General features: G+C 39.4%; 8 protein-coding genes across 8 annotated transcripts in view; 2 read left to right on the top strand and 6 right to left on the bottom strand.

The window, feature by feature from the left end:
- Positions 1-1,246, bottom strand: part of LOC309327539 (olfactory receptor 13H1-like) — a gene marked incomplete at its 3' end in the record, with an annotated part of 1,638 nt that extends 392 nt beyond the window's left edge. The window contains exons 1-2 of the mRNA XM_081836837.1: positions 1,221-1,246; positions 1-544 (exon numbers count right to left, since the gene is read on the bottom strand). The exon at positions 1-544 is cut by the window's left edge and continues 392 nt beyond it. Of these exons, the coding sequence (XP_081692963.1) occupies positions 1-532 (532 nt within the window). The 5' untranslated portion in view covers positions 533-544; positions 1,221-1,246. The remainder of the gene's footprint in view (positions 545-1,220) is intronic.
- Positions 1,247-4,341: 3,095 nt separating this feature from the next.
- LOC309327012 (olfactory receptor 13H1-like) lies at positions 4,342-5,259 on the bottom strand (the record flags this gene model as incomplete). Its single annotated transcript, XM_081836044.1, has 1 exon — positions 4,342-5,259. One exon carries the CDS (start codon positions 5,257-5,259, stop codon positions 4,342-4,344), a length of 918 nt encoding a protein of 305 aa, XP_081692170.1.
- A 23,551-nt stretch (positions 5,260-28,810) lies between these two features.
- On the top strand, positions 28,811-29,758 carry LOC309327011 (olfactory receptor 13H1-like; the record flags this gene model as incomplete). Its single annotated transcript, XM_081836043.1, has 1 exon — positions 28,811-29,758. The coding sequence occupies one exon, from the start codon at positions 28,811-28,813 to the stop codon at positions 29,756-29,758; it is 948 nt and encodes a 315-aa protein (XP_081692169.1).
- A 7,470-nt stretch (positions 29,759-37,228) lies between these two features.
- LOC309327010 (olfactory receptor 13H1-like) lies at positions 37,229-38,161 on the bottom strand (the record flags this gene model as incomplete). Its single annotated transcript, XM_081836042.1, has 1 exon — positions 37,229-38,161. One exon carries the CDS (start codon positions 38,159-38,161, stop codon positions 37,229-37,231), a length of 933 nt encoding a protein of 310 aa, XP_081692168.1.
- Positions 38,162-43,132: 4,971 nt separating this feature from the next.
- On the bottom strand, positions 43,133-43,993 carry LOC309327552 (olfactory receptor 13H1-like; the record flags this gene model as incomplete). The annotated part of the gene is made up of 1 exon (XM_081836853.1): positions 43,133-43,993. The coding sequence occupies one exon, from the start codon at positions 43,991-43,993 to the stop codon at positions 43,133-43,135; it is 861 nt and encodes a 286-aa protein (XP_081692979.1).
- A 4,783-nt stretch (positions 43,994-48,776) lies between these two features.
- LOC309327515 (olfactory receptor 13H1-like) lies at positions 48,777-49,721 on the bottom strand (the record flags this gene model as incomplete). The annotated part of the gene is made up of 1 exon (XM_081836816.1): positions 48,777-49,721. The coding sequence occupies exon 1, from the start codon at positions 49,713-49,715 to the stop codon at positions 48,777-48,779; it is 939 nt and encodes a 312-aa protein (XP_081692942.1). The 5' UTR covers positions 49,716-49,721.
- A 6,389-nt stretch (positions 49,722-56,110) lies between these two features.
- LOC309328459 (vomeronasal type-2 receptor 26-like) lies at positions 56,111-62,405 on the top strand (the record flags this gene model as incomplete). The annotated part of the gene is made up of 4 exons (XM_081838458.1): positions 56,111-56,365; positions 58,922-59,134; positions 59,633-59,759; positions 61,293-62,405. 4 exons carry the CDS (start codon positions 56,111-56,113, stop codon positions 62,195-62,197), a joined length of 1,500 nt encoding a protein of 499 aa, XP_081694584.1. The 3' UTR covers positions 62,198-62,405.
- A 2,909-nt stretch (positions 62,406-65,314) lies between these two features.
- LOC309327565 (uncharacterized protein) lies at positions 65,315-66,740 on the bottom strand. The gene is made up of 2 exons (XM_081836866.1): positions 65,937-66,740; positions 65,315-65,743 (listed from the first exon to the last, which is right to left on the bottom strand). Exons 1-2 carry the CDS (start codon positions 66,408-66,410, stop codon positions 65,426-65,428), a joined length of 792 nt encoding a protein of 263 aa, XP_081692992.1. The 5' UTR covers positions 66,411-66,740; the 3' UTR covers positions 65,315-65,425.
- Between the last annotated feature and the right edge of the window lie 5,349 nt (positions 66,741-72,089).

Genomic DNA, 72,089 nt, shown 5'->3' with positions numbered 1-72,089 from the left:
TGAGCTCACATGCAAAATGATCTACCTCATTATGTCCACAGAAGTGGGCAGGGTTTGCAAGACAGGGAACAATAGCAAGTAAGAAGGCCATTGTCCACGATACAATAGCCAAAACAATGCAAACTTTCCAGTTCATGATAAGCATATAACGGAGTGGATTGGAAATGGCAACATACCGGTCATAAGCCATGACTGCCAACAAGAAACATTCTGTTGATCCAAGGTATATACCAGTGTACATCTGAATATAACATTTAGCAAAAGACATGACGGGTCTGTCCACCAAACAGTTGGCAATAGATTGTGGAACTGAAGATGTACAAAGACAGATATCAATGATGGACAGATTACAAAGGAAGAAGTACATTGGATTGTGGAGCCGAGGATCAGCTATGACTACAAACAGAATGAGTCCATTTCCGATTATGTTTCCCAAGTAGATGATGGTCATTAAAGCCGCCAATCCTATCTTTGTTTTGGGATGTCCAGAAAATCCAATGAGGACAAATTCAGTTATTTCAGACTCATTCATATCTTCTAAGTCCTGTATAAAGATTTGTTTTTGGTGATCAGGGGAGAAATAAAAGTTGCTTAATATTTGAGAAAGTAAAAGAATTGACTATATATAAACTAGACATTTACAGTATTGAAACTACAGTATCAACATTGAAATTGATAATGCTATGATTAGATAAAAATGTGTAGGATCAAAATTATAGAAACTCCCTGGATAGACAGATCAACTAATATTTATATGCATCACAGGTAATTTATTGAGAAAGCCTGAAATCTTATTAGATGTTTCCCTTTTTTTCTTTCCTACATTCCTGTGTTCTCACACCACATCTGGGGAAACATCACAAACACATTTTAAAAAGATTTCTAAGTGAATTCACTAAAAAATTGTTTAACATAAAAATAACAAGTCAATAGAATGCAAAATAATTTTGCCTATTTCTTGTGCTATATTAGAGTGAGATTTCAGACATTTGAATATATGACTCCCATATAATATAATTTTATTTCTAGATTAGGACACTGGGTAAGACTTTGAAAAATATAAGTACTTTTTCATTCTTGTCAGTGGTAGATATGTAAGTATGCATGTAACTCTTCTAATGAAGCTATATAGAACAGAGGCATAGTATTAAAAGTACAAGCTAGCATATCCAAGAATAACTAAGTGGAATACATAAGGTTAATTAAAAATGATAGCTTACCTTTTAAATACAATCTTCAAATCTATGCAGTTTTGACAATAGGCTTTCTCCAAAAACATTCAGTGTATTCTGATTATTTCCAAATATTTTCCCCATAGTTCTGGTAGGATAACACAGCAACAATTTCAAGAGACTTTGGGAAAGAAAGTGGGGCTTTTTGCAGCTATGATGGAGTTCCTTGCAAATTAAAAAGTAATATTTTTAATTATCCCTTAAATTCAAAACTGTTCTGTATCTAGCACATTAATATCAATAAGTTTGCAGAATCCTTTTTTCTGATTCCTTTTGGCTTACTAGCTTTATCAACTTAAAAATGAACTAATACAATTAAAATCTCAAAGCTGGCTATATGCATTTACTTTCTGAGTTCTTTTTCATATGCTCTCTGGTCCTTCAATAGCTATCTGTGTATAGATAACACAGATTTGGTTCTTAATCAGGTGTATTTATGTTTCAATGAAAAAATATACCGAAGCATTGTAACATCTGGATAAAGATACATAACATTATATTACTTCTTGATTTCAGCTATATCCTTCTGCATTCCCATATGAAATAATCCCTATTGACTAATTTACTTGCAAGCATTCAAGGAACTCTTATAACTAGTCATATAAATATATAGTTATTATCACAAAACTATTTACATTGGTACCTTGGTTGTTGAACTTGATCCATTCTGGGAGTATGTTTGACTCCTGGAACTGTTCGAAAACCAAGGCATGCCTTCTGATTGGCTGCAGGAGCTTCCTGCACTCAATTGGAAACTGCTGAAGCTGTGTCACACGTTCAGCTTCCGAAAAACATTTGCAAACCAGAACACTCACTTCAGGGTTTGAAGTGTTCGGGAGCTGATTTGTTTGGGAGCCAAGCCCCTTCGACAACCAAGGTACCACTGTATGTTCAGCAAAGAGTGTTTAGGCCTCAACCATTTAATGAAAAGGAATCACACCAAGTTTACTAGAAAACAGTAGAGTCTTCTAAAGTGCTGGTGGCACTTTGCAACTTCCTGCCCAGAAATATTAGGCCAGTACTATCATCCTGGAGGAACTTTAGCCAAACCAATACATAAGCTTTGAAAGCTTTTGGGAGACTGACATGATGATGGGGAGCCAATATGCAGGAGGGCTAGAGTTAGGCTAAAGAAATGCAAAAGACTCTGCCTGGGACTATAACCTGGCAAGTGAAGTTCAGGTGACTGAGACGGGGTTGCATCTGCCTTGAAGTGGCCTTCTTTTGCTGTAGCAACTGAGCAATCAGACCTTACAGACTAACTTTTCAGTCTGGGTCACTGAATCTTATTATATCCCTCATAGTGGCTGGACCGCCGGTCTTATCTGCGGCCAGTGGAATGCACAGTTCCCCTGTCAAAGTGGTGAACTCCATGAGTTGCCAACAAGCCTGCAATGAAGCTGGCCCCATTAATACATAATCATCTAGATAGTGTCCACTTCCCTGAAGGCCAGACCTGTAACCCTAACCAGTAGAAATCATCCGCATGTCTAGGCAGCAGGATTCAGTATTACATTTTGCCATTAATGTGTCCATGCTGCATTTTCTAACTAGCCTTACAGCATGTAGTGAAGGCTAACAGGGAAGTGCCAGGCCCCCGCAGGTCAATAAGAAAGAGGCCAGAGACTTGGAATGCACTTGACTTTTTATTCACAGAAAGTAACATAGTGAGTTCTCCCGGGCTTAACTCCTTCAGCTTGAGACGTTAAAGGAAACTTGAGCTCTGGCCCTGCCATTCCCCTCTAGCCTCTCACTCTGGAGCCGTCCCCAACAGACAAGAGACTGTGACGTGGGGATGAGCTCCTACTCTGGGTCTTTCTGGCTCATTGCTAGGCAACATGTAGTACTCTACTAAAGGGGTGTGTGAGAGGAGGAGAGCCAGCAGGACTGAGACTATCCTGCTATGGTATGGCAGGTGTACTGTCTGATTCCTCCCTGTTTGTGTCTGCATTCACACCAAGACGCTCAACCTCCAGCCCTGTCCTGGAAAGGCCTTCTAACCCCCCTTGATCACTCCACCCTCATGCTTCCACCACCACCCAGCTCAACCCTCCCCATTGTCCCACCACCAGGACCAGGGGTCAAAGTCTTCATCTTCCCTGGGGAGCTCCTGGATGGAAGGATCCTCACACTCCTCATCCAGACAGTACCTGACAGAGCCTGATTAAAGGATGCATACTAACTGAAGAGAACTCATGTTATATGGAGTAGTTAACCAACTCACCTCTTGGATTTATTTATTTATTTATAATAATGTTTATTATTTTATTATCTGACTAGGTTCACACTCCTGTCTCAGTGACATCTATGCTGGCTTGCCCATGTCCACAGTATGGAATATGTCAGGGTCTCCAAGGATGTGCTCTATGTGGAGATGGCTTCTGGCACCAGGCCTGTTGGCAGACTAACTCTGTGTTACAAAGGCAGGGAACATCAACCCTTGTATACAACCGCAGTGCCTAGAGACAGACAGGCAAGTTGTGTATCCATAGCAGTGACCAAAAGAGGAATGCCTACAGGGAGGAGCACAATGAGAAGAAGAGCTATGGTGCATCCTTTGCAGCACAACTGGATGCCTTCATCTGCCACAGCTAAGGTACTTATATACAGCAGATACATTATGTGAAGAAAAACTGCACACTTCCTTTATTTCCATTTTTGGTTCCTTTCAGAAAAAAATAGACATCTCCATATTCTTAATTAACAAAACTAACAACCTATTAAAAGGGTTACATTAAAAGAGAGCACTGTATAAATATATATGTGGCCCCTTCACATCTCTTTGGCCTAAGGAAAATGCAAAGATTAAAGCATCATTTCAGTTTAACATACAGTGGTACCTTGGGTTACATATGCTTCGGGTTACATATTCTTCAGGTTACAGACTCCGCTAACCCAGAAATAGTACCTCGGGTTAAGAACTTTGCTTCAGGATGAGAACAGAAATCGCGTGGCAGCAGCAGGAGGCCCCATTAGCTAAAGTGGTGCTTCAGGTTAAGTACAGTTTCAGATTAAGAACGGACCTCCAGAACGAATTAAGTATGTAAACAGAGGTACCACTGTACTCTCAAGTATTAAGAGAAACCCTAAGGTTCAGTCAACAATATGATTACAGTTTCTTCCGTATCAGTCTTTTAAGTGCCCCCAGCACACCTTGGTTTCTCAATGTATAGATTAAAGGGTTTAACATGGGTATTATTGCTGCATTGAAGACAAAAATAAATTTATCACTATCCTGATTGTCCTTAGATTGAGGCTTGATGTATTGGACTATAGCATTTCCAAAGAAAACCACCACCACAGCCAGGTGAGATCCACAAGTAGAGAAAGCTTTCTTTCTGCCACCAGATGAATCTATTCTCAAAATGGTCACAATTATACGTACATAGGAAAAAAGGATCAAGCAGAAGGGGAAAAGTACTGTGAAGGTGCTGGTAAAGTACATGATCAGTTGGCTCACTGCCATGTCTGAACACATCAACTTCATGAGGGCTGTGAGCTCACAGGCAAAATGATCCACCTCATTGTGTCCACAGAAGTGGGCTGGTTTTGCAAGACAGGGTACTATAGCTAGCAAAAAGGCCATTGTCCATGATGCAATAGCCAAAACAACGCAAACTCTCCAGTTCATGATAATCATATAATGCAGTGGACTGGAGATGGCAACATACCGGTCATAAGCCATGACTGCTAACAGGAAACATTCCGTTCCTCCTAAGTATATGCCAGCATACATTTGAATGTAACATGAAGCAAAAGGCATGACAGGTCTGTCCACCAAACAGTTGGCAATAGATTGTGGAACTGAAAAAGTACAAAGACCAATATCAATGATGGACAGATTGCAAAGAAAAAAATACATTGGATTGTGAAGCCGAGGATCAGCTGTGACCACGAAGACAATGAGTCCATTTCCAACAACATTTCCTAAGTAGATGATGCTCATTAAAGCCGCTAATCCTGTTCTTATTTTGGGATGTCCGGAAAATCCAATGAGGACAAATTCAGTGATGTCAGTCTCATTCATGTCTTCTAGATTCTGCATAAGGAATTTGCTTTTGGTGATCAAGGGAAGAAACAGAAAATGCACAAAATTTGAGAAAGTATTGGCTACATATAATACAGGCATTTATAAAAAGGTGATATTGAAATTGATAATTTTATAACTAGATTAAAATGTTTGTAATCTGAATCATAGACACACACAAACAGGTTATATTGGTCAAATTAAATCAATTTTTAGTAAAAGGCGAAAGATTTATACGATCTGAAGAGAAACCAGATGAACCAAGAAATAGAATGGAAAATAAAACAAATGAGGCAAAAAACTTTTGAATCAGCAGATAAATGTGGGAAATTGCTGTCATGGCAATTGAAAAAGAGGCAAAAGTTGAATACTGTGACGTCCCTTGAAGTAGAGGGGAAATTTGTAAACAAACCAAATGAAATCAGTAATTGTTTCCAAAGTTTCTTCAAGAAATTATACGCACAAGGGCCGAAAGATGAACAAGAGATAGAAGAATTTATTAAAAAATATGGACTATCAAAGATCTCGAAAAAAAAATAAAAGGACTTTAAATGAAAAAATTACGAATCAGGAAATTGAGGGTGCCATCCAGAATATGCAATTGGGAAAATCACCAGGGCCAGATGGACTGACGGCGAGATACTACAAAGCAATGAAGGAATGGTTAATACAACCATTGAAAGAAGTGTGTAATCAAATCTTGGAGGGGAAAAAGGCTCCCGAATCGTGGAAAGAAGCATTCATCTCACTTATACCGAAGACAGAAACTGAGAAACATCAAGTTAAGAACTACCGCCCTATATCACTCTTAAATGTGGATTATAAAATTTTTGCAGACATTTTAGCAAAAAGATTTAAAAAAGTGTTGGTAGAGGAGATTCAGAAAGACCAAACAGGCTTTCTCCCAGGGAGACATATGTCAGAGAATGTAAGGAATATTATAGACATTTTGGAACTATTGGAGACTGATTTAAATAGAAAAGCAGTATTGATTTTTGTGGACGCGGAGAAAGCCTTTGACAATATTTCTTGGAGTTTTATGAGGAAGAATCTCCATGGGATGGGGGTAGGTCAAAGCTTTGAAAACGGTATAGGTGCAATATATTCAGAGCAAAAAGCTAAATTAATTGTGAATGGTGTAGTTATGGATGAAATCCCAATAGAAAAAGGGACACGACAGGGTTGCCCAATATCCCCTCTATTATTTATATCGGTCCTGGAGGTGTTGTTGAATATGATTAGAAGGGATCAGCTGGTTGAAGGAATACACCTCGGAGCTAAACAATATAAGTTAAGAGCATTTGCAGACGACCTAGTTCTGACATTACAACAGCCAGAAGTCAGTACAAAAAGAGTTTTAGAATTAATTGAAATATTTGGTCAAGTGGCTGGTTTTAAACTAAATAAGCAAAAGACAAAGGTACTGGAAAAAAACCTAACGATGGGGGAAAAAGATAGCTTTCAAAGGGAAACTGGTTTGGAGATAACAAAAAAGGTGAAATATCTGGGGGTGAATTTAACATCCAAAAATATGAACCTGTTTAAAGACAATTATGAGAAATGTTGGTTAGAAGTGAAGAAAGATCTTGATACATGGTCTAGATTGAGATTATCCTTGTTAGGCCGAATTGCTGTTATTAAGATGAATGTATTGCCGAGATTGTTGTTTTTGTTCCAGACATTGCAAATTATAGATAAGATGGATTGTTTCAAGAAGTGGCAGAAAGATATATCTAAATTTGTCTGGCAGGGCAAAAAACCCAGAATAAAATTTAAGATTTTAACTGATGCAAAAGAAAGGGGGGGTTTTGCGCTGCCGGACTTAAGACTTTATTATGAAGCAGCAGCTTTTTGCTGGTTGAAGCAATGGCTACTTCTTGAAGACACAGATATTTTAGACTTGGAAGGGTATGATAACAATTTTGGCTGGCATGCATATCTATGGTATGACAAGGCAAAGATATACAAAGGTTTTAAAAATCATATTGTCAGGAAAGCATTATATAATGTTTGGAATCGATATAAGGATTTGCTGGAAAATAAAACACCCAGATGGTTGTCACCAATGGAAGCTAGAGCGGTAAAAAAACTTAACATGGACTCTAATTGGCCAAAATATAGTGAAATTATAGAATATGATGGCGAAAAAGTTAAATTACAGAGCTTTGAGAAATTAAAATCCAAAGTTCGAGACTGGTTACATTACTATCAGATAAATGAAACTTTTAAGCAGGACAAGAAACTAGGATTTCAGAAAGAGAGGTCAAAATTGGAAACAGAACTGTTAGAGACCAATACTAAGAATTTGTCTAAAATGTATAACTTGTTGCTGAAATGGAATACACAGGATGAAACAGTTAAATCAGCAATGATTAAATGGGCACAAGACTTAGGTCATGATATTATGTTTGCTGACTGGGAACAGTTATGGACCACAGGACTTAAATTTACGGCATGTAGTGCCTTGAAAGAAAACATAATGAAAATGATCTATAGATGGTACATGACTCCAGTCAAGCTTGCAAAGATATATCATTTGCCCAGTAACAAATGCTGGAAATGTAATGAATGTGAAGGAACTTTTTATCATCTTTGGTGGACCTGCCCAAGGGTTAAAGCCTACTGGGAAATGATCTATAATGAAATTAAGAAAGTCCTTAAGTGGACATTTGTAAAAAAACCGGAGGCTTTTCTCTTGGGCATGGTCGGCCAATTGGTACCAAAAAAAGATAAGATCTTTTTTATGTATGCAACTACAGCAGCAAGAATACTCCTAGCAAAGTATTGGAAGATGCAAGAACTACCTACTCTGGAAGAATGGCAGACGAAGGTGACTGAATTTATGGGACTGGCAGAGATGACCGGCAGAATCCGTGATCAGAGGAAGGAGACGGTGGAAGAGGACTGGAAAAAATTTAAATCATATCTTAAGAACTGTTGCAAAATTTCGGACTGATAAAATGTCAAGGGTTAAGAAATAGAGAATTATAGTTGGAAATATTTAAGTTAGGAAAATCATGAAGGAAATCAAACTTTGAAAAGGAATGAAGGATTGCTAAAAATTTTGGACACAGGGGTGCAGTGAAGGGGAGGCATGGGGAAGTCATGTATTGTTTGTTTGTTTGTTTAATTTTGTGTTTTTTGTTTTATGAAAATTAATAAAAATTATTTCAAAAAAAAATAAAAATCAATTTTTAGTTTTACAGCCAATGATCGTAAAGAATAAAAGGAAAACAAGTGGGGAAAATATGTACATTATTCAATGAGAAATAGGTCAAGAGTTATTTCTATGCATTGCATATATTACAGGCAAAAAGCCTATATTTTAATTTTTTTTTATTTTAAAAAGAAGTGTTATACAAAATTCAACAAAATACAGTATTATCAAACAGGATTTGGCAACAATAAACATAGTCCATATACAATTATAGATCACTGTCAAATGAAATCAGAAATAAAATAAAACCAAATAAAATAAACCACGGGTATCTGAATATGTGGAACATAGTAACTGGAACTATTTATAGGACAGACATAATGGTTAAACCAGAGAGGGTTGCAAAACATGGATGCTATTATACCAGAGAAAAGTAATTAAAGTTTTCAAATACTCTGAGTCGCAACCATAATCATTCACAGGCCAAGGGAGTTTCTCAGCCATGTTCTTCCTTGCTTACAAATGAAATAAAGTCAGACCAAACAGGTATGGAATCATCCTTTCTTTCTTTGGCCCCTAAGGACTCTAAGCTCATTAATTAGTGCCCCCCCAGGGCAATAACCCACATGTAATTTATGGTCAGTTTTGCTTTTATTTTTTTTTCAACTTTCTAAAAGAGACTCATATTTGGGGAAAGATCTCAAACTTAAAAATAAATAAATAAATGGCAGTGTGTCGATTAAGTTGTTTAACATACAAATCACTGGTCAGTAAAATGCAATTTTGAGGCCTATCTTGTGTGATATTAGACTGGGTTTTTAGATATTTGAATGTGCAAGTTTCATAGAGATGCAAACTACAACTAAGTGGGGTTCAAGTGGGAGAGAGCTTCCCACCTGCCATGTGCTGAAAAGTGTTGCAGAATGGCCACAATATTACCTGTTAAGGGGAAAGAGCAGTATGTGTATTTCATAACCAAGTGACCCAGAGCACCAGCTGAGCATTTATTGCAAGCTTTGACATCACAAGCTGCATGATACATTCTATTGTTTCCAAGTCACCCTGCTGGCTTAGGCAAGGCTGGAAAAAGGGAACATAGGAAATCCATGAAACAACCAGCAAACCATGGAACAAACACCAATGCAATGCAAATTTACCAGATCATGATAATCAAATTACGTAGGTGCTGGAGATTTATTTTACTTAAAGCCCATTTTAAATTTGTTACATTTTCACGTTTCTAAGACATCTTTAACAGTAGATGAGCAATATTTTGTTTTGAATTGACTTGTATTCTATTTTAGTATCCCTATTTATTGTTTTGTTGATTATTATCCTTTTCAGGTGCAGGTTGTTGATTCCTTATCCTCTTCTGCAAAATTACAAGCTAAACAACACTGCAGATTGCACAAGCACACATATACAGAAAAATGACACAATGTTATGTTATTTCAAAATCATTTCACTGGGTAAGACTTTGTGTAAGTTAAAAACTTAAAGGGTCCAATAGATTTCAGCAAGAGAGATGTAAGAAGGCATATTATTATTATTATTATTATTATTACTATTAACTTACCTTCATCCAAGATTAATGAGAACTGCAACATAAAAACACAAAATGTATAAAATAAATATGAAAAATAATAACAATCAAACACTTCTAATGAAGTTTTATTGAACTGAGGTTCAGTGCCTAATGTAAAATGCTGCACCCAGTTATAAGTAAGTGGAATACAAGTAATAAGCTCAATTAAAAGAGAAAGTTACCTTAAAAAAACCTCTTCCAAATATTGAGAATAATCTACTCAGTTGTGACAGTATGCTTAAAAAAAATCGGTGCAATGTGGTAGTTCCCCTTTTTTCAGAGTTACAGCAGGATGATGCAAAAATAATTTCAAGAGACTTGGGAAAGGTGAGAGAAAGAGCTTTTGAAGCTAAATTGGAGTTCTTTACAGATTAAAAAGAAATATTTTAAATTCTTCCTTAAGGTTATTCCAAATCTAGTGCACTCACATCAATACATTTTAAGAATCCATTTTATTGATCCTTTTTGATCCACTATTAGCGAATTAAAAAGAAAGTTATACATTGAAGGTATCAAACTAGCTACAACATATTTACTTTACAAGTTCTTTTTCTTATGTTATCTGGGCATCCAATAACCATAGCTATGTAGGAAACATATCTTCCATTCTTGAACAGCTGGATCTATCTATATGTGAGTGAAAATGCATCTTGAAGCATTGTTACTTTCAGGTAAACAGGAATAACCTTATATTAGTTCTTGATTTCTGCTTTAACCTTCTGCATTCCCACATGACCTAATCTATACTGATTAATTCGCTTGAGAGCAATCAAGAACCACCAATAACTATTCAACATATAAATGAAGTAATGATCACAAGACCATCTACGTTTCAAACAGAGAGAATAGCCCTCACCCATTTCATCAAAAGGAATTCCACTGAGTTCACTAGAAAGCAATAAGATTTGCTTTGATTTCACCTCATGAATCCAGTTAGATAAAGTATAGGTGGCAGCATCTACACTTATTTTTAGTATGGAAATGCTTTTGTTCCAAAAAGCCTATGCAGCCCTGTGATTTTAGTAGGTGTAAGAGTTTTAAAAATTCTTCTTTTATTTGAAATTATATTTTGTTTAACAGAACCCGTTTTTCAATATTTGGCTTTTCATTGGCATTTTATAACCAATTTTTAAAGAGTTTCTTGAAAACTACTTTTTCTTTTCCCTAGTAAAGGTTTTACAAATGTTTGTCAAATAAATAAATAAATAAACAAACAAATAAATAAATGCAAATCAATGTGATCTATTTAAATTTCCAAACATTCACTTTGCACTCAACTTGCTTTTTTGCTTTTTTTAAGGCTCCATTTGCATGCCCAGCCGCAGTCCCCCATCCCAGCACGCCTAACAGCTGAGTGGTAAATGAATGGACACAACTGTCTTGGATTTAAACAGCCACAACTTTTTGGATTTCAGATGTAGGAAGCTTTGGCATAGGCCAGGGTTCCATAAACTTTTTCAGGAGTCCCTCTGACCTTGTGGGTTACTGGATCCACCCTCTCCTGAAAGGACCCCCTGCCACCACTCACACCGCCACCACCTTGTCTTTGGCAGTGTCGTCGTCCTCTGCCTTGGCCAGGGGTCCGTGGGGCGCGGAGCCCAGGCCACTGGCCTGGTGGTGGAGGCAGCCTCCCTGCCACTGTTGCTTCCTTCCTCTTGGCTCTTGGCCATACACGGCCGCCTTAGCTGGAAGGGGCATTGTCCAGAGGCACCCGCAGCTTCGGATTGGCTGCAGGAACTTCCTGCAGCCAATCCGAAGCCGTGCCAGCGTAGTGGAAGTCTGACCCCACACGGTGAGGCCCCTGTGTCATGCAGGTTTAGTGTGGGGACTGACCGCATGGGCAGCAGGGTCCACAGGGTCTGAGGGCCAGATTTACGATCTCAGTGGGCTGCATCCAGCCTCCGGGCCTTAGTTTGCTGACCCCTGGCATAGGCATTGGGTGTGTATCCCTCTCAGCCCCCCCTTCTGGGGCAACTGAGGCATGACAGAGTCTATTCAGGGGTGAATTCATCACAAAACACAGGTTTTACCCAATGCTCATTCCCCAAGGGGGAGAAATGGACACCATCAGGATGAAACAATTTGGGCATATTGGGCTTAGTGTCTGGGTATTGAATTATGCGACACTGAAGATGCTGCATTACTTGTCGCAAGGCCCTATTGATTTTTACAAGGGCATAGTTTAGGTGGCTGATCTCATTGTGCCACGCCACTGACAATGTGGGAGGAGCTATGACTAAAAGATGCAGACTGCAGTTGTTCTAGGTCAGCGATTGCTGTCAAAATCAAGTCCGTACTTTTTCAAATGACAATGTTGTTCTCACCCAGTTGGAGGATCGGGGCATCAGGTGGGCCGTGACTGGCGATGGCTATCTGGAGTGTAGGCATAAACACATTCCAGTGCAATTTGAGAGAGAGTGAGAGCGAGCACAAAGGCTTCAGAGAGTCACTCAGGGTCCAAGTTAATGCTTTTGTGTGTGCAAGTGTGAGTCAGTAACTGTATATTACAGTTATGGACTGCTTCATTATCTCTAACCATTGGTTAAGACACATTTTATTTTAATCAATTACTAGTTCTTAGATTGCTGTCCCCCAACCCAAAGTGTAAATATGACTGTGATAAACTCATTTCAACATAGTTACTTTTGATAACTTATAATTTTATTATTGGTTCATTACATACACAGATATATACATGTTCCTGGAAAGTATGCAAAAAATAATAATTGGGAGAGTGCTAATGCTCCTTACAGTTTGTTTGTTTGTTTCTTCCTTACATTTTGGTGTATCAAGACAGAGAAAAATTATATTTCTATCGGCTTATTCTAGCTTGAAACCTTTGGGGAAGATAGCCTAAGACCAATATACATATAGTAAAACACTTACAGTAGATATATACAGAAAATCATGTTTAAATGAGTTTTCCTAATTTTACACTAGTGATGCTGATGATGCTGATATATTTTGGGGAAAATAATAATGATGCTGATATATTTTGGGGAAAATTTTGAGGACAAAATTATCATGTGAAATAGGGCCAATGCAGATAGAAGAAGAGTGAATTTGTACATGTCTACCTCATTATCATATAAAGTGAAGGCAAGTTGAGGCTGTTTAAAACCTATTGAATGGAAGTATGGAACTCAGCCTTCTCATCTCACACATCTCACACACACTAACTCCCCATAATTCATCCTATTCTTCCACCAGTAAATTGCTGATGTACTGGAAGGGAGATGTGTATGAAGCAACAGAATTGGGTAAGGAAGGTTCAGCTCTATAAAACCAAGCACAACTCTTGACATAAAAGAAACTTCAACCCCCCCCACACCTTGTTTGGTAATAAGACAGACACATGAACCATAAATATGGCCAACCCCTTCTGGTCTATATTGGCCCTAAGGAAATACAAAAGACAGGCATTTTAAGGACCTTTAGGCTGAAATCCCAAATAGTCTTTCTAAAGCGGAAACCACATTGGACACAATATATACATACAGTGCTTTTTTCTGGGTGGATGCGGGGATATGCATATCCCTAAACATTTTGTGAATCTAGGTTTGGCCTCACTCATATTTCAATATGAGTAGGAAAATGAGAGTACCCCCCCTTTTTTAATAATTCATATATATATAAATACAGATTCAATGCTGAGATTTCTGTTTCTTCCCAGTCAGCCTTTTAAATGCACCTTTCACTTCTTGGTTTCGCAGTGTGTAGATTAGCGGGTTTAACAGAGGAACAACTGTTCCATAAATCACAGTTATAACTTTGTCTTTTTCTTCCATCACCTTAGACTGAGGTTTCAGATAGGTGAATATGCATGTTCCATAGTAGATGCACACCACAGTCAAGTGGGAACCACAGGTGGAGAAAGCTTTCCACCTCCCACCTGACGAATGAATCCTTAGGATGGCCACAATAATACGTAAATAGGAAAAGAGGATGAAAGAGAAGGGGAAGAGGAGAGTGAAGCTGCTTGTAAAATACATAACAAGCTGGCCCACAGTGTTATCTGAGCAAATTAATTTCATGAGGGCTGTGAGCTCACATGTTATCTGATCCACTTCATTGTGTCCACAAAAACGTGCTGGGTTAGCAAGACAAGGAACTATAGACAACATGAAGGCACCTACCCAGGAGATAGCTGCCAGAGCAATGCAAACTTTCCAATTCATGATGACCATATAACGTAAGGGATTGGAGATAGCAATATATCTGTCATAAGCCATGACAGCAAGCAGGAAGCATTCTGTTGATCCAAGGTATAAGCCAGTGTACATTTGAAGGTAGCACATATTAAAGGACATGACCGGTCTGTCCACCAAGCAGTTGGCAATAGCTTGAGGGACTGAAGTTGTAGTGTAACAGACATCAAGTACGGACAAATTGCAAAGGAAAAAATACATTGGATTATGAAGCCGGGGCTCAGCTACGTATACAAAAATAATGAGTCCATTTCCAATTATTGTCACCAAGTAGGCTAAGATAAGAAAGCTCATTAAACCCATCCTTGTCTTGGGTTTCCCTGAGAATCCAATGAGGACAAATTCAGTTATCTCAGTATTATTCAGTTCTCCTAGTTGTGGCATCAGGATGTTACCTGAAGCAAAAGAAATCAAATGCCATTTGGATTTCTATAGCCATTATAATATCATTAAAACCTGGTCAGGTCTAATATGTTAGTAGTACTTGGGTTACACTGAATTCAGTGTGAAAAATTAGCCATCAGTGCCATGAATTTCAACAAAACCTAAATGTGACTAACTCTATGATTCTATGGTCTTAGGTGTGATTCAGTCTCATTCTACTAACCTAATGCTATCATACTGATATTATAATAGAAAGTGCAGTTCCCTTACACTGAATGTGTAAATTCTTAAACTGAAAATTAGTAGAAATTACAACAAATGTGTAGCTCTAGACCAGTGTTTCCCAATCTTGATTCTCCAGCTGTTTTGGACTACAATTCCCATCATCCCTGGCCACTGGTCTTGCTAGGTAGGGATGATGGGAGTTGTAGTTTAAAAAACAGCTAGAGACCCAATGTTGGGAAACACTGCTCTAGACAACCATGCAGAATGAAACAAATTTTAAATAAATGTTCCCTTAATCCTATTAAAATAATTTCCAAGAGGAAAAGAAAGGTGTCATTCACCAGAAGTACCACATGAAATTTCTAAGACATTTCTACACTACTCATTTTTCTAATATAAAGAGAGTTGAGGTAGCAGGTCACTTCCTTTACAAGCACTGAGTCTACAGAGAAATAGTCATAATGAAATTCATTTGTACAAGGCTGTCTCTACTATGCTTGTAATAGTCAAAGTGTGTAATGTTCAAACATCTTACTACAAAGATGGAACAAAGAAGAATAGGTGGTGTATTCATGTCATGCTTGTGAAAAGCTCATGTAACAGCAGCTTTGACAGTGAGAAGCACTGATTAGAAGCACTGAACTGACAATGCATGACAAAGCATGACAAAACTTATGCTTCTATGAGAAATATGAGACCTCCATTTGGAAGAAATAGTACCTTTACAACTGGACTTTTTATCTGACTGCAATACTATATCAACTTTTCTACAAGTATGCATTGATTTTAATGGGACTTCTGAGTAGAAAAATATAGAATTGCATTCATTTATTTCATTATTATATCTGGATGCTTCCACACAATTATTTAGTGGATTTATTCCCTTCCGCCAACAGATTTCCAAGGTATGTAGAATGAAATGTTTGCAATTGATTGAAAGTATTTCTGGTTGCTGTTTAATTTATTCCCCCTCATTTTGAATTTAGATCATTCAACCTGCTTCCCTGAAATGGTGATCTTAAGAGAAAATGTATAAATGCGTAAGATGTAATTTGGAATACTTCATGGCACAAATATGCTAGTCCATACAAGAATAGTGAGAAACTTATTAAGCCAAGCCCCATGAAGTGACCACAAATATTTCAAAAATTCATAACGAATAACGAATAAACAAAATAGCTTACCATTTATTGTTGGGTTTTTTTACTCACTGAAGATTGGAGGGGGAATTGTGGAAAAAATCCTTCAGAACATTGAGCATTTCTCGCCCACCCCCTGCAAAAAAACCCACGTTAAGGATGCTGTTCCATTTAGCATAAATCTGCAAAATGACCCAAAGGTAATTCAAGAGGATTCAGAAGGCAGAACATAGATAGTAATGTTCTTGTCATGTTAAAAGCTAGTACTTTACATATGTCCCTAAAATTCTGAGCAGTTCTTATCTTAGCTCATCTATCAATAAATTTAAAAGTCCTCTTCAAATAAAGTTCTCACAATGAATGCCTGAGATTAGCTACAGCATTTATGGTTCCTGACTTCCCTTGGTCTGATGTTTCTATAGTTTTATGTGACTCCTTTTATTTATAGAATATAGATTCAGGTTTACATGTGAGTAAATAAATACAAGTAAATCACAGTCATTTCCACAAATAGGTAAAGGTGAAGATGACTTTATTATTTCTGACTTGTATTTCTTCTTTGTGGGTTCCCACATGAACGAATCTCCATTGACTGATTTGTTTTACATTTTAAAAAGAAAACTTTAAGCATTCAACATGTAAATCCCAAGGTTTTGATCACCACCACATGCTAAGTGCCATGAACAAGCTCCTCCAGGGCCTCCTACTGTCACCTCATGGGACCCCACTAGCTCATCTGAGAACTTTGGGTCTTCCCTTGATAGCAGCCATAATTGATCTAGCCTAAATGATGTAGACCTTTGAAGACCATATTCTTACCATGCTCTGATGGTTGGAGCAACTAAGGACAGGAAGTTCGGCACAGAAGTGTCAAGACAATCTTAGGCTTTATAATCTCCGAATGAATAAATATTTATCACTTAGTTTACATGAACTTAGAACTTGGAACTTCAGTTATGGTGCTAACCAATTTAAAAAATCCATTTTTGCTGCCTGATATTCTATTTGATACCCTCAAATTAAAAACAACCATTCAAGGCCTCACTACCTTGAAAGGCTGACTTTTTCACAATTATATAGGGCCTTTGTTGAACTTGGGTTTCAGCAGATGCCTTCAGCATATTTAGAGGCGAAATACATTGAAATAGCTCATATGAAAAGGAAATGCATTTATGGATGTAAGCAGGTTGACGATATAATGCACTGTTAATTGTTTTTATAAATTTATAAATAGTGCTCAGAGATTTTCTATCTCCTATTCTTTATTGATTTTCAGGTCAATCTACCCCCCCCCCCAAGTGATGCGGCAGCTAAAAAAGCCAATGCAATTCTGGGCTGCATCAATAGGAGTATAGCATCTAGATCAAGGGAAGTAATAGTGCCACTGTATTCTGCTCTGGTCAGACCTCACCTGGAGTACTGTGTCCAGTTCTGGTCACCACAGTTCAAGAAGGACACTGACAAACTGGAACGTGTCCAGAGGAGGGCAACCAAAATGGTCAAAGGCCTGGAAACGATGCCTTATGAGGAACAGCTAAGGGAGCTGGGCATGTTTAGCCTGGAGAAGAGGAGGTTAAGGGGTGATATGATAGCCATGTTCAAATATATAAAAGGATGTCACATAGAGGAGGGAGAAAGGTTGTTTTCTGCTGCTCCAGAGAAGCGGACACGGAGCAATGGTTCCAAACTACAAGAAAGAAGATTCCACCTAAACATTAGGAAGAACTTCCTGACAGTAAGAGCTGTTCGACAGTGGAATTTGCTGCCAAGGAGTGTGGTGGAGTCTCCTTCTTTGGAGGTCTTTAAGCAGAGGCTTGACAACCATATGTCAGGAGTGCTCTGATGGTGTTTCCTGCTTGGCAGGGGGTTGGACTCGATGGCCCTTGTGGTCTCTTCCAACTCTATGATTCTATGATTCTATGATTCTATGAGCCATGACTGATGCAAAATCTTTTTGTGACAATTGTAATTCCCCCTCCTTCTCCCTTGAAAATCATATTTCTCCTCCTCTTTTATTTCACTTGGTGGATTCAGGCAAAATGTCTGCTCCCCACCCAAACTGATAGAACCCATCAACTAAAATGAAAGGAAGCCCACTTCCGGGTTGGCGCCTCCGGCAATGGCTGAATTCCTCTGAACGGGAGGAATTTGCCTCGTGGAAATCTGGGTCTGACTGCCACGGCGAAGGCGGAGGCCCACCAAAAATCACAGGCGGGTGAAGCCTGTGAAGTGGGATTCGGCTGGCACCTTTTGCACCTCCCCTACTCGCGGGGAAACCCGGTTTCGGGGATCCGGAGCGACGTGGGGTGAGCGGTGCGGTGTTTTGAATTGACTGCTTCTTCCACGGAGTGAAGCCGCATAGCTGTTGCCGGAGAGCGCTGACTTTTTCCTGTGGACAATTTGATCTTAAAGCAACTACCCATGAGTAGAGTGGAGAATTGGATTTTTAAACGTCTTAATTTGGTGTCGAAACAAGGAGGTCTAAAACAGGAAGTCCACCTTCCCCTTTTGTAAATAGATTGAAGCAATGAGGATGCAAGCTGAAGCCTCGGAAAGCCTATTGTAAAGGACTAAATTTCCATCGGTAAAAATTACTAAACCCCCTTGGTGGCAGGAGAAGAGGGGGGAAAGTTTTGGACTGAGTATACCTGCAGGAGAGAGCGAACAGAGTTAAAATACCACCGCTCCGATCCTGGAAACGGGCTGCCAACAGGACTGACGTGTTCTGGAATGCTTATTGATCGTGATTAGAATGTTCACTGACAGTTAGTTAAATAAGGAATACATTGTTTCCACTGTCACCATCTGCGTTTAAAAAGGAGTAAAAGTAACAGAAAATTGAAACTAACTTTATTGTTTGAATTGAGTTTAAAAGGACTATACAAATAGAAACTGTTTCCCTCTAGAGGAAGCCCTTGAAATTGTTACAAGAGTTGAGCTGGGGGAATCTCCAGCTGCAAGATAAAAAGCTGTGAGATTCTGGGGACCATGAATCGGTTGAGAATGTCAACAGAAGAAGCCTTAGTGGTTTTATTATGTAAGATAAGTGACTCACTGGAACAGCTTCACAAAAAGGTAGATGTGGTAACTACCAAAATCGATAATTTGGGACAAAAAGTGAACACCAGTACAGACACTATTCAGAAGTTGATACAGGAATCTACTTTGACATGGCAAACTGCGGAGAAGGCTAGGGAGAAAGTTACTGCCGTTGAACCTTAAGTAACACAATTGGAGAGAGAAAGAGTCCCAGCCTTACAGATGCAATTTGATGACCATAAGTTGATGCCTGCTATGATTGAATCTAAAGAAAATAAGATTTTGAGGATCAGAGCCCTACCTGAACTTGAGAAGGAAAGTTTGATAGATTTCCCCACACAGAAATTTGATGATTTTTGGGACCGGGACTTGGGTCAAGAAGAGATTAAAACTGTGAGGGCTTTTGGACTTGGAAGAGGAGGGAAAAAAGAGAAGAACAAAATAAGAGACTGTTGGAACTACCAGAAGAACTTAGAAGAACAACAGTTAAGAGTGGAAATTTTGAAAGACGTTCTGAAATACCTTTTGGATTTTAGATTTAACTACGGAGATTTGGTTGCCCTGTCGAGAAGGAATAAAATCATCTTTAGGTGGGAGTTTCCCCGAGATTTACTCTTTAGCTTCAAAGGAAGGAAAATAAAAATAAGATCAGTGGAAGACAAAGTAAAGTTCATGTATAAATATGAAGAAGACTCGCAGAAGGGACTTGGAAAAGAGTTAAGAGCATCAGACAGAAGATCACCAGGTTGATGGACTATATGGAATTGGCGGATATGACTGGCAGAATCCAAGACCAGGGAGAAGAGTCGGTGGAAGAAGATTGGAAAAAGTTTAAAGACCATTTATAAAAATATTGTAAAATTAATGAGTGTTAGAAAAATGTTGGAAAGGAGTTATATGGCTTTAGTAGAGAGGTTATAAGGAATTAAGTACAAATAGATTATTAGAGTATTAAAGGGAAAATAAGGTTAAAATATGTTAAGACAATTATATATTAAAGGGAAAAAAATAAGGTTAGAATATGTTAAGATAAATTACAGGACAGAAAACAGAAGAAGATGGAAATGAATTGCTGAAACAGTTAATTAAAGTGGAATACAAAAAGGGAGGTGTGAGGAGGTCGTTGAAACAAGGGAATGAAAGACAAGATACTGAAATTATTGGATGTGTTTTAAATTGTGTTTGTTTTGTTTTGTTAATTTAATATTATGGTGTTGGTGTTGTGTGGTGTTTTTGTTTTTGTATTGTATTGTATTGTTTTGTTTAACTCTTTCTCTTTCTTTTGTAGTCTTTAAAATGTTAATAAATATTATTTTTAAAAAAATATAAAAAAATGAAAGGAAGCCCGTCTTAGGAGCGAACCAAAAGCAGGTAACAGCCTGTCAGTCTGCTGCTGAGATGCAAACACTATTTTCACCAAAGGTATATTTTTGAGTTTTAGTTCTTGAACTAGCAAGTGTTTATACCATTATATCCAACTTGTGAAGCACCCAAGATGGAATATGTGTTCTTATCGCAGGACCATTAATTGAGATTCCTGGGCAAATTCTATGTACAAGAATGGGCCACCAATATTGTGACTCTGCTGAGCTAGAGATCAAGCTGTTAATAGGTTTATAAGACAGGGAGAATAAAAATAACACCACAGCTAAGTTCACATTTTGTAGGTAATTATATTTTTGGATAAGATATGCCATAACATGAACGTTAACTTTACATTCCTGTTACATTTGTAGTGTATTTCCATTTCATTGCCAAAAACGGTAAAAAGAAGTGACACTATGGGACAATCAAGGAAATGTTGCTTCACATTATGAAGGAACATTGCAACTAAAACAGCTGCATAAACAAGTTTAGTATGTGATGCCTGGCTTTTTGTTACCTAAAAGTCTCTTCAGTGCTCCTAAAACTTCCTGGTTTCTGAGTGTGTAAACTAAAGGGTTAAACACAGGTGTAAGCACTGCACTGAATGCTGCAAGTACTTTTTCCATCTCATGAGTCTTCTCATTCTGAGGGAAAAGGTAGACAAATATGGCTGTGCCATAGTACATAGTCACTACCGCCAGGTGAGACCCACATGTAGAGAAAGCCTTCATTCTGCCTCCTCCTGAGTGCATTCTTACAATGGCTGCTAGAATGCGCATATAGGAGAAAAGAATAAAACTAAGGGGAATAATTAGTGACAAAGTGCTGGTGAAATATACGCTTATTTGGCTCATAGAGGTATCCGTACAAATGAGCTTAAACATAGATTTGAATTCACATCCTATATGGTCCACCTCATTGTTTCCACAAAACCTAGCTGGCTTAGCAAGACAAGGGGCTACTGTTATAAGAAAGGCTGCCACCCATGTAGAAATGGCCAACATGATGCACACTGTCCTGTTAATGATGAGTGTGTAGCGCAGTGGATTGGAGATGGCAATGTATCGGTCATAAGCCATGACAGCCAGGAAGAAACATTCAGTTGTACCAAATAAGAGAATAGAATACATTTGTGTATAGCATGCAGCAAGAGACATTACAGGCCTGTCCACTAAGCAGTTGGCTATAGATTGTGGGAGTGACGTTGTTGTGAGGCAGAGGTCAATAATGGACAAATTGCAGAGGAAAAAATACATGGGGTTGTGGAGCCGTGGGTCACATATCACTACCACAACAATAAGTCCATTCCCAAGAACTGTTATGAAGTAGGAAATTATAAAAACTGTCATTAAAACCATCCTTGACTTGGGTCGACCTGACCAACCAATGAGGATAAATTCAGTCACAGCTGTCTCATTTTCGCCTACTTCCTGCATAAAGGCTGGCCTGGAACATAGCAAAAGAAAAATACAATGTGAATAATTTGAAAATAGCTATACTTAAGCAAATTTAGAATGACAGCGCTCTATGCGCTGTTGTGAGCTGCCCTCCACAACAACAACAACATAGTATGGCAGCCTTTATCTGTAGATAAAGGGTACCATACGTTGTTGTTGTTGTTGTTGTTGTTGTTGTTGTTGTTGTACTTTTGGTCTCCTTTGGTGTCTGGGTTCACATAAATATCTGGTGAGGTTGTAAAATGTTTCCAGGACTATATCACTTCAGAGGACATGGTTGGATATAAAGAAAGCACCTTGCATTTAGAAATTGCGGTGTCAGAGAGGAGAGTTCTACCTGAACCTCAAATTTTAAATACAATAGATTTCAGACAATACTACAGTCATACCTCGGGTTACAGATGCTTCGGGTTGTGTGATTTCGGGTTGCGCACCGCACCGCACCTGGAAGTACCGAAACGGGTTTCGGCGCTTGCACATGCTCAGAAGCACTAAATGGTGCTTTGCGCATGCGCAGAAGCACTGAATCACGACCCGCGCGTGCACAGATGCGGCGCTGCAGGTTGCGGACATGCTTCCCGCATGGATCACATTCGCAACCCGAGCGTCCACTATATTAAGATTGTAATCTCTCATGCCTTTATTAACACACAAACACACCCCAAATATAAATATAGGTGCATTGGGCTTTTCATAGATGATTATAGTAAAGAAGCAGGTAGGATCTAAATATTTTGCTTTCCTTTGGAAGGTATGGAAGTTTGCAAAACATTTGGGTAACAGACTCTTACACAACCAAAATGGAACATATGCTAAACTTTCTAAAATGGCACCAGAGTGCAAATGTGAAATATTTCTTGCATCAAGTAAGCATGAACTGCTCAATATTTACCATGTGTGTAATATAAACATTAGAAGAGCCTGACTGAAGCAGTTCAAAGTTTCTCATCTTTCCCCCCAAGTCAGCTCTAGGAGATCGAAACAAAGGTCCTCACAAAAACTCATCAGCAATTTGGTATGCAATCTCCTATAATACACATTGAATGCACATTTGTCAAATGTGCAAATATGCTATTTCCCCCAATGAGTCCATTTTCATGCATACTTTTCCCCAATATAAGCATTTTTGTAGACAGTTTTTGGTTATACACTGAGTTTTTCATTGCAAAATTCAGATAGGTGAAAATAGAACAATAGAATAACAAGTGATGGGGACAGAAGAAAATGAATCCTCTCTTTATGCTATGCCTCTGCTCCCCACAAACATTATGAGCTAGCACATAGCTACTCAGAAGTAAATCCTATTGTTTTCATTGCAGCTTGCTTACTCACTGGTAAAAATGCATAGGATTTCAGCACTGGAAAACAGTTTCTGCGAGTTCTTCGATTAAATATTTAAGCATTTCAATGAATAGCTTTTGTTGACTCAAACAACATTTAAATGCCCCGCAACTGAATGCATTGCCCCACCCACTCTGGGCAGCTTCTAATAAAATATTAAAAACAAAAAACCCCCAAGAAACACTCAAAACCTCCCAGTACAGGGTAGCCTTAATATGTCTTCTAAAAGTCAAATAGATGTTTATTTCCTTGACATCTGATGGTAGGGCATTCCACAGGGAAGGCATGACTAACAAGAAGGGTGTCAAGAGGAAATCTATATAATATTTATCTTTGTGGACCAAAGTTAGATTGCACTTATTCTAGCATGAGAACAACATCAACCAAGCATTTTCTGCAAAATGCCCATTAAAAACAAATAAACTACCGTCGGATAAATTAAGAAAATTACTTTTGCTAGTGGAACAGGGAAGAAGGCTGGGTTTTGGGGAGCAACTGACACACCCCTAGCAGCCCCCTGCCCCACCTTCTGTTATATCTCAAAGGTTTCTCAACCCTCTGTATCAGATTTTAAAATGAAAACTGGTGTTGTACTGAACAGGCTAACCATATAGGGTTTTTAATGTAGAACTGGGAGGAGGGAAAATAGATGTTTGCATAAATCATACAAGGGGAATTAATGGAAATTTATGAATTCAAACATATCTTCATTAAAAAAAATAAAGATAATCACAATGAGGTCAGTAATGAGTAAGAAAATTCACTACTTGCCTTTTTAAGCCCTTTGCATAGCAGAAATCACCATCCTTTAAGCTGACAATATCCAATTGTCTTTTGAATTCTTATCTTAATTGGTATAACTCTTGTCTCTAAGCTGAATTGTAGCAAGTTGATTTAAAAAAAACATGAAAAATGTCCTCTAAGCCAATATAAATGTGCTTCAAATGTCGGAAGCCTTGTTTTGAAATAGTTTACTACTTAATAAAAATGCACTTTAATCAGATGTTAATTTAAATACAGAATTGTGTACTAATGGCTAAGGATACAATACACACATTTATAAGTAGCAAAAAGTGCAAGTAAGACGCTGCAGTGTAATTCCCTTACTAACATCAATAAAAAATGGTTGGAGAAATAACTATTTCCTCATTAACAAGAGTTTTTATCTGAGAAAACTTTGTCTCGTATGTGATTTTTAAAAAGAAAAAAAGAAAAAACTATTTGCTTTCTTATTCCCTTTAGGCATGCTCCCAAATGTCTCATTACTTCACAAAGTTATTCTTACCAAAAACTTCAAGTCATAGTGAATATCAGTAGTGTGGTTAACTTGAAAGTAAATTGAATTTGAGAAAGTTTTGAAATTCTGTGTGATGGCCTGGGACTCGGGCTCAGACTCGGAACCAGAGGAGTCTCAATCTGCACCGGATCCTTTGCCTCAGGCATCATCTGAACCAAGTCTGGGGCCTGACCCTGAAGAGTTCCAGTCTGCACAGGTTCCCCTGCAACAAACGCCAGCTGGGCTGAAATTTGGGGTGACTTCCTGTTTCCGGCGGTGGAAAATGGCTGATCCCACACAATCGGACCTCAACCGTTCCAATAATTCAGGGCTGATATGGGGGTAATTAGCCCTGGCAGCCTCCCCAGGGCAGGGGAGGACTGTCTCAACGACCTGCGGTATGCCCCAGATTGCCGATGTGGCAGACGGCAGGGGCACTGGGTCACGGAGCTAGGGAAGGCTGACACTCCTGCGACTCCACCCCACAGCCGGACGCATCTGTTTGGGAAAATATAAAGATTTGGAAAACAATCAGACACGCTCTGAATTGAAGAAGCTAGAAAAAACCTGCAGTATGTACGGTCTCTGGTGCAAAAGATCGAACTTCAAAGAGATCCTCATCATGACGTTTGGAATGTGGAGGGGCTTGGTATGTAAAAAAACATTCTTTTATCCTTAATATCAACAATCCGTAATGCATGCCAAGCCTCATTAAGAACTTAAATTGCTCTTCAAAAAGTGAGTTCAGATGGGCTTTCACATATAATTGGGATCTACTCGCAGCCACTTCTCTTCTAAGACCGGAAATGTCTGTTAAAGATGAAAACAAAGGAGGACAAAATGGCTTCTACCCACTACGTCGTTACTGAATATCTGAAATACTTCCCTGATTAAGAGAAACAGGAGCCAACGGATGGTTGGTTATAAAGACTGGAAACAATATTACATATACAACTGTTTGCAAAAATATGTTTTTTTGATTACGAGCGAGAGAGAGGGGGCTAAATGGATGTCTGGCAGCCCCCCTCCAGGGCCCGGAGGGGGGACTGGGAGGATTCCAAAGGCCAATTGCTAACTGTCTGATATATGGCTACACTGCAAACAGTCTGTTTAAGATAAATCAACAAGGAGGTTACAGAAGGAAATTTCTCTTTGTTTCTTTGATAACACCTGGACGGGAAAGTTTAACGATCTGGGAGCTGCCAAAATAACAACTCTCAAAGAGCTGGACAGAACTTTGAAATTGGATGCAATTAAATGAAGTGGTGCGATGAAAAAACAGCTGAAGGAGTACAAATCTGCACTCCATAGAAAAAAAAGTATCTGTTTTCTGACATGAATGAGGATCATAGAACCAGAGTCAAAATGTGGAAGGGAAAAATCGGGCATGGAATTATGAATAACATTGAGGATGATGAGAGGCAGGACTATGATGTTGAATGCGCTTCGAAATTCAGATCGTGGGAAGTCAAAACAAAATTATTACAATTTGGAAGACAATTGGACCTTTTTTATTTTAGTTTTTTATTTTTATTGGATTTGATATGTTAATTGGATGTTTTTATTGGAAAATTAATAAACGCTTTAAAAATATTTTATTTTATTTTTTTAAATGATTATACTTTTCAAGTTTATACATTTCACTAATTTTACAATCATTTTGACATTTCAAAACTTGATTTCCTTCCCCCTCTTTCTTCAGTTCCTTAAATTTATTTTAAATATCTTCTGCATATCCAAATTAATGTGCTCATTTATTCATCTTCTTTAAATATATACTCTTGTGAAACCACAGGTTATTACAATAATCCTGCCAATGTTCTTATCTGTTTACAATTTATCTTTAAATATTCAATAAACCATTTCCATTTTTTAATAAAAAGTTTGTTATCTTGATTTCTTATTCTTCCAGTAAGTTTCACCATTTCTGCATATTCCATAAGTTTTTGTATCCATTCTTCCTTTGCTGGGACTTTTGCTTCTTTCCATTTTGGGGCAAGTAACATTCTTGCTGCAGCATGAATAAGTTTCTATACAGTTTAGGTCACTATAATTCCCAAAAGAAAAGCTTCTAGTTTTTGTTACAAAAGTTATTTTAAATATCCTTTTCATTTCATTATATTTAATTCCTCAGAAATGAAAATATAGATGTTTCTAAAATGATGCATGGGATAGAGAAAATGGATGTGAAAGAGTTCTCTCTCTCTCTACACTAGAACTCTTGGACATCCATTTAAATAGAATGTTGGCAAATTCAAAACAGAAAAAGGAAAGTACTTCTATATACAGCACATAGTTAAACTCTGGAACTCGCTCCCACAGGAGGCAGCCAATAGCCACCAACATGGGTAGCTTTAAAAGAGGATTAGACAAATTCACAAAGGAAATTTCAGAAGACTTCTGCAAACTCTTGCTTGTTTGCACTGTTTTGCACAGGGAGTTCTCCAAACTCAGCATGAAAACTAGTTGTAGACAACCCATTAAAACTTCTACTAATTAAAACTACTGTAATAATTTCAAACAGTAATGAGGCAATAGAGAATCTGCTCAGAGGGAATAAAAAACAGTAAGTAAATAAGTATGCAAATAAAATGCTATGCCATAGTTTCTTAAATAAAATCTCCCACTGAAAGCCAGATAGCTGTTTCTCCATTCATTTGCACAGATGATATGGGGAGTCTTATTCAAGCAGTTTGTCTGCATTTTTTTTTTCTTTTTATGAATTTGTAATTGCTGACTTCTTAAACACACTAGACAATCTAAAAATAGTGGATTATCTTCTTCTGAGTTCAATGAGATTTAAGAAGGCAAGTATAATTTTTGCCTACTTTTCGTTGTCCTCATTGTAAGAATTCTCATTCAGTCTGTTTGGTAGTAGCGCCATTGCTTATGCAGACACATTTATTTTTTATTGTTTATTTCTTTTTCTTTTTTCTCTAATCCTAAAATACTCCTATTCCACTTTTGGAATGAAGAAAGGGAAATTTATCAGAAGGCTTGTGGTGGTGGGGGGGGTGAGAACCAAAGGTTTAGCAGTTGTGCACCATTTTCTTTTTAGGATAAAGTTTTGCAGATGTACACAATTTTAATTTTAGGAAAAAACCCCAAGTGGGTAACCCCTGAGGTAGCTCAATGGGGAATAAACTTAATGCTCAGTGGCCAGTGGAATGCTGACTCACTACTGAAGGAGGGTAGAGAGATATGCAAAACTTGGTTGGAAAAGAAATGGAATAGAAGTATCCTGGGTGATGACTTAGCTGACTGACTATTGTCAGGATTGGGGTGGTTTTCTCTCAGTTATATGTCAGGCTCTATTATCAGACTCTTCGTTGAATTATTAAACTAGACATAATTAAACAGTAATGCAGGTTATGGTGTCCTCGGGTGTCTTCCCGTGTAAAAGTTGGGGTGTCTAGGCGACGTTTCGACGAGGTCTCACTCGTCATCTTCAGGCTGGTGCTTTCGGCTTCTTGTTACTGGAACAGAGCTGGATCTCAGTGTTTGAGTTCCTATAAATACTGTAGAGGGGGTGTGGTGTATAGCCTCCAATGTTCTGGGCAGAGAGGAAGTTCCCAGGCTAGTGTGCCTTTTCTTCTTTTGTTCCTTAATTACTTGAGAGATATCTTGAGTGATTTCTTGAGTGATATCCTGAGTACCACTTAGGTGGGTCATTAGGTGTGGATTAGTTGTTAAAGTCTTTGTGTCTTGACCTCTTGAACTTTGTGAAGAGTTTTCCTGAGAAGATGGCTGTACTGTACTGTACTGTACTGTACTGTACTGTACTGTACTGTACATATGTACCATAATATGCTTTTCAATCTATTGTTGTTTCTGATTCTCTTCATTACATCTTCCTACAATATGATATAGAAAATATATATGTGTTTTTCGAGTTACAGGTAGGTAGCTGTGTTGGTCTGCCGTAGTCGAAACAAAATAAAAAAAATCCTTCCAGTAGCACCTTAGAGACCAACTCAGTTTGCTATTGGTATGAGTTTTGTGTGCATGTGTTGTGTTATAAGACTGATCAGTTGTCAAAATCCTGGGATATCTTTCTTGAAATATTTTATAGGCTCAATGAAAAGAATGAGTGTTAGACACAGTTGCAACTTTTAGCCTTGCGTATCAGCTGGAAGGTTAGTCTAGAATCTTCTCCCAGTTTATTGTTTTTAAGTGGGGATTTGAGAGGCAACCTATCATGCAATCTCATATGATGCAGTGCAGGAAATCTTCTACAGCAGCACCTGCTGCTTGTGCATGAACTACGATTCCAAAATAGACCAACCATGGTACACAATAGTTGGTTCTAATTAAATGTATTTAAATGTGCTAATATATAATATATAACATGCTGTAAACTTTCAGATCCATCTTCATGCAGCAAGCGGGAGAAAATGAGACAGAAGTGACTGAATTTATTCTCACTGGGTGGTCAGATCGACCCAAATCAAGAATGGCTTTAATGACCTTTTTGATCATTTCCTATTCAATAATAGTTATTGGAAATGGACTTATTATCTTGGTAGTCATACACGATCCAAAGCTTCATAATCCCATGTATTTCTTCCTCTGCAATTTGGCCATCCTTGACCTCTGCCTCACAACAACAGCAATCCCGCAATCGATAGCTAATTGCTTAGTGGACAGACCTGTAATGCTTCTTCCTTTGTGCTATGCACAGATGTATTCTCTTCTTCTGTTTGGTACAACAGAATGTTTCCTTCTGGCTGTCATGGCTTATGATCGTTATGTTGCCATTTCCAATCCACTGCGCTACACCATGATTATGAACAGAACAGTGTGCATCCTCCTCGCCACTGCAACATGGACCGCTTCCTTTATGATTACTGTGATTCCATCTATTACTAATCCCATTCGATTCTGTGGAAACAATGAGGTTGACCATATAGGATGTGAAGTTAAATCTATTATTAAGCTCATTTGTGCAGAGTCCTCTTCAAGCCAGATAAGCATGTACTTCACTAGCACTTTGACACTGGTTCTCCCTCTGGGCTTCATCCTTTTTTCCTACATGCGCATTCTTGTGACCATCCTTAGGATCCACTCAGAAGGAGGTAGGACAAAGGCTTTCTCCACCTGTGGTTCCCATCTGACTGTAGTGATCATGTACTATGGCACAGCTATATTCACTTACCTCCTTCCACAAAATGCAGGGACACATGAGATAGATAAAATAATATCGCCATTTAATTCAGTGCTGACTCCCATGTTAAATCCTTTAATTTATACACTCAGAAACCAAGAAGTCTTGGGAGCATTGAAAAAACTGATAGGTAAGAAAAAACCAGACATGACATATTAAATAGATACATAGCTTTTTTATTTAGATGTTCCCCCTGTAAATCACCTAATTTTGAATGTTTTATTTTCACCAGATTTCATTTTAGATTCAGCAAACTTCAGATTAATATTGCAGGCCCTTTAAATGAATGTTCACCATCCAGAATTCTTCAAAAATGTATTTGCCTGCAATTCTGTTTGTTGTAACGTTAGCAGTGATGTAATTTATTCTCGTTTTTTTTGTAACTATACTATCAGTTGCGATTGCAGCTTGGCATTGTTAATATATTTGCAGTGTACACCACCACTTCTACTATAGTATTTGCTCTATATTATTTGCCCTGAATTCCCTGTTATTGTTTCTGCATATGTTCCAATAGTTACTCTCTGTATAAAGCAACACTAAGTCAATAGTATACCTTTCTGGAAGAAGAAAAACAGGTTATCATTCAGCAACTTATTTAATTTAAAGGGCCTATAAGATTGACACTTGGTTTCTTGTAGATCTCTCCTTCCTGTGTGCAGGAGCTGCAATACTACAAGAGTTGTGGAGCTGAGGGTTGTGTTTTGCTTCATCTTAACTTTCTGCCTATTAATATCAAGCCGGACTCTTTAGTGCATCTTTTTAGGGACCTACTAAAAACATTCTTGATTAGACAAGCCCACCCAGATGCTTGGAAATGCTGCTGGGAATTTTGCTCTGTTTTTGCATTTTAACATCTTGTAGAAGTCAAGTGTGTTTATATATAAATAAACCCAGTTCTATTATTTCCTAAAACCATTTACTAAAAGTCAATCCCTTGCACCATAACTCTTGTTTACACTGCCAGTTTTATTTTTCTACATTGAGTGTTAGTTAGATAATTAAGTTGGTAACACTGTGCTTTATGCTGCCACCAACTCATTCTTGCATACCCGCCAACATTTATCTGATGAAAATAATGATAATTTTAATATTTATACCCCACACATCTTACTGGGCTGCCCTAGCTACTCTCGGCAGCTTCCAACATTCATAAAAACATCATAAAGCATTAAACATTTAAAAAAACTTCCTTATACAGCATTGCCTTCAGATGGCTTGGGGGTCGGATAACTCCATACCCTCCACCATTTCTCCAATGTAAATAGGGACATCCTAAGGAAAAGTAGGACATTTTGGGATAAAATCAGAAACCAGGATAGCTTTTCTAAATCAGAGATGTTCCTGGAAAATAGGGACACTTAGAGGGTCTGTTCTTGCCCTCCTTCAATTTGATTTAAGCTTATTGTTAAATATTTTTAGGTCTGGGGAAAAAGTGTCATATCTGTCTGGCTCTGGATCAGTGATCTTTCTTGTGCATGTGTGCCATGTGTGTGAATGAGTTGCACACACACACATTGGCAAGCACTTTCAAATTTCAGTCAATTCTCATTCTGTCCATCAAGGATGAAACAGGTGTATGGAAAACCATGTGGTGCCCTCAGGAACTAAGCAGTCTGACCAGCTACAGGAGCTTAACATGAATCTTTGGTACTCTTGATCAGTATATGATATGCCATGCATCTTTCATCATGTGTAATAAATTGTACTATAAACACAAACACACACAATATTCTATCAGAAACATGTAGGTAGCTGTGTTGGTCTGCAGTAGTCGAAACAAAATAAAAGAAATCATTCCAGTAGCACCTTAGAGACCAACTAAGTTTGTTATTAGCTTTCATGTGCATGCACACTTCTAATGATGCAGGAGAGGGGTTTAAGGGGAGAAGGAACACGCGTGGGGTGGGTGGAAAAGGATGCTGCTAATGATGCAGGAGAGGGGTTTAAGGGGAGAAGGAACATGCATGGGGTGTGTGGAGAAGGATGCTGCTAATGATGCAGGAGAGGGGTTTAAGGGGAGAAGGAACATGCATGGGGTGTGTAGAGAAGGATGCTGCTAATGATGCAGGAGAGGGGTTTAAGGGGAGAAGGAGCTTGTGGAAAAGGAGCTTTTCGGTGAGCTGAGCTGAGCGGGGAGGGGGGAGGGAAAGAGCACTGTTGCTTTAAAGTAGCCAACCGGACAGCAGCCACTTACAGCAGTGTAAGCACCTCCTTTCCTCTCCCGCTTTGCTCCTTCTCTCCCTCTTTGCTGCTTTATGCAGCTAATGGCGAATCCCCTGCAACCCAAGTCCTGCTCAGCGGATCAGCTGAGACGCTGGGAGAATCATAATTCCTCCCTCATCCCGTGCCCTCCTGTCCCCAGCAGACTTTTAAAAAACTTTTTACTGGTTTTCACTGCACTCGTGGCTCAGAGCCCTCCTGTGCCCTGCCGTCCCTCTGCAGCCTAATTGCTCCGTTTAGAGAGCGCACAGACCTTTGCTAGCTGAGGCTGCAGCAGCTGTTGCTGGTTACGTGGCGATTTTCCGGCTCGCTATGGCTCCCGTCTGTCCCTTCTCGCGTGTAAGCGGCTGCTACCATAGGCGCCGACTCCATGGGGCCTGAGGGGGCCCGAGCCCCCTCAAAAATTCGTTTGGGGGGGCTCCGCCCCCCAATAATTTAAGAAAATTATTAGTTATATTATGCTTTGTAAAATCACAAAATTATGTTGGTATTTTTTATTTTCCTTGTTTGACGATAGTTACCTTTTAAAATACATTCAGTAATGAGTTAAAACAAAGCCACTCCCGATCTAGAGAGGGGGTGGGGTTGCGGGCTCTCGACCCATCAACAATCTCGCGGGGCTGGCGTCAGCCCCGCGAGAAGCGGGGATTCCCCCTAGCTCATTAATATTCACCGCCCACGGCGGCAGCCAATCGGCTGCCGCAAAGGGCAGACCCTCACAGGTTCACTTAAGGTCGGGGCAGCCCGGGGCTCGCCCCTTTCGTTCCCCCAGCAGCAGCGGTTTGGAGGTCTTGGCCCCCCCCAATATTTTTTATAAGTCGGTATGAGCCCCTGCCCCCCCAATATTTTTTATAAGTCGGCGCCCCTGGCTGCTGCCCGCTTTGCAGCCATGGCTCTCCTTCCCTCCCTCCTCCTCGGCTCCTCCCCCTCCTCCTGGCTGTAAAGCAATCAAAGCTAGAGCCGTGCAAAGCCCTGCAAGCGGCTCCCACTTTGCTTGACTGACGGCAGCCATGGCTCCGGTCGAGTGCATTCACTCCGTAACACACACAGGAATTTTCCCTTACATTCTAGGAGCAAAAAACTGCGTGTTTTGGAGCGAAAATTATGGTATTACCAAACTTAAAATCATGGAGAGACCTGGTCTGAATAGAGACATTGGATTCTATCTCATTATACATGATAAAGCTATCTTTAGCCATCTCACCCCTTGCTTTTTCCTGTAAGACCAATTGCAGTCGTTAACAGTTGTCAACAGGTTTACCACACCTATCAGCCAATCACCCATTCCCACCACCCTTCTAAGTAATACCCCTCCCCTCCCTCTCACTATATATAAGGGTCTGGTGACTTCTGTTTCAGTGTATCTGAAGAAGTGTGCATGCACATGAAAGCTCATACCAATAACAAACTTAGTTGGTCTCTGAGGTGCTACTGGAAGGAATTTGTTTATTCTATCAGAAAATTAATGATTCTTTTTAGGGCTGTAATCTTTAATTAATTTCTTAGCTCAATTGTTAAATCATTCTGCCACATTGTCTTTAGGCCATGATCCCCCCTAATCGCAAAAAGAATATGGCATTTCACCTGGAATCCCTGTGGGCAAATGACAATAATTTGTGTGTAAAGGAAAGACCCTTAGCACAAGTGCTAGCAGTGTTCTTAATTATTGCCGCACCTAATCCTGGGCTAGACCTCAAAAAATAATAATAATACTACGGCTAACACATTTTTATTTTTATTTTGCCTATCACGTGATAGCAGAGCAATGAAAAGGCAGAAAAGTGAAAACAAGCAGGTAGCAATAGCTTGTGGGAATGAAGATGCAATAAAAATAGATATCAAGTATGGGCCAGTAGCAAAGGAAATGGTACATTAGGCAACAAGTCCATTTGCAGTCATAGTTATTAAGCAGAAAGAGTCAAATGGAAAAATAAGGAAATACATTTACTATGCCTACTGCATTTGCAAAATTATGTGTAAAATGCTTGCCAGGGAGATTACTAAAACTTATTTGGTATTTCCATGTAGATCATCCAATCTAATAGTAGAAAGGAAAGATCCATGTGTGTCTTACAGCACAATCCAGACCCAGGATCCACCAGGGCAAAAGAATTTGGATTTGGCTAATCTTGTCAGGGCTCAGCCACAGATAGCTCAGTGTAAGTTCCTTACCCCCCCCCCCCCCGGTGAACTAGAGATACACGAGAGTACATGTCTCACTTCAGGGCTCCCCTGGTATAACTCACACCAGTCTAAGTCCCTAAAGAGGGTATTTGGGAAAGGGGGACTGGATGGGTCAAGGAGAGACTTACTCCTATTATTGTTTATTGTTGTTTGCATTGTAGTTCCACCACAATCCATCTAAGAATAAAACTGATACATATCACAGAGATTATCAGTCTTCTTAGCCTGATGCAGAGCCCTATTACTGTGATACAGAAGGTCTTTAGCAGGTGCAATCCCAGTCAGTTCTGGGGGACTATTTAGTCCCATATCTGATGGTGATGATGATGTAGTATGTATTTTTGATTAGCTACATTAAAGCATTAAGGTTTGAGTGTAAATTTGATTTCTCTTCAATTCTAATGCATTCCAAAAATATTATAGAGATTTCTTCCCACTCTTTCTTTTTCTCAGTTCTGTCAGGCTGATGCTTTGGCTTTCCGCATTACACTCTTATTCAACCCAGTCCAGAGCTTTGCCATATACATAGAAACAGGCTTTTACCTCTGCGACTCCTATCTATTTTAGAAATCTGCTCAGCATTCAAAGAGCTGAGTCACCATAAAGATGAGGATGACAGAAAGTTTCTTAGTATACACATGGGGAAATGTATTCAAATCTGTAACTGTTCTGATTTCAATGGGAGAGTCTTGTTTGCTTAACTCTCCAACTAGTAATATATTCTTCTTAACATCATGAGACCATTGCAGAATTTCTATGTAGTGCTGTGCCAAAGCCTATTCTCCACTTTTCTCAAAAGTTTTCTTCCCCTGTAAAAGGGGCTTCCATTTTCCTATCTCTTTCTTGGGACACTGGATTCCAGTGGATTCTGGTGTGGTTCTGAGCTTCCTTTATCACTGTGAAGTGGCTCGCGTGGGGGGGGGGGACTGTGTGTTTCCTATTTCTTTCCATTAAACATTTCTTCAGAGTTCTACAGCCTTCCTTGCTACCTGGGTTTCCTGCTGTGAAAAAGCTGCATTGGGAGGAATTATCCAATCTTTTCACTGAAGTGTGGGAAACTGGGAAAGGTAGCTATGAATTGCTGATAGCCTGACCTCAGTGTATATGGTTCTTAACAGAAGTCCTCCTCCTCCTCCTCTCTCTGCATTTATTTATATCCACCTTGATTTCTTTAAGATGAAACCATCTACTTTCAAAAAATAAAAAGAATAACAATGGAGAGCAACCAGACACATACAAGAAAGCTTGGCTAGTTTTTCAGGAGGCAGGAGCTCCTGGGAAGCTGCAGGTGTTGGTGCTGATTAAATTGCCTTTCACATAAGTCTCAAGTATACTCTGGCTGGGACAGCTTGTTGAAATACTCTCCACTTGTTTCCAGAACTGCAAAAAAATTAAAAAAAAAAATGGGTCTCATATCCTAACAGTAATTCTTTCCTACAAAACAGAGTCCAGACAACTGTGAAATTGATTTGTAGAAAGGATACTCACTAGTCCCCTTTGGCCTCTTTGAAAGTAATTGAACACAACCAACCCCCATCTCCTGCACTGCCCATGATAATTTCACTGGAATTTGCTTTCCCCTTTGATAGTTTTTGAATACCAACCCCCCTCATCAGTTGATGATGAATGGTTTTTAAATGGTTTTTAAGATGCTGGAGAAAATTTTGGCACAGCACTAATTTTATATGTTCTTAGTCAATTCATCTTTAGAATAATGAATAGCCAGAAAGGTGAAGCCAGAATAGCTAGAAAGTAAAAGGTAGGGCATTTTAGGCTATTGGGGTGTATGTGTGTAATTTGAAAGAGGCTTATACAGATAGACTATTTGCAATTTGAAAGAGGCTTATACAGATAGATTATTTGCAAACACTGGGGGAGGAAAATTCTTAGGTTATTGATAGAAATATTGTCATGATCCTTTCTATTAGAATAAACCCACTAGTATACAAGGAGCAGAAGTCCTAAGTTAAAAGCCTCTCTCTGTTGCTAAAATGCAACTTCGGTTTCAAGAGGTGCATTTCTGACAACCCCATTTTTGAAGCAAGGAAAGACTATGAACTTCCTGTACTACTTGTGTAATGCTCTGAAACCATATATTTTATAATATTGTTATAATAGAATATTGGGCAATGACATCTATTGTCAGGAATGGTGCACCAGCTTGGTAAAATGAAAATATTGTTGCACACAGTTTCAGTCAGATGGCTGCATATAATATAATTATTATATAATTATTATTTCTATACTAATCAATATATTCAACATCTCTAAGTGGAGCAGAGCAAATTAAAACACACCGAATCACATATTACAAATATATGTTATAAACCAATCAATGCAAACTATTGAAGTGACTGAATATTCAGGGGTTCTAATAACCAGTTCAGTTCTAATAACCAGTTTCAGCATCTTAAAAAGCAGAGACATCACCTTACCAACAAAGGTCTGCATAGATAAAGCCATGGTTTTCCCAGTAGTGATGTATGGAAGTGAGAGCTGGACCATAAAGAAGGCTGATTGCCGAAGAATTGATGCTTTAGAATTCTGGTGCTGGAGGAGACTCTTGAGAGTCCCATGGACTGCAAGAAGATCAAACGTATCCATTCTTAAGGAAATCAGCCCTGGGTGCTCACTGGAAGGACAGATCGTGAAGCTGAGGCTCCAATATTTTGGCCACCTCATGAGAAGAGAAGACTCCCTGGAAAAGACCCTGATGCTGGGAAAGATGGAGGGCACAAGGAGAAGGGGACGGCAGAGGACAAGATGGTTGGACAGTGTTCTCGAAGCTACAAACATGAGTCTGACCAAACTGCGGGAGGCAGTGGAAGACAGGAGTGCCTGGTGTGCTCTGGTCCATGGGGTCACAAAGAGTCGGACACAACTAAACGACTAAACAACAACAACAATAACCAGTTCACACATTTAACAGGTTTAACTGGCACTTCACCACTTCCAGCTGCAAATGTTGTGGAAGATTTGCATGTTTAAGAGTTGCCTCAGCCCCAAATGACAATGTGAGTAGAAATTAAGATGAACATTTCATTTCCTACCACAGTTAGTGTTCTACATAGAGATACTATTTAAAAGAACCATTTCAAATTTCTAGACTGGAAATTGGGATGGGTATGTACAACAGACACAACAGTTTTCAGATAACAGATTTCAGTTACAGATAAGACATCTACACACAAAATAAGTTATTTTAAAAGTGTAATTAGTTACCTATAAACTTTTTGTAAACAGAAGCTTCTTCAATGCTCCCAGCACTTCCTGGTTTCTGAGTGTATAAATTAAAGGATTAAACATGGGCGTCAGCACTCCATAAAATGCAGAAATTATTTTGTCAACTAAACGCGTGTTCTTATTTTGAGGGAGGAGGTATGTAAATATGCATGTGCCATAGAACATGCAAACCACAGCCAGGTGGGACCCACAGGTGGAAAATGCCTTTATCCTGCCTCCTGCTTTCATCCTCAGGATAGCTGCAAGGATACGCATGTAAGAAAAAAGGATGAAGCCAAGGGGCAGAACCAGTGTCACAGTGCTAGTGAAGAATATGCTTATTTGGCTCATAGAGGTATCTGTACAAATGAGTTTGAAAACAGCTTTAAATTCACATGATAAATGGTCCACCTCATTGTTTCCACAGAATCTAGCTGGCTTTGCAAGGCAGGGGACTACTGTTAGCATAAAGGCACTAAACCAAGTCACAGAAGCCAAGGCGGTGCAAACTGTATTGTTCATTATGAGCATGTAGCGCAGTGGGTTGGAGATGGCAATGAATCGATCATAAGCCATGACAGCAAGAAGGAAGCATTCGGTTGTGCCAAAGAAAAGGCCAGTGTAGAGTTGGGTGAGGCATAAAGGAAAAGATATGACAGGTCTGTCCACCACACAGTTGGCTATAGACTGGGGGACTCCAGATGATGACATGCACAGATCAAGGATGGACAAATTGCACAGGAAAAAATACATGGGGTTGTGGAGCCGGGGATCAGCTATGACCACCACCACAATGAGTCCATTTCCAACAACTGTAATCAAATATGCAACTATCATGAACGCCATTAAACCCATCCTTGCCTTGGGGCGGCCCGACCATCCAATGAGAACAAATTCAGTCACTGCGGTCTCATTTTCTCCTACTTCCTGCATAAAGGCTGATAAGACGGGGATGGGGAGAGATAAATAATGATGTTTAAATAGTTTTGAAATAGATTAGAATACAGTTGAACAAATTTATTTGTTATTTACTGGGCATATCCATTTTTTCAGATGCCTAGTTTATGTAACAGAAGATGAAGCAATAAAGCATCAGACTGTGAGATTAAATGTGACCATATAGGAAAATTTGTGCGCATAAAAAACATCTAAATCTCAGATGAGTGTATTAATGTGGGCTGACACAAAATGCCTGAGATGTGGAGATCCCAGGGAATATTTACAATGTTATTTTGTGTCTAGAATTGTTATGGTTGAGTTAATTATTTTATTCATTTATTTGCCATCATTTCTAAGCAACTTAATTTTGTTTAATCCCTAAGTGTTAAAAAGGATAACCTAAAAACAGTAAAACAGAATGATAAAAACATATAAAAAGAGCAAAAATATAAAAGCACTGATGTATTTATATATTTTTATTTTATTGAGGGAAAGGAAGGTAATGCCTTTTCCAATGGAATTTTCCATTAATTTCTCCTATTTTGCATCTTTAGAAACAGAGTAATCCTTCTACATAATACTATAAATATGACTTTGGTCCATAACTTTCAAGGGCCAGAATTCTCTGTAATAGTGAATTCAGGTAGATGAGTGACTATCAGTTTGGAAACTAAGCAATGCCATTCACAAATTAAGGAGTTGATTACTAGACTCTTGGCATGAAGAAACATAGAAGAGTATGGAAAGAAATATGTTTCCTTCTTTGCACATCCCCTTCTATGGCAGGGTTGGGGACCCTCAGATTCAGGAGTTGAATGCAACCCTCTGGGTCTCTGCCCCCCACCCCGGGCCTTTCTTTTCTTTCAAGGTTGCAACACTCAGCAACTCTGTTTTGAACCCTTAAGTACATTTGCATGGCTGAAATATGCATTTGAAGTCTGATCATGTCTCTTGCTTGCCTAGACAGATGATAGAGAGGAGTGTGTGTGCAGGAACTAGTCTATGGACGTACCCCTCCCCTGACACAGCAAGGGTCTGCACACTCAAAAGAGTTTGCCACCAAGCTAATCTAGCCCGACCTGTTGTGACAACTCGGTTGCTTCTTTTCAGTTCTGAACTCTTGGACTCTGCAGGGCTGAACTATTCTTTCTAGGCTACCTACTCTCACCTTTCCTGTCACCTGGCTAGAGTGCAAAGGCTTCTGTGACTCACTGCCTATTGCTGAGCCTATACCTCTACTTTGCCTCAGTAAACGTTTCTTATACTCAAGTAAGAGACTCCAACCACTGGACTTTCCTAAATTATCATACCCTCCATTTCTCTTATTAAAATAGGGCTGTCCTAGTCAAGAAGAAGAAGAAGAAGAAGAAGAAGAAGAAGAAGAAGAAGAAGAAGAAGAATTCTACTCTGCACACCTGACTGTGTTGACCAAGCCACTCTGGGCAACTTCCAGTATATATGTAAACTTAATAAAACTTTAAGCGTTAAAAAAAACTTCCCTATACAAGGCTGCCTTCAGATTTCTCCTAAAGTCTGTACAGTTACTTATCGCATTGGCTCAGGGGTCCCATAACTCCATACCCTCCAACATTTCTCCAATGAAATAGGGATACCCTAAGGAAAAGTGGGACATTCTGGGACCAAATTAAAAACTAGGATGCCTTCTGTAAATCCAGGACTGTCCTTGGAAAATATAGAGATTTGGAGGGTCTGATTATTATTATTAGATTATTATTATTATTTCATGGGTGGCCATTTAGAGGGTAAAAGGACACATGTTTCCTTTCCACAATGTAAACTTTAAAGGCAAATTTATGATGCAAATATATGTCTTGCGAAACAGAACAAGAAAATAACATGGTGAACATTTTATCCACAACATTTTCATTTCTCCCTTCCCCATACAGTCAGGAAAACAGAAATGAGCAAACCTTGCATAGCCATTTCTATTAATTTTAACTGGTCTTTTAGTACTTAGACTGTGACTACCAGTGGCTGCAGCCCCCTAGTAAGAAAATTACACAGCCAATGGAAACATCAATAATTTTATTATAATACTAATGACTAGTTACTGTTGTTTCTAGGAGAGTGAGGGAGAGAATAGTATTTTGCACATTATATATGTAACAAAATTGATATAAATGCATAAAACATGTATTATGATGTATAATTATTATAAAGACTAAAATGTGTAAGAAAATTCATTACCTTCTTAAAACTCCTTGAAATCAAAAGCCATTGAAGAAATTCTACTTCTTTATATTATCTATTTTAATAGTACTATCCATACTTTATGTATTAGCTAGTTGCATCAAACTGGTTAAAACTGTGGTGTTGTTGTTTTAAAAAAGAAAACATAGGTAGAATTTAACTGTAAGCAAAACTAGAAAAGAAATAACTTGGTAGAAATCCTGGTTTGAAATAGTCCTATTCATTAATACAAATACAATTTACATTACCTTTTAATGCACTAATAGTTCGAGCACTCTTAGAAGAATTAGCACTGGAGAATCAGGATTATTATTATTTTTTAAGTGCCAAGCAAACCACACAGATGGCGCCTGAGGAAATTAATAGAGATGTAACTAATTTTCAATGGGAGATTTTATATAGGAAACAATGGGCTAGATTTTATTTTAGTACTCTGCTTTTTGTCTTCCCATTGGGTGCATTCCCAAATGTCTCATTACTTTCTGAAGTTACTCCATAACTAAAACCTATGACCGCAGTAAATAACATTGCAAAAACCAACTTGAAGGTAAAATAATTGTTAAATATCAGTCAATGTGAAATGCCATGCTGATTTCAGATCATTCCTCCAGCGGAATTTATGTAGCATCCTTGCCAGTATTATTATTTAGTATATTTATACATCAACATTATTTAGTACATTGGTTTAGCTTTTTTGTGTCCCAGCTTTCTTCAGCCATGGATCTTTATGGGTTTTCAAGGCTGACTTCCATTTGGGCAGTTACAGATAGGTAGCCGTGTTGGTCTGCCATAGTCAAAACAAAACAAATTCCTTCCAGTAGCACCTTAAAGACCAACTAAGTCAGTTCTTGGTATGAGCTTTCGTGTGCATGCACACTTCTTCAGATATCTGAAGAAGTGTGCATGCACACGAAAGCTCATACCAAGAACTGACTTAGTTGGTCTTTAAGGTGCTACTGGAAGGAATTTCCATTTGGGCAGTGATCAGTCCTAGGCTTGCTTACCATTGGCAATTTGGCATTATCATTTATCCCCAGACCATTTATCTCCACATGAGAGATGTGGAGCCATCACAAATGGTCCATGACCAAAAAAGTCACAACTCTGTTGCCATCTGCCCCCTTGTTTAAAGAGGGGAGAGGCTGCTTCAGATTTATCTGTAGTTTTAAGACATAGAGACTGTCTTGAAGTTCTTGGCAAAAGCACCTTTTGAAGAAGCCTCCCCCTCCCTTTCTGAAATATCCTTTCTGAGGCTCTTCCCCATATCTCCCTCACTCTCAGATGTGCACCAGGTGGGCACAGAACATACACCTCCTTTGGTATCCAAAATCTGAAATACATCTCTTGACAAGTACATCAGACCCCATTTATGCTCTCAGTTAGATGGCTATAGTAATACAATAGATTGGCCCATTTAAATGTCACAGAGTTGTGATCAAGATTTAACAACTGAGAGAGTAAGCTGGGGTAGAGGAGAGAGAGGGAGTCGGGAATTACCTAAAAGGCCCAGAGTCTGTAGTCTGCAACAGTTTGCTTCAAGAGGAACTGCAGTAAGAATTATATAAACTTTGTCCATGTAACAATATGTCCCTGGAAAATAGGGACACTTGGAAAGTATGCAGAATTATGGTCTCCACATTTCTGCAGTACTGTACTTTGCATGGGGGGAAAAAACTTTCCTCATTAAAATTCAACACATTACTTCATATTTCTCCAAAGATACACATTTTGTGTGCAGTTTTGATTAATATTGCAAGCAATTTTCTGAGTTGCAATGCATTTTTGTGTGTTGTTTTCATGAACATAGGCCTTTTTAGTTATGCTTTCACCTAATTCTGCCAGTCCTAGATGGAGTAACGTTCCCTCTGAAGATAGAAGTTCGCAGCCTAAATGTCCAGGTCTCTTCAGCGGCCAGGAGTGCTTTCGGACAGCTTTTGGAAGTAATGAACCTGTTGCCAGCTTCACCCATTCCTTTATATATCTGATTTGGCCGCTGTGATATATTTCTTAGTTACATCCTGTTCGGATTACTATAATGCATGATGTGGGGCTGTCTTTGAAAACGACTTATAAACTTCATCTAGGTCAAAGACCTGCAGCCAGATGGTTGACTGGGGCTGGTAATAGGTAGCATACAACTCTCTTGGTAAAACAATAGAGGCTGGCTTCCAGCCTGTTTCTTGCACAATTCAAAGCGCTAGTTTTATGATGTATAAATCCCTATGTGGTTTGGGTCCAAGCTATCTGAAAGACCTTCTTCTCACATACAAACCTGCTTGGGTTTTGAGATCTTCAGGGGACATAAGGAGCTTTTAATGGGATATGCCAATAGTTTCTGTCCTATCTGCCACAGAGGCTAGACTAGGAATAGCCTGGCATCAGGAACTGGGCACTTGAGTGTCTATCTAATTCCAGAGCCAGACTGTGCAGGCAGTATAGCTCCTGAACAACCAATTTATTTTATTTTGTGATGATCAATGCAAATGGACAGAAGTAGTCTGAAATCTTACATTTTAATTTTTAAATAAACACCTTATGTACATGAGCACACATATACGTATACACAATTTGTTGAGAGTTAAATTCGGACATATTCCTATTTATTTTAAATAAACTACCAAATCAAGTTTATTTCTTATTTTTTAAAAAAGATTGGATTGGGGTATGAATATAACAGTTTATATATAGGAAAACACCAATATATATCAGTGGATATATCAGTGGACTAAGAGCATCTAATAACATACTTCTGTATTACTTTTTTCCACTCACCAGTCTCTTCAATGACCCCATTACTTCCTGATTCCGGAGTGTATAAATCAGAGGATTAAACATGGGGGTGGCTATTGCGTAAAATACAAAAATTATCTTGTCACCTAAATGGGTTTCTTTACTCTGAGGGGTGAGGTAGGAGGCCATACATGAGCCATAGTACATGACCACCACAGCCAAATGAGACCCACATGTAGAAAAAGCCTTCATCCTACCTCCTTCAGAATCTGAGTGCATTCTCATGATGGCGACAAGAATGCGCATATAAGAAAAAACAATGAAAATCAGAGGGAAAACAAGGGTGAATGTGCTTGTAAAAAACATGCCCAATGTATCAGCAGACGTATCAGTGCAGAGTAACTTAAAGACAGCTTTGAATTCACATACTAAATGATCCACCTCATTGTTCCCACAGAATCGTGCTGGCTTCGCAAGACAGGGAACTATTGTAACCATGAAGGCAGTCGTCCATGTCATAGCAGCAAAGGTGATGCAAATGTTCCTGTTCATGATGAGCGTATATCGCAGTGGGTTGGAAATGGCCACATAGCGATCATAAGCCATGACAGCCAGCAGCAAACATTCACACGTTCCAAAAAGGAGACCCAGAAGAATTTGAGAATAGCACAGTGGAAGGGACATAACAGGTCTATCCACTAAACAGTTAACTATGGATTGTGGGATGCCAGTCGATGAGAAACAAAGGTCAATGATGGACAAATTACAGAGGAAAAAGTACATAGGACTGTGCAACCGGGAGTCATTTATGACCACCACAATAATGAGTCCATTTCCAACAAGGATGACTGCATAGGATACAATGAAGAGGACCATCAATCCCATTCTTGCCTTGGGTCGACCTGACCATCCCACGAGAACAAATTCAGTTACTTCTGTCTCATTTTCCCCTACGTCTTGCATGGGTGTAGACCTGAAACAGAAGAAAGGGAGATGCATTATCTCTTTCTTACCATTTATTTATTGTCCTGTGAGTTTTCATTATCACACACAGTATTGTGCCTATATGTAAAGGTATACATTAAGAAGTGATTGTCAATGTTTGGTTTTATGGTTAGAGAACATGAGGGAGATACAATTTTTTTTTTTTTTAAGTTTTTAAAAATGTAACCCAGTAATTGTTCCTCAATCTATTGCATACCATCCCAGAGCAGGGTAGCCTTCAATAATGTTAGAGGAAGCAAATAGATTAATAATTTTAGAAAATGGACAAAAATACAATGCTTCTTTCAGTTTTTAATCAAATTGGAAGCAATTCATTTCATTCCTTTCTTTTCACTTTAGGTATATCCGTGGGCAACATTTTATCAAATGAATACATGTTAATTATATTGGAAATCATTCCAAATAAAACTTTTTAAAAATAGATCCATTTTTGAATAATTCAGGGAATATCAATGTAGTGACCTCCAGATGATATTTGACTACAGCTCCCATTATCTTTGAGCATTTGACATGCTGACTATGGATGATGGGGGCTGTAGTCCAACAGCACCAATCTTTCAGTAACCACTTTGATGTCTTCTATGATCAAGCAGTATATAAATTTTATGAAATAAGTAAAATGAATAGATATATGGAAGACACCATGTTAGCTATTGCTAGTATAGAAGATGGACTTCAATGAGGGAATGAAAAATTCCAATCCTTTCAGTCACAGTGCTTAAGGATAAACTAAATGTGGCATCATTCACACAACTGATAATTGTTTGATTTTTTTAAATGTGTTAATTCATGTGAAGGCTATACTTTGGAGGCAGTAGGAAAATCTTTTGTTAGTCTCCTGATGCAATCTCAATCTGGATTCTACCTGCCACATGCATACCACACCTGCTCTATACACTAGGTGTTGAGTACCATTCTCACCATTGGAAGCTTTACTTCCAGTATAAATAACTAACAGATGCAGGGGACTAGTCTGGACTGAAACCACAACAAAAGGCAAAGTATTTAAACACCCACCTTCTCCCACTGATCTAGGTTCCCTCCCCTCCATATGTATCTTCTACTTGCAAACCACTGAAAAAATTGTTAAGCCCATAAAATGTATTATATTTAATTCAGCTCTCTGTAGGCCAATTTCTTGACTTAACATTATTTACAAGCTTGTTGGAAGGATAGTGTGTAGGTGGCTACCATATATTCCACCCTAAGCTCATTGGAAGAATGTGATGGATAAAAATTAAAAAATTAAAAAAGCTTTAAAATGATGTTTGCGACTCCATTTTGACTGTGATGATATAGAGGCTGAGAGATTCAATTAGACACAACAGGCACAATCCATTGAATGATACATTGAAGTCCTTTTAAAATCATTCAAGAATTTAGCAACGGAATTGATTTCTACACATTGGGAATATGGCTCTCTTGATTGTACACATATATTTTCGATTTCAATTATTAAATGTAGGCATCAATATTATATAGTATTTAAACATAAAGATTGACATAAATGTACAAATCAGTTAAGTAGTATTATTTCCTTTTTTTAAAAAAAAAAATGTGAATAATATATCAATATAGCAATAAGAAAATTAAACACAGGACTTGCCTCTTTGTATTCCTTGAAAAGAAGTATAAGTTTTTCAAAGTGAATCGTCCCCCAGTTAGTGATTTATCTTCCAGATTGCACTGATATCACAAGTATGTGAGTAGGGTGATGAGGACAGAATAAAATCTAGCAACATGAATAGTAATAAATTCTAAATAGTTCCTCTCCGTCTTCTTCTCTCTCCCCTTTGATTCAAATTTCTGTACTGAAATGCAGCATCTAATCAAGTGGAAGGATTTATTAATGGTGCCGATTTATTAAAAGGGTGTGGGAAATCATTTTGGAAAGTTCCTAGGAAATAATTCAAATAGTGTTGGGTGTAGATCTCAAGTCTAGAAGAGAATTATTAATCTGATTTTTTTTTTAAACTTACAATTTCTTCATAATTCCCAACGGCCATAGTCCCAAATGCCTCATTTGTTTTAGAATCAGGGACTGGTTCTGTTAATTTGCCTATACTTTAATACATGTGTATACACAGTGTCCCCCCCCCCATATATATATATATATATATATATATATATATATATATATATATATATGGGTGCTCTCATTTTGACTCAAGAGAACCACAATTTTGTAGTTCAAACTGGGAAAAATAAATACAGTAAATGGACAAAACTCCACAAAATGTTTAGGGGTATGCATACCCCTGCATCCCGCCAGAAAAAAGTACTGAGTATACATGAATCCAATGCACATATTGGAAGCTCTTTTATATTTAAAAATGACCTAATGAAAGATTGTCTGCATTTTTTGTGTTTATTTATCCTAATATACACATTTTTGCAAGTGATTTTCCCCAATATATTTTTTTGTGTTATTTTTGTGTGTATACACACTTCCCCAAAATATATGCTTTCTTGTGGACATTCTTTTTTTTTTTGCTGAAGAACTGCAGTTCAAAATTTCGAGATGTGCAAATTTGGAAGGATCGCTATAAAACATGAGTGTGACTACCGTGTAACATATATAAACAATTTAGCACCAAAATAGCTTCTTCAGTTTGAGGGATAAGGCATGCAGACTTACTTGAGCCATAGTGCATGACCGCCAAAGGCAAATGAGAACCACAGGTAGAAAAAGCCTTCATCCTACCCACTTCAGAAGGACAACAGTGTTCCAGTTTGTATATTGTTTCAGAAAATATGAATTCGGTTCCCATTACAGTGAGAAAAGTATAGAATTTCACCCTGTCTCTATACCACTTATTATGGTACTTTTGTTTTATGATTAATCTTAATAGATGTTGTGCCCTTTTTTGTAATCTTTATGTATACCACTTAGAAACATTGTTGGTTAAGCAGTGTATAAATAGCAGAATTGCATTCACCTGGTGTGTTATATATGTTAGGATACAGAGAAGCGTCAATTTGCTTCTTCTTTCAAACTGATATAAATGATTTTTTTCTGTAAGTGCAATGCCATAGTTGCAAACCAAGGTTCTCTTTCTATTTGTGTGATTCTACAATTAAGCAATGCAATACAATTGCAAAACTGCAGCACAGCCATATATTCCCTCCAACTCCCCTTTCATCAGATGGCACCACACATCTCATAACATACTACATAATGTGCCATGCAGCTTCTCCCTGTCATTTCTACAAACCTTAAATAGTCCAGCTGATCTTGCCACCTCAGACAGGCACAAAATAGTGATTCAGCTCAAACAATGGGGTTTATATATTCAAAGAATGTATAAGTGGGAAAAGATGCTATAAATCAGTGAGGGCACAGAAACCAACAGGGTCTATTGTGGGCAATAGGATGAACAATGGAAGCGTTTGGGAAAGGTAGACATCGAATTGGCCATGCTGGATGGGAGTTGTTTGTAATTCACCACATTGTGTATCCCTGGGGTGACCATATGTACTGGTTCTTGGGAACACTTTAAATGACCTTTTCCCACTCCTCCATCACCTCATGGCTAGGGGTTTGCTTTTAAACTCTTGGTGGCTTCATGTATCCCCTACATGCAAAACCCACGGTCATTTTATTACCCAGCTCCCTCAGAGAATAGGCTAGGAACACGGTGCTTTGTAAGGGCACAGTTCTCACTTGGCATCAGTTGTTGGACACACGAGTCCTTCTCTAGTGGCATGTTCAGAATGTTCAGGCAGTACAATTCCCAAATAACCAATATATTTTATTTTCTGATCATCAACTCTATTGAATACAATAGTTTCACAGATTAGTTTTCAAATATCCAAAACTTATATTTAGTTTTGGAAAAGGCACAATTATCCTAATCTGAATTATCCTAATCTGAAAATAAATACCTCCATTCTAGTTATTGGAAGATGTTGGTTGCATGTTGGAGTTCCCATTCTTTTAAAATTCTACTACAATGAGTGCCCCTTACTACTGCTTGAACATAATTGATATAAAAATACAAAAAAGCAGCACAGTATATATGGAAGAGATTTAAAGTAATTAAGACCATTAAGGAAGCCCAATTTCACATTGTACCATGGAGAGGGAGTCCTATATGTTTGCATTTGTTGCTTATATGATAAAATCCCACCAAACAGTATACTTTTTCATGATACTCCAAGCACTTGGCAACACATAATTTATTAGCGCCCCCCCCCAGCTGATGCTAAATTTAATACATTTTAAATACCGAAATGAAAGTTGCAAGTCCTGTCCATTTGTGGGCAATTGAGATTCTGGCAGCTGCCAGCTGTGTTCCAATGAATTCAGGCTGGAAAAAAGCCCTGGCAAAAATCTTTCAGTTGATTGTTCCACTGATTTGGTAAACAAAGCTACAGTGAAGTTGCAATGGGATATTTGGGGATTTTGGTCATTTCTTGACTAACCATTGTCCTGAATTTGAATACTTGTGGGCTGTACCACCATAAGTGAAAAAAGGTGCCTCTTTTTCAACATCCCTTCCAACACTTATGAGAAAATTGTGATGCCATAAGGGCAATTTGCACTTGTGCACATTTATATCTACATAAGAATTTCATAGAACACTCCCTTACATAAGCTGAGACTGCAGTTGAAAAATCAACAGAATGTTAGATTTGAAACATCTAATAACATAATTTTGCATTATTTCTTCCCGCTCATTAGTCTCTTTAGTGCTCCCATCACTTCCTGATTCCTGAGTGCATAAATCATAGGGTTAAACATAGGTGTAACTACTGTGTAAAATATATAAACAATCTTGTCACCTAAATGAGTTTCTTTAGTTTGAGGGATAAGGTATGCAGACATACCTGAGCCATAGTACATGACCACCACAACCAGATGAGACCCACATGTGGAAAAAGCCTTCATCCTACCCCCTTCAGAATCTGAGTGCATTCTCATGATGGCAATAAGAATGCGCATATAAGAAAAAGAAATGAAAGCTAGGGGTAAAATCAGTGTGAAAATGCTTGTAAAATACATGCCCAGCGTGCTCGCAGACGTATCAGTGCAGAGTAACTTAAAGACAGCTTTGAATTCACATACTAAATGGTCCACCTCATTGTTCCCACAGAATCGTGCTGGCTTCGCAAGACAGGGAACTATTGTAACCATGAAGGCAGTCGTCCATGTCATAGCAGCAAAGGTGATGCAAATGTTCCTGTTCATGATGAGCGTATATCGCAGTGGGTTGGAAATGGCCACATAGCGATCATAAGCCATGACAGCCAGCAGCAAACATTCACACGTTCCAAAAAGGAGACCCAGAAGAATTTGAGAATAGCACAGCGGAAGAGGCATAACAGGTCTATCCACTAAACAATTGACTATAGATTGTGGGATGCCAGTCGATGAGAAACAAAGGTCAATGATGGACAAATTACAGAGGAAAAAGTACATGGGACTGTGCAACCGGGAGTCATTTATGACCACCACAATAATGAGTCCATTTCCAACAAGGATGACTGCATAGGATACAATGAAGAGGACCATCAATCCCATTCTTGCCTTGGGTCGACCTGACCATCCCACGAGAACAAATTCAGTTACTTCTGTCTCATTTTCCCCTATGTCCTGCATGAGGGCAGATCTGAAATTGAAAAAGGGAAATGCATTGTCTCTTGATCTCCTTTTTCTTTATTACCTGTTATTTCTTGTCCTTTGGGCTCATTATTTCACAGATTATTTCATTTGTGGGTAGGCAAAACACAATAAATTTAAGCATGTCCATCACATCTCAATGTTTTAGAAAGCATTAAGCCAATATTATGAAAAGTGGCTTCAAAACACTGTTTTTGAGAATAATAGTTTGTTTTATGACATTGAAGTTCTTTTACGTGTCACATCACATTCATTCGTAAAAATTCAATACAGTTAACCTCTGTTCACCTATTACCAACTTTCCTAGAGTGGGGTAGCTTACAATGTTAGAAAAAGCAAATAGATGAATGATTTTATATGTACAACTATACAGGTAAAAGTATGGGTCTCCTGTGAAATGAACCTAGAAATCAGCAATTGAATTAATTTCTACATTAAATATCCTTTATCTAATTGGGTTCCATATATTGGACCAGAGCTATCAAAGAGAGAAATTGATATTAAAGTACAAATTGGTTAATATTATTTTCAGCTGTTTTTAAAATAGCCTCCCCAGTAGGGAATTAAACAAAACAATGCCTCTTTGTATTCCTCGAAAAGTAAAAGAAAAGTTGATGAGAGTGGATCATCTCCCAGTTATTGATTTATTGTAATGATAACTAGGGTTGCCATATTTCAAAAAGTAAAAACCAGGACAACCCGAAAGTTGTTGAGCTTTTCTTTACAAAAATGCCAAAAAAAAAAAAAGCCTAAAATTGACTTGCTGAAGATCCAGAACAAAGCACCACCTTTTGAAAATTTCCAGTAATGTCCGGGAGATTCTATACGTATATCAGCCCTATGATACGACATAAATGTTTATAAAATCAAAATACTACCCTCCCCCTCTTTCTCTCTACCCCTTGACTAAAATACCTGTTATATAGGCCGATATTCAACAACTGATCAAGTAGAAGGATTTGCTAATGCTGTTGATCAAACACTGCTCATTAAAACAGGATGTAAGTTCATTTTGGAAATTTCCTAGCAAACAATCCTAATAGACTGGGGTGGGGGTTTAAATCTGTTTAACTGATGAGTTAAGCCTAACTTTAGTCTAGAAGGGAGCTTTTAATCTGATATTTTCATTTTTTAATGCTCACTATTTCTTCAAAATCCCCACTGGCCATAATCCCAACATGCTTAATTTATTTTAGAACACCAAAGAAGGCATGCTATTCTGCTAATTAGGATATTTTTGCCTATGTGACTCATGAGCGCAGCAAAAGAACCAGACTGTACAATGGTGATGGGATAAAATCAGGCCAATTCGTTTTTCACAGCCGCAGGCAGAGCAAAGGTTGGCATGGCATCGGGTCCCAGGATCAGTTCATCGTTTCACAAGCCTCAGGTTGCTGGAATGGATCCTTTGGGTTTGGATTGTTCCAAACCTGTATAACAGAAGTCAGCCAGTGTTGAACCTTGCCGTGGTGCAAGTCAAGCAAGCAAATTCACACGGGGGGACCAGGGTGCAGATTTCAACCAGGCAAATATCGAACCCACGCTTCGGTTTGCCATGGTCAATCCTCCTCTTAGGCCCATTATGCCCCCCCCATACTATGTTGATCCTGACCAATGCCATTTCCACCACAAGGGAGGACCTACCATGGTCTGACTCCTGCCAATCCAAACCTGCCCCCACGGCCAATCCAAAGGCCCAAATAAAGATCTTCCAATCAAATGTTAATTGCCGCTTTCTGACAGGTGAACCCCACCTAGGCGAAAGAAGTCCGAAAACTCAAACCTGATCAAGGGGTGACAAATTTTCCAGGCCACCTAGAGCATTACAGCACGCACCATGTGCCACTGCCATTGCACCCTATCCACTTGCAGAGGCTGATCTCCCCTCCAAGAGCATCGTTGCACCAAGATGACCGGGTGATGCACATTTTCAGATCTCCATCAGGCAACGAGGCAATGTCTTTTAAAATGGTCCACTCCAAGCAAACAGCCTTTTGTGTCCATAGGTTGCCTTCAGCCAGATAAACGACCAGCAGGTCTAGTGAGCAGAAGTACTGAGTGCATTTGGAAAGCACTAGGGTAGCATAACACGGCTCCTGAGCCCCACAGGGGTGCCACAGAAAGAATGCAGTTGGTCAACGGAGCTGTGGACTCAGCAAAGCTGGAAACCTCTGTTATAATAATATAACATTGTGTGTGGGTGTTGTTTGTTTTGTGATGCTTCCCCAGTGCTATGGAATTAGGCTGCAGCATTTGGCACTTTATACAGTTATGTATGACATGGAGAAAGTAGATAGAGAAAAGTTTTTCTCCTTCTCTTAGGATTCTAGAACTTGTGGATATCCAATGAAGCTAGATATTAGAAAATTCACAATATACATAAGCAAGTCCTTCTTCACACAGCATGTAATTGAACTAGAGAACTCTCTCCCACAGGTGGCAGTGATGGCCACCAACTTGGGATGTTTTAAGAGAGGATTGGATAAATTCATGGTGCGTACGTTTATCAGTGGTTACTTGTCATGATGGTTATGCTCCATCTCCACAGTCAGAGGCAGTATGCTTCCGAAAATCAGTTACAGAAAATTGTAGGAGGGGAGAGGGACCTTGCGTTCAGGTCCTGTTTCTGGATTTCTTACAAGCATTTGGTTGGCTACTGTGAGAAAATATGCTGGACTATGTGGGTCATTGGTCCTATCCAGCAGGTTGTTTTTATGTTAGCAGAAGCAATAATAATAATAATAATAATAATAATAATAATAATAATAATAATAATAATTTATTTGTACCCCGCCCATCTGGCTGGGTTTCCCCAGCCACTCTGGGCAGCTTCCACAAAGACCAAAAATACACTAATATGTCATACAGTGGTACCTCGCAAGACGAATGCCTCGCAAGACGAAAAACTCGCAAGACGAAAGAGTTTTTCGTTTTTTTAGTTGCTTCGCAAGACAGATTTCCCTATGGGCTTGCTTCGCAAGACGGAAATGTCTTGCAAGTTTGTTTCCTTTGTCTTGCAAGTTTGTTTCCTTTTTCTTAAAACCGTGCATTCACTTCAAGGAGCAACTCATAGCACGCGGTGTGGTAGCCTTTTTTGAGGTTTTTGAAGACTTTGGTGATTTTTGAAGCTTTTCCAAAGTCCGTGCTTCGCAAGACGAAAAAATCGCAAGACGAAAAAACTCGCAGAACGAATTAATTTCGTCTTGCGAGGCACCACTGTACATTAAAAAACTCATTGCAATCATTGTAGTAGCAGCAGTAGTACTCAAATGGAAAGAGTGCATGGTTACTTTTCAGTGGATCTAGACTTGGCTATGCTTAATGTAGTTCCCCTGAAATCAATGGGACCATATAGGCTTGGTTAACTTGTTCTGTTGGTTTAAACGGGTCAACTCTAAGTATGAATATATTGGGATCCATCCAATTAATTGTAAAAAAATAATTATATTGCCCTTCTCAGGTATTGTTTTCCATTGTACAAATGCATACATCCCTGTCATTTAATAAAGCAGCAGCAATTTTTTAAATCATGACACTTTCCAATACAGCATTCCACAAGTGGGGAGGCACTGCAGAAAAGGCCCGTTCTTGTGTTGCCACCCTCCTGACCTCTTGTGGAGGGTGCACATGAAGAAGGGCCTCAGAAGGTGATTGCAGGGTTCAGGTCAGTTCATATGGGGAGTTGTATAAAGGAGAGCTCATTCACAAAAGCAATTGTCTATAATTTAGCCATACTGAGGTCGTTGAATTAAAGTAACTATATAAATATGTAATAAACATTCAACATGCAATTAATTAACATGACGGAATTTTTGTGGGGGGGAGGGGTATTCTGGAAGTAGCTTCTCAAGTCAAGGTAAGAACACCCCCCCAAAAAAAAAGATTCCCCCCCCCCATGATTGTTGGAGTAATTAGAAACCATAGATGGGATATTTGATGTTACAGCATTATTAGCAAAATAAACAAAAGGCAGCTAGGGTCTAATAAAACTTCTACCTGATTAACATATGTGGAAATGAGACAAATTACATAAGAAATTTATTTTATTTTTAAGAAATAGATAGACAATGGAACTATTTCCACTTCTATATTCCCAAAAGTCATAATCCCCAAAGCCTTGTTTACTTAAGAACACTCACCAACTTTCTAAAGTTATATATATATTAGCTGCAGTCAACAAACCATGTCTGGGTTTCATAGTCAAAAAGAAAAAAAATCTACTAGCTAGCCAGAATATAGTAAAAGTGTCTTTGAGCACATACAGAGTGCCTCTTTCTGTCTCTACGCTGAGCAAGTGCAAATTGTCCAACCCCTCCACTTTTCCTCTTTTTCACAACTTTTTCACAGCTGCACTAGAAATTCAATTTGGTTCAAATTTTATTGCAGACCTATGTAACTACAATTCCCGAAACAACAGGCAAACGTAAACACAAATATTCTTCAAAATTCACACTGTTCTCAATATTGTGTGCAGTTCTTTAATCTTAAAATGTATACTGAAATGCATATATTTGGGGGAAGTGAACATTAAAAGTGTACATTAGTGAAAACTACACCCAAACATGCAGTATACTACATTATGCAGAACTGCTTGCAAAAAGGGATATATTTGGTAAACTGGTACACCAATGTATGTATATTAGGAGAAATACCAGTGCTACCCTATCTCTTTCCAGGCCACATCCATCACTGGCCCTACTTGAGAAAGGGGTGTGTGAGTGTAGAAACTAATTTTCTGAACAAAAGTAAAATCTGAATGCCTTGCTTCGCCCACTTTATGTTGCCCCTGTGCACTACTGGCATGTGCCCCTCTGAAGGTTGCAAACAAGGAAGGAAAAACAAGTATTTCACACTTTGTGACATCAGGGAGATGTTTATCCACTATGTAATTATGAAAAACACCATCATTGTTTTTCCTTAATCTGTAATCAAAAAAGAGAGACGGAGAGATTAAAAACACGTGCTTCAAATTTTGAGCTCACTTAAGTACTGGTTACAATGTGCTGCATAGGTTGGAGGGTGTGTGTTTGTTGTGACACATGCAGAAGGGATAAATTGACCTCTTACAGTTGCTGCTTTTTGTGTGGCAAAGCATGCCGTTGTGCAGTTGTGGTATGGGCAGGCATGTATTTGAATTAAGGTGCTTGCTGTTGCTGCTGCTGTTGCAGCTACAGCTCCCTCCCTTTGCTTGCAAGAAAACGTCAGAAAAATGCACAAACACCCAATACCATTTGTATAAGCCTGGAGAAGTGATCATCGGTGGGATTCTTTCTCTTATACAACATGGGGTATATTTGCTCAATTTTACATTCGTTCCATACACAATTCATGATTTTCCTCTGTGAGTTTTGCATGTTTTTTTTACTAGTACAGTAATCATTTTTACTACTTGACCCCATCCCCAATTTTCCTAGGAAAAGCCCTTCAAAACAGCGCACTTTAATGGGAGGGAGGGAGGAAGAGAAATTAGTGCATGACACCCTTCCTGCCCAAAATATGGTATCCTGCCCACCATGCGTTAAAAATTGGCAATTCCACTGGCAATAGCCATGCGTTAAAAATTGGCAATTCCACTGGCAATAGCCAGTTAAGTCAGCTGGACTTAACAATTAAGTCCAGCTGATCCAAAGGCAGCAAGCTAATCATTAGGACAAAGTGCTTAATTCTGGCTGGATCTGTCCCAGGTTTTCAAGAAAATATTTTCCTTAATCCGCATTTTTCTGACTCAGTTCAACAACTCTGCCTTAAGATGCTGAATCAAAATTCACACTTCTTTTCTGATAGTAACCTGCCTTTCTCAAGCTATTAGGGAGTTGTCTAATAGCTTTTCAGTAATTAAAAACACCACCAAGCTGGAAGGTAAATGAAACAGGGGATTTGTCTTCATTTTGGGGCAGGTGTGTGTGGACAACGGAAGAGGTTGAAACAGATGGTGAGTACTCTGAGGTATGTTTGAGATGAATAATGATCCCAGAGACTTACACATTGGGCTTTGTGGCCCATGGAGCAGGATATGGATCACTTTTGGGGATAGCCTGCATCACTCTCTTGGGGTTTTGTATCCTCTTCTTAAGAGTGCCAAAAGGTGAAAGTTAGAATTCAGAACCAACTCGCCATATTGTAGGCTCACCCAGTCAATATGCTAAGGAGCCTGATAGAATTGGGTTTCACATAGTTTTCATTGCCCACTATGAAATTATATGACTTCATTATGTTCTTATTTTAATAAAGGGGCCCTAATTTTATCCCATTCTCTGAGTGTGTTCCTTGACTATTTGCAGTCTGCTAATGCATAATATCTAATTGACCTTTGTAAATCTCATTGTGAACTTCATTGCAGCATAAAGTTTAAACATTATCAACATGTCCTCGCCATGATTTTTGCCATTAATGAGATCAACAATAACCCACGGCTGTTGCCCAATATCACACTGGGGTTCCATATCTTTGACAACCTATATAACTCAAGAAGAACGTACGAGGCCACCCTGGATCTACTTTTCAAGCAGAAAAATAATATACCAAATTACAAGTGTGGTAGGAAAGATGTATTTTCTGTTATTGGAGGACTCACTTCAGAATACTCCATGCAGATGGCCTCCATCTTAAGTAACTTCAAAATTCCACAGGTATGTGCATGCTTGCTGTTCAGTTATACCCTCTCAATTTTTCATTCTTTGAAAAAAAAAGATATAGGAAAAATATAATTGGTTCACAGAAGTGCTGATTATTAATAGTTTGGGAAGCTCAGTGTGTTTGTGAAGAATGTGAAGAAACTGCATTTTCTTCTTTAGGAACAATCTGAAGATAAATAAAGAATGCAAAATATATACCAATTACTGTAAAAGTTACCATATATACCAATTACTGTAAAAGTTTGTAGAATAGTTTATATTTTCTTTCTAATTGACATATATATAATCATAATTTCAAAGGTAAACATAATTTTAAAAGGTAAACATCAATTTTTGAGCCATGCACATGGTACATCTGCTGAAATCCTGTACCTTCTTATACCAAAAATATTCTGGATTGTTCTATCTCACTTTGACGGCAATAATGTAATTACATTGGATATATCACAGAAAAAGTAATTAAGCAGAATTAATCTACTACCAACACACTGTTTTTGTTTCAAGACCACATTGCAGATTACACCCACAAGAAAACACTGGTTTGCAAGAGCCCTAGGCTTACTTTTATATACTAGGTACTAGTTTAGCAGAGACAGGTGTTGTAAATCTTTACTTAGCAGAGCTATTGATCAACTTTTGAAATGAAACAAAAAAAAATCCTTCCAGTAGCACCTTAAAGACCAACTAAGTTAGTTCTTGGTATGAGCTTTCGTGTGCATGCACACTTCTGTATCTGAAGAAGTGTGCATGCACACGAAAGCTCATACCAAGAACTAACTTAGTTGGTCTTTAAGGTGCTACTGGAAGGATTTTTTTTTTGTTGTTTTGACTATGGCAGACCAACATGGCTACCTATCTGTTTTGAAATGAAGTATGTAGAACATTAAAAGAAAGATTTTTCATTCAGCATTTCCTAAGAACTAAAAAAAGGGGGGATCCTTGCACATTTGTGAAAATTGGTGTATTAATGTTGGAGACATTTCCTATTCTTATAGATATCATTGTTTTGTTCACAGATTGTACACACATTGAAAATTAAATGTGAATAACAGTAAGTGTATAGCTCAGCTATTGTGTAAACAAATTCACAAATTGTATACTTTTTGAATGTCATGTGTGAACATAGTCATCACCTGGATTGGGTCTTTTGGTTGCAGATGCTTATAAAGGCAGTTTTTTTTTTAAAAAAAGTTGAGTTTTAAAAGAAAACATGTTTGCTCATTTGTTAGATCACCTTTGACTCATTTGAAGCTACAGTGAGTGATAAAAGTGATTTCCCTTTTTCATACTGGACAGCACCAAGAGAAACCATACATCATGTTGGTATCATCCAGCTACTCCTGCATTTTAGATGGACATGGGTTGGCTTCATTGTATCTGATGATGATGCAGGGGAAAGCTTTGCACAAAAGCTGTCTTCTTTGTTTATCCACAACAACATATGCATTGCCTTCTTGATAAGGGAAATAGTAACTCATTTTCTTCTTAATAATTACTGGAAACCTGAATGCACTGAAAGAATCATGGAATTAATGCAAATACTTATTTCAAGCAATGCCAGTGTGATTATACTCAAGGCGGATGCTCTGTTGTCGAATACCTTAACACACTTGATGGAAATAAATGAATTCAAGATGAACACCAATGTAGGGAAGGTTTGGATCATGCCACTTCAGTGGTATTTCAGCACCTTCTTAAAGGGAGAATTGATTGGCAGAAACATTTTCTTTGGTGCATTTTCCTTCTCTGTCCACACAGATACAGTTCCAGGTTTCCATGATTTCCTTCTGAATGTAAAGTTTGATAAAACACTAAGTATGTTCCTCTGTTTCTTCTGGCGATTAGCACTGCTACGGTGTGAAAACTGTAGAGAGGAATATTTAGAAGATCTTCCTTCCAAGGTTTTTGAGATGGATATGTCTGGTGAGAGCTACAGTATCTACAATGGTGTCTATGCTGTGGCACATGCTTTGCATGCTATATACTTTTCCAGACCAAAAGCTATGTTGCATAAAGTCAATGTGGAGCCTGTGAATGTTCACCCATGGCAGGTAAATTAATCACTTTAAGGCTGGGAGTACCTATTTGTAATCCACAGTTTTGAAAACATGTTGTGGGCACCAGTTACAAAATGGCTACCATGGTTATTAGGCAATAGCACAGCATGGCTAACACATCAAAATACTGGGAAAAGAAAAAGGAACACAAAACTGTATGGGTATATGCCCCCATCCGTGGGGGGGGGGGATGATCTATATCAGCATTCACTGTGCTTGCTGAGAAAGAAAGAAAAATCTCTGCTTGTTGTCTCTGTTTAGAACAAAAGGTAGGCCAGGTACCAAATCCTGGTCTTTACTTGGAGAGAATTAAATCATAAAACTGCTACCCATAATGTGTGGAAATAAGGTAACAGACAGTTTTTGAACTTTTCTCTGTACTTCACTTCAGCTATAATTTAAAATGCTTGTAAATGACCTCATGGCATATTGAGGGCATGCAGAAACTATGGCTACCATTTTATAAAACTCATTTTATTTTCTTCCAATCCAGCTTCATGCTTTCCTGGAAAACATCCGCTTTAACAATGGAGCTGCCCAGGAATTCTTTTTTGAGAAGAAGGATTTGTCCATTGGATATGATATCACCAACTGGGTCACTTTCCCCAATGAGACCTACCTAAAAGTCTTGGTTGGAAGGGTTTCATCAAGTCAGAACTTCAGCATTATCAAAGATGCCATTGTGTGGAATACAAGATTGAAGCAGGTAGGAATCAACTGTGGATGGAGCTGCTATCCGCACTCTTGCTGTAGAACCTTAAGTCCTCTTATTTGTCTTTAATAATCTCTGAGCCCCACAGAGGTAGACTGGTGCAATGAAACTAGCCTTCTTTTATACAGGGTGAGTCTTTTAAAAGAGGCCCCGTGGAACATGTGTACTCTGTATCCACAGAGCCTCTTTTAAAGGACTCACCCTATACATATTCAGGTTCAGTGTTTCTCCACAGCAGACAGAGTTGCTCATTTATTGCAGTAAGCAGCTGGAAACCGGGCTGCTTCCTGGCTGGCAGGGCTTGGGCCTCTGCTTGCTCTGGGAGCCAATCAGCTCTCTTGACTGGCTCCTAGGAATACAGCCAGGGCACAGAACAGAGAGTAAATTGTGCTCCCTTGGTCTGCAACCAAGCTGTAAAAGGAGACAAGAGCTGTAGGAAGCCTGGATTCTTGAGGTAAGTATGGTTGGACTCATACATTTTTTTATGAATAGGTGCCACCACATTCCATATGTGTTGAAAGCTGCCATAATGGACAGAGCAAGATAGTTCAAGAAGGCAAACCACTCTGTTGTTATGACTGCACTGCATGCTCAGAAAACATGATTTCCAACGAGAAGGGTATGTGGCAGTACACAGCTATGCAAAAGGGGGGGGGGGATCAAATATGTGTTTCATGTTTTTATATACTTTGTCAGGACCAGGAAAGGGGGAAAAGCTCCTTCTTGTGCCGTACATTCCTAAACCTATGCAGGCCCCCAAGGAATTACAATTTGCAATTTTTAAAGATTCACGTACTGCAAGACAGAATTTATATAGGCTGACACCAGGTTATCCAGAGAACTGAGCATTTTCTCAACATAGAGAGAAATATATACATATAGAACCAAAGAGTCCTCAATACCTACCCATCCCCTTTCCCCAGAAACAGAATCTAGGAGTCTCCAACCAGGGCAACCAACCCTGGGCTAAACCAGAGGTTAACCTGGACCTATTCTGAACTAGTTTATAGGTAGGTCTTACTTTAATTAGCATACAGCCACCAGAGGAAAGAGATGTTGCTCCACTCTCCCTCTTCCCTCTCAGAGAGGTGGCTTGGAAAGGAGCAGCTGTGCAGATGAAATTAGTGGCTCTGCTTCTGCCCCTTAACAACAAACAAAAAGATGAATCATGCGATGGGCTGCTATCTTCTTCCAGTGGTCAGGGTAGATTCCAGCCTTTTCATTCCTTCCCTCTCCCCCGATACATGATGGTCCTTCCTGCTCGGTACCCCATCCCCTAATAGCTGCTCTGAGTGATCCCATCCAACCTGATAGATAAGGATATGGAAGTATAAGCATCTCATAATAATAACTTGATTTGTGATACATATGTCAAGGAAGGATAACAACCACATTTTGGACTATCAAATATTTTAAACCAGGCTGTGGGATGACTAGGCTGATGGCTAAGCTGTGGAATGTTCCTAGCCCATCCCTCATATTTTTGTTCCCTTCTTGTTAAATTTATTTCTTTACTGTATGTATGTATGTATGTATGTATGTATGTATGTATGTATTCACTTGCTGGAGGAGACTCTTGAGAGTCCCATGGACTGCAAGAAGATCAATCGTATCCATTCTTAAGGAAATCAGCCCTGAGTGCTCACTGGAAGGACAGATCGTGAAGCTGAGGCTCCAGTACTTTGGCCACCTCATGAGAAGAGAAGACTCCCTGGAAAAGACCCTGATGTTGGGAAAGATGGAGGGCACAAGAAGAAGGGGATGACAGAGGACGAGATGGTTGGACAGTGTTCTCGAAGCTACAAACATGAGTCTGACCAAACTGCGGGAGGCAGTGGAAGACAGGAGTGCCTGGCGTGCTCTGGTCCATAGGGTCACGAAGAGTCGGACACGACTAAACGACTAAACAACAACATGTATTCACTATATTCTTGCAGGTCATCCCCAGCTTCTTTGCTGAAGACAGAAATTGGGCAAATAATCCTTCCCTCCCTTTCTTAAGATGAAAATTTCTTAAAATGTTTATACTTGTGCTTAGTATAAACATGTGGATTGAGCCATTTTTGTCCAGTATTAATTAAACATTATGCCATTTCTTCCCTTCTGCATAAATGCTGTCATTTATATGATATATCCTATTAATTCTTTTCAGATGCAACTCTTTGTGTCAAGTGCCCAGGAGATCACTATCCAAATGAGAACCATGACCAGTGTATCCCTAAGGTTATATCTTTCCTGTCCTATCAAGAGCCCTTGGGGATTGTTTTGGTTAGTGTTGGTCTTTCCTTTACTGTGATCACTTGTTTTGTGATACAAACCTTCCTAAAGAATTGGAACACGCCCATTGTCAAAGCCAATAACCAGAACCTCAGTTGTGTTCTTCTCATTGCCATCCTGTTGTGCTATCTTTCTTGTTTGCTCTTCATTGGCAAACCTGGGAAGGCGTCCTGCCTTCTTCGACAAATGACTTTTGGCATCATTTTCTCTGTAGCAGTTTCTTGTGTTTTGGCAAAAACAATCCTTGTGGTCCTGGCCTTCTTGGCCACAAAGCCAGGCAACAGGATCAGAACATGGCTGGGCCAAAAAGTGGCTATTTCCATTGTTCTTTCCTGCTCCCTCAAACAAGTCTGTATTTGTATTGCATGGTTGTTGACCTCTCCACCATTCCCAGATGTTGACATGCACTCACAGACTGGGAAGATCATACTGGAATGCAATGAAGGTTCCATCACCATGTTCTGTTGTGTCTTGGGCTACATGGGGTTTCTAGCCATGATCAGCTTCACTGTTGCTTTCTTAGCCAGAAAATTGCCTGACACTTTCAATGAAGCAAAATTTATCACCTTCAGCATGCTGGTGTTTTGCAGTGTTTGGATCTCCTTTATCCCAGGTTACCTAAGCACCAAGGGAAAATATATCGTGGCTGTGGAGCTTTTTGCCATCTTGACCTCAAATACTGGGCTATTGGCTTGCATCTTCCTCCCCAAATGTTACATCATTATTTTCAGGGCTGATTTCAATACTAAGATGGTGCTAACAAAAAAAGGAAATGACTGATTAGTTTTTGTTTGTTACATGCCCCCCCCCCCCGGGGAGGGGAGGGTTCCAATAAAGACTTTTTTACTGAACTTAGTAAACTGTGTAACTGCATGTTGGCTAATAACTTTCAATTGTTAAGCCATTGGGACAAGGAAACTATATCATAGTTTAGGTGTCAGGTTAACCAATAAATTCATACTAGAATGAAATGAAGCCTGTGTTACCATGTACTATAATTAGAATTATCCATTCTTACTGTTCAAAGATACTGCTTTATTGTACCTGAAAATTGCTTGGCACATTCACCGAAGCCAAGTTCATAAACCTTGACATGCTGTTATTTTGTTCTGTGTGGATTTCTTTCCAACCTGCTTACCTGAACACCAAAAAGGTGGATATATAGTGGAAGTTCTGGACATTTTCACTTCCACCAGAGGCCAATTTTCTCACATCTTTCACAATACACACCAGACTACCCAGCCTCTTTTATCCCCATCAATCACCTCAGGTTAAAAGCCAACCCTTCTTCCCTTCCACGAATGTGCAACATGAACAGATATTCACATAAGTGTTCATGGTGTCAGAAGCTCCCTTGAAAGTCCCATTCTGGCTCACATGTGTGCTCCACTCCTCCTTCCCTGTTTGCTCACTCAACTACCAACTGGCCTGCTGGCCCCTGGTGGTCTCCTCTAATGATGGGGGGCCCTTCCTGGCCACCTGCAGAGCTGAGCTGCTGCCCATCTTGTGAGGACGGAGCCACATTTTCTTAATTGTGCCCCCCACTCCCTCACTCAGGTCTCCCAGAGCACAGGTGAGCTTGGCTGTCTTGTGGTAGGAAAAGAGCCTCCATTGCACCCCATGCCTGCCTTTTCATTGTCTGGGCAATGAGGCAAGCCGTTCTAACTGCCATGGTTGGTCACAACCATCCAAAGAATAATTGTTTTCTTTTTTAGTTTGGTATATATGATTGTTATTATTTGCATCTTTTGGATATATAGATGATATGTATTGATCTTCCACAACAAGTAGAGACTCCTCAGTGCAAACAGTTTACCTGTATGAATTGTAAAGTGACAGAATCAGCTATGTATGGGATGGAGCTGATGTGCTTATCCTTGTCCCCACCCCCAATATTCTCGTTAATGTCTGGGGGGGGGGTATAATTATGATGGCCTGCAAAAGAAGTTTGAAAAAGAGAGGAGCTTTTTTATCACCACCAACACCCACAGTTTAATGAAAAACGTTTTTCACTGATATTCATTGGAGCAATATTGGACTTGAGACATACCATGATCACACTTTTGCACAGCTTCACTCTTTTGCCAATAAAATACAATAAAAAACACCTGTTGCTTCAAACTCCTAACTGCTCAATTCTCATCAGAGAAAATTCAAAAAGACTGCAGTGGAGTCCCATGAGGTTTGGCTCTGCTCAATTCCAGTCTGGTTAAAATTACTGATGTGTGAAATTGCAGACTCTGTGTTGGCATCTGCTGGATGTAAATTCCATTACTGTTCCTGCATGATATTCCCATTTATTTGGGATAAGGTAATCTTTTCTTATGGTCAGTAAATAATTAATGTAAGGCAATGATCTTATGCCCAATAAACTTGTGTAAAGCAAGCACAGCATAAGGTAACCAGCATACAGTACACTAGATACAAAGGGGCTTGCCAGGAAAGGGTACTACTGTTGGATGAGCCAGCCTGAGCATTGCAGAGGGAAAACAAACCTTCAAGATAGTATTTGAGTTACGCCACCCTTTTTGCTGACTTAACAGACAGCAGGTTGCCAGGTCACTTGACTGACCTGAATCCAAATAGAATCCAGTCTAAATCCTATCCCCAAAGTCCTTAGAGGGACATAAGTATTGGGCAGTGGGATTGGATACAAGATCCCAGTGGATCTTGCTATAGGAATGCTTTCTATATCAGCGATGGACAATCTCCTGTACTGCAGATGTTGTGGGACTGCAACACCCATCCACCCCAGCCAGCATGACTATTAGTCAGGGATGATGGTAGTTGTAGGTGAACAGCATATGGAACACCACAAACTCCTCATCCCTGAACTCAATACAGTGGTGCCCCGCAAGACGAATGCCTCGCAAGACGAAAAACTCGCTAGACGAAAGGGTTTTTCGGTTTTTGCGTCACTTCGCTAGATGAATTTCCCTATGGGCATGCCTCGCAAGACGAAAACGTCTTGCGACTTTGTTTCCTTTGTCTTAAAACTGTTAAAACCAAGGGTGCTTTGCTTGAACAGCTGCAGTTGTGACTTGACTTCGAGGAGCAACTGTTAGCACACGGTTTGGTAGCCTTTTCTCAGACTTTGCTCATTTTTGAAGATTTTCCAAAACTTTTCCAGAACTACTTCTGCATCCATTTGGTAAGTTAAACTTTTAAAACTTTTTGGATTTTGGGTTGGGGTGTTTGGGATTCAAGGACTTGGTGTTGGGGGGCGGTTAAGAGAATCTGGGAACTTGTGGGGGGTTTGATTTTTTTTTATTTTTTTGTGACCATTGGGCCATGTGGTTTTTTTTAAAATTTTTCTGAGTTTGAATTTCTGTGTGCTGGTTGGCTGGGGGAGCAGTTGGGGAGGTTTCTGCAGCAATCTGGGAGCTTGTGGGGGGTTTTTTTGAATTTTTTTGATTTTCTGTGACCATTGGGCCATGTTGTTGGGTTTTTTTGAAAATTTTTCTGAGTTTGAATTTCTGTGTGCTGGTTGGCTGGGGGAGCAGTTGGGGAGGTTTCTGCAGCAATCTGGGAGCTTGTGGGGGGGGTTTGAATTTTTTTGATTTTCTGTGACCATTGGGCCATGTTGGTTTTTTTTTTAAATTTTCTGAGTTTGAATTTCTGTGTGCTGGTTGGCTGGGGGAACAGTTGGGGAGGGGTTTGCAGCAGTTGGGGAGGGGCTGGGGGAGCAGTTGGGTAGGGGTTTGCAATTTCTGCGTGGTATGGGTGGCTAGGGGAACAGTTGAGGTTTTTGAAGACTTTGGTGATTTTTTAAGCTTTTCCAAAACTTCTTTTGCAGCCATTTGAGGTTTCTGAAGACTTCGGTGATCGATTGTTGAAGCTTTTCCAGAACATCTTTTGCATCCATTTGGTTAGTTAAACTTTTAAAACTTTTTTGGGGGTTTTTGGATTTTGGGTTGGGGTGTTTGGGATTCAAGGACTTGGTTCTGGGTTTTAATTTCTGTGTGGTGGGTGGCTGTGTGCTTTTGAATTTTTTGGATTTGAAGCACATCACTGATTTTTTTTTCTTTCTCTGAGTTTACGAAGGAGCTGTGCTGCCATGGGACCCAAGAAGACTGCTGCTGCAGAGGCCGGCGAGAGGAAGAAGGAGAAGGTGACGCTGGAAATGAAGAAGGAGATCATCCGGAAGCACGACGGCGGAATGCGTGTGACGGACCTCGCCAGGGAGTACGGCAGGAATCCATCGACCATCGGGACCATCCTGAAGATGAGGGAGAAGATCATGGCGACTGATGCGGCCAAGGGAGTCACCAGGATCATGAAGAACCGGCCAGCTGTTCTGGAGGAGGTCGAGAAGTTGCTGCTCATCTGGTTAGAAGAGAAGCAGCGTGCAGGGGACACAGTGACTGAGGCCGTCATTTGCGAGAAGGCCAAGGCCTTGCACGCAGACCTCGTCCAGGATCAGCCAGGAACCTCAGGCGAGCCAGAAGTCTTCAAGGCAAGCAGAGGTTGGTTTGATCGGTTCAAGACAAGATCCGGAATCCACAACGTGGTCAGGCACGGAGAGGCTGCCAGTTCTGATGTTCCTGCGGCTGAAGACTTTGCAGTGGAGTTCCTGGAGGTTGTGAAGACGGAGGGCTACGTTCCACAGCAGGTCTTCAGCTGTGACGAGACCGGGCTGTTTTGGAAGAGGATGCCCAAAAGGACTTTCATCACTCAGGAGGAGGCCACGTTGCCTGGCCACAAGCCCATGAAGGACCGTCTGACCCTGCTCTTCTGTGCCAACGCAAGCGGCGACCTGAAGATCAAGCCCCTGCTGGTGTACCACTCGGAGAACCCACGGGCCTTCAAGAGACACAAGATCGACAAGGAGCAGCTGAGTGTCATGTGGCGATCCAACATCAAGGCTTGGGTCACACGTGTGCTGTTTGTGGACTGGGTCAATCTTGCTTTTGGCCCTGCTGTCAAACAGTACCTGCTGGACAACGACCTGCCGCTGAAGGCTTTGCTTCTGATGGACAATGCTCCTGCTCATCCTAAAGGCCTTGAGGTGGACTTGTTGGAGGAGTTCAGCTTCATCAGAATCATGTTCCTGCCGCCTAACACCACGCCACTGCTCCAGCTGATGGATCAGCAGGTCATCGCCAATTTCAAAAAACTCTACACCAAGGAGCTTTTCAGGCGATGCTTCGAGGTGACTGACTGCACCACCATCACCCTGTGGGAATTCTGGAAGGACGACTTCGACATCGTCACCTGCTTGAAGATGATCACCACGGCCTGGAACGGGATCAGCCAGAGAGATTTGAATTGCGCTTGGCGCAGCCTGTGGCCGGACTGTGTGGCACCAAGTGACTCTGATGCACCAGAGTCAACAGTGGTGCAGGACATTGTTGCCTTGGGGAGGACCATGGGACTGGAGGTCACAGAGGAGGACATCAGCGAGCTGGTGGAGGAGCACGACCACGAGCTGACCACCCAGGAGCTGGTTGAACTGCAGGCAGAGGCTGCGCAGGAGTGGGCCTCACTGGAAGAGGAGGAAGCAACTGAGGAACGGCTGTCCTCCGAAAAACTGAGGGACATTTGCCAGAAGTGGAAGGAGGTGCAGACTTTTGCAGACCAGCACTACCCTGACAAGCACAAGGCACGTGACCTTGGGAACAGTTATGATACGACGGTCATGTCGCCTTTCAGGGAGGTGCTGAAAAGGCGGATGAAGCAGCAGACTATGGACAGGTTCTTGAGCAAGAAGCAAAGAGTGGAAGAGGAGCCTTCTTCGAGTGGTCCCCCAGAGTCTTAGAAAATGTACTGTACACTTTGTTGATTTTTAAATGTTTTTCTGTCATGTTTATAAACTTAATTTATTTTTCCTTCAATTTTTGAACTGCTCTTTACAGTATGTGTGACTTTAAAGAGCAGTTAATAAACTCTTGTTGTACCAAATTTGGCTTTGTTTGGACCATAGGAACGCATTAATTGATTTTCAATGCATTCCTATGGGAAACCGTGCTTCGCAAGACGAAAAATTCGCTAGACGAAAAAACTCGCGGAACGAATTAATTTTGTCTTGCGAGGCACCACTGTATTGTATGTAAGGAGAACCAACCATGTTCAGACAGCCTCACAGTGAAGCAGGTGGTACCTTGGCTGTGTCTGTGAATTTTTTTCGCTATTTCCCACAAGCAGAGAATGTACCAATTTGGGGAGGTATTTACCTGCTCTGTAATTATGCAAAACACTATTATTCATATGTAACCAAAAAATACAACAAAGAATTAAATAAAAGAAACCAAGGGTGGGTAAAGGCTGAATTCCTTTGAGTGCTAGTTACACTGTGCCTCTTAGAGCTGGACATATGGTGATATATGCACGAAAGTTAAAATCACCACCTACTGTTCTCACTGTGTGTATGGTGAAGCATTCATGCTGTTATGGGAAGGCATGTACGTAAATGCTGGTGTTTGCTGTTGCTATTGTTGTGGCAGCTACAGACCCCTCCTTTTGCCTGTAAGGAAATGACGGGAGAATGCAGAAACACCCAAGAACATTTGTATAAGCCTGGAGAAGTAATCATTGGTGGGGTTGTTTCTCTAAAACAACAGTGGGTTTATTTACTTGATTTTAAAGATGTTCCAGACAGAAATCACGATATTGGTTTGTAAGTTTTGTACAGTTTTGTCTACTTCTAATCCTGGTTGACAATGTTAGATTTGCCAACAACTGCATGGCAGAAATTCCTCTGGAATGCCACAAAGTGTTCCTTTTCATAACTGACGTGTCCCTTAGAAAATGTGGGTTATTGGTCAAAATCCTGTCAGCTGTATGGAGCAATGTCCAAAAGATTTCCTGTAATTGGGTAGGATTTTGAGCTCCCCACCCCCCAGTTTTTTTCTAGGGAAAGCACTTCAAAACAGACCACTTTATAATGCTGTGTCCTATTATATATGGTCCCACCTAAAAGGAAAGGAAAGAATGAAAGCTGAGCCAATTCACTGACTTCTCACTGCATGTTATGCATAGTGTATGCATGAATCACCAGGGAAATATACGAGGCAGGAAGAGAAAGAGGTACAGGGGAGTACCCTGCATAGCTTTCCCCACTTGAAACTGGCTGCTCCACTGGCAAGAATTATCTAATGTTAATATATTATGTCCCACTTATCCAAAGGCAAACAGCTAATCAATGGGATAAAATCTGGCTGCATCTGCCCTGGGTTTACAATGACTTACTCTACCTGTTCCCTCTCTGTCTGACTCAACTGAACAATTATGATCTAAGATACTGAACCAAAATACATTCATCTTAACCTCCCTTACTCCAGAGAGTAGAAAGTTATCCAGCAGCAATTTTAAAAACCAAACAAACCTGTGCTGCTAATAGCAAATTGAACAATCCCAAACTCACCTTTATAAATCTCAATGTGAACTTCATTGCAGCACAAACTTCAAATATTATCAACATGTTTTCGCCTTGATTTTTGCCATTCGTGAGATCAATGACAACCCACAGCTCTTGCCCAATATCACCCTGGGGTTCCATATCTTCAACAATTTATATAATTTAAAAAGAACCTTCCAATCCATTCTGGATCTACTTTTCAAGCAGAGAAATAGTATGCCCAATTACAAGTGTGACAGGAAAAATGTATTATCTGTTATTGGGGGACTCACTTCAGAATATTCCAAGCAGATGTCTACCATTTTAAGCAACTACAAGATCCCACAGGTATGCACACTCAAGCTTCGTATGGATGATGTCCACTTGCTTTTCAATTATGCTCTATCAATCTCCCTTTTTCATAAAGAATATGAAAAAAATCAGAAGTTGTTTCTCAAAAGTGGAAGTAATTAATGGTTAATGACACTGAGTTGGAATACTGATTAAAAACTAAACTTCAACACATAAATTAACACTTAATAATGGTGATATTTGCTCTTCGTTACATTCATGCTAGAGCCATTTAAAACCATAGACTTAGATTACCTAAATTAATGAGCAACTACAACAAATAAATTTGGGCTATCTGTGTTGCACCAAGACTAAATGTAACAGAAAAATATTTAGCTGCTAACAAGCTCCTCATGCAAAACTCAGCAATGGTTTTGCATGAATACAGAATACATCCTCAATAAAACACGATTATGTAGAGATCTGGCTTTTCCTTTATCTACACATTCTATGGACTAACTATAGCATTGAAAGGTCATTTAACAGAAGTGTTGAAATACTTTTGAGTTGAGGTATGTAAAACATTTCTAGCTGAAGAAATAAATTGTCAGCCAAAAAGAACAGAAAATAAAAACCCTACTTTTAGGTGCCTGTACATGAAAAAAAGCATATTAGTGTGGCACCTGTTCTATTCTTACAGATATTATTGTATAGTTTACAATACGCTCTGATTGAAAATTTAATGTGATTAATGGCATGAATGTATTGCTGAACTACTGTATTTCCATATAGAAATATGCAGATTGTAGCCTTGCTGAATGTAATGTGTGACCACATGAAAGGTGTTCTTGGATACAGTTGCTTATTAAGGCAGAGTTCTTTTGTTGTTTATTTGTTTGTTAGCTCACTTTCAGTTCATTTGAAGCTACAGTAAGTGGCAAAAGTGATTTCCCTTTTTTGTACCGGATGGCACCAAGGGAAACTACCTATCATATGGGGATCATCCAGCTATTTTGGCATTTCAGATGGACATGGATTGGCCTAGTTGTATCTGATGATGATGCTGGGGAAATCTTTGTGCAGAAACTGACTCCTTTGCTTGCCCAGAACAAAATATGTGTTGCCTTCTTGAAAAGAGAAACAGTAACTAACTATATTCTTAACAATCACGTGCAATTGGATTACATTGTAAGAATCACAGAGTTGATGCAAACACTTGCTTCAGCTGATGCCAATGTGATTGTTCTCAAAATGGATGTATTGTTGCTTAATATTTTAATACAGTTGATGGAAATAATTGAAATCAATGTGATGAGCAACATAGGAAAGGTTTGGATAATGCCTCTTCAGTGGGATCTTGCCAGCAAACTAAGTGGAGAAATGATTGGCAGAAACATTTTCTTTGGTGCCTTTTCTTTCTCGGGCCACACAAATGCAATGCCAAAATTCAAGGAATTTCTTCGGAATGTCAAGCTTGATGACACTTTAGAGATGTTTCTCTGTTTGCCGTGGAAAGCTGCATTTAAACTGTGTGGAAGCTGTAGAGGAGAGGAGAATTTGGAGGAACTTCCTATAAGGATTTTTGAAATGGAAATGTCTGGTGAGAGCTACAGTATCTATAATGCTGTCTATGCTGTGGCACATGCTTTGCATGCCATATACTTTTCCAGACAAAGAATTATGTTGTATAAAGGCAGACTTGAGCATGTAGAAGTCCAGCCATGGCAGGTAAAGTGTAATCACTTTAAGGATGGGCAGTGCTTTTTTCTGAGAAAGAAGGGGCCTATTGACATTAAAATGTGGTGGTAGGGGCACAGACATGGAGAGGGGCCAGTGGATGGTGGAGGGGTGTGACCTGATGTCAAGACTGAGCAGTCAGCTGTTTGATGCTCTGTCTCTCACACACAAACCTACTGGAGAGCTGCTACCCAGATGAAGAAGCCTACCATGGCCATTGCCACCGGGGAAAAAAATAGTTCCTGGAATGGTGTTCCGGTGTACTCCACTGGAAAAAAAGCACTGAGACTGGTGTTGTCTATTTGGAAATTTGAGGTCATGCCTTGGACACCAGTCACAAAGTGGCTACCATGGTTAACATGGCATAACACAACATTGCAACATATCAAAACACCAGAAAAAGAGACAGGGATATGAAACTGAATGGGCACAACCCCCCCCCACTGCCTGTCATTGGACAAAAGAACATATATCGCCATTCACTGCACTTGCTTAGAAACATATATTCCTTGCCCACCCTTCTTTGTTCAGAACAGAAAGCAGACTAGATGTCAAATTTTGACACCAATGAAATGCGGTCATGTCTAAACAGATTTTCAATGTAGAGATTGAGCCTGTGCAAACAGGAACTCAACAGGAAGAACAAAATAACTCTCGTTCACTGTATATTTTTAAGAATTATGTGGAGATAAAGTGACAGAAATCTTATGAATTTGAATCCTCCGTGCTTCACTTCAGGTCCAATTTTGAATTTTTTTGTAATTGGAATATTGAATGTACACAGTAACTACGGATGCCATTTTATAAAAGGTGGTGTGCTGTCTCCCAATCTAGCTCCACCTTTTCCTGGAAAACATCCATTTTAACAATGGAGCTGCCCATGAAGTCTTGTTTGAGAACAAGGAATTGTCCATTGGGTATGATATCATCAACTGGGTCATTTTCCCCAATGAGTCCTACATCAAAGTCTTCGTTGGAAAGGTTTTGCCAAGCCAAATGTTCAGCATTATGGAAAATGTCGTTGTATGGAATCAGAGATTAAAGCAGGTAGGAAGAAATTGTGTATCTTGATGGAATGGAGCTGCTGTCTGTGCCATTTTGCACTCCTGCTGCAGACCCTTCAGTTTATAATTTCTCTTTACTAATTTCTCAGCCTTCCAGAGCTTGACTGGGGTAATAAAGTATCACACAAATCCAAGTTCACTGGTTTTTAGCAGCAGACTGGGTTGCACTTTCACTGCTGCATGCAGCTAGGAGCCTGTCAGCTTTCAAGCTGACAGGACTTTGGCCTCTTGCTTGCTCAGGGAA

This window comes from Podarcis erhardii (genome assembly GCF_964252035.2).
Source record: "Podarcis erhardii genome assembly, chromosome: 13".
NCBI classification, from domain to species: Eukaryota; Metazoa; Chordata; class Lepidosauria; order Squamata; family Lacertidae; genus Podarcis; species Podarcis erhardii.
The sequence above is the reverse complement of the archived record's forward strand: the minus strand, read 5'-3'. Positions and strand labels throughout refer to the sequence as shown.

Coding starts and splice junctions, on each gene's coding strand:
- LOC309327565 (XM_081836866.1), bottom strand. CDS start 66,410: ATGAGCAGGAGCATTGTCCATCAGAAGCAAAGCCTTCAGCGGCAGGTC. Junction 65,744..65,936: donor TCAGAACTGGCAGCCTCTCC/GTGCCTGACCAC, acceptor TCTTCTAACCAG/ATGAGCAGCAACTTCTCGAC.